Raw genomic sequence first — 60948 nt, forward strand, 5'->3', positions numbered from 1 at the left:
CACAAAAACAGCTTATCAGAAACTATATTTGACATCAAATGGAAAGTTTCTGATTTATTGACATTTTAGCCATAAAACATCAATAAATCAGAAAGTTTTCATTTTCGTAGGACATTATCTAGATTAAGTTATATTTCTGTATCCTGATAGTTTCCCTTCTATAAATGAGACTAGATACTGTCCAAGAAAGAGAGAATCATAAATTGGGGAAGCTAAAAAAAAATATATATATAAATATATTATAAAAGTAGAGAAATTGAATTTATAATTTTTTGTCCATAATCGAAATTAATTTTTTTTTTTTGACAAATATTGATAAATTTATTAATTCGATAGAAAGAATAAAACACGAAAAAACCAAAGAAAATCGAATTATATTTCTGAGGTTTCCCGAAAGATATAGAAAATCAATTGATAGAACTTAATGAAGTTTGTTTTCTTTTCTTTCTCGTGTAATATTTTATGAATTTTCATCAGGTTTTTTTCCTCTCCCCTTTATTTTCTCTCCTTTACTTTCCTTTACTTTAACGTGATCATTATCAGTAATTATGTAGTTTTATGTAATCGTCACTACACGTTGAATTTTTATGATTTTTAATTAAAAAAAAAAACACTTTCTTTTTTTATTATTATTATTTAGACGAGGATTTATATAGGATTCAATAAAAATGTAAATGAAAAAAAGTAAAATTAAACTACAAGTTTTAGAAAATTGCATTGAGAAAATATTCATAAAGTTTGTCTGCAGTAAAAGTTACAAAACTTTATAAATTTTTCTCAGTTTGTAGAGAATATTTGTAAATATTTTCAAGTAAATTCTTTTTTTAATATATTTTCTGCATTGAATAAATTATTTAAACTCTTGGTTTTTATTAAAAACAAAAAAACTTATTTAATTGTTAAATTTACGCTAAATATTAAATATATATATATATATATTTTAATGTTAAACGTATTATAAATTATTTTAATAATATTTAAAACATAGTTAAAAATATAAAAGACAATAATAATTATTTTAATTGGAAGCAATAGAAAATTAAGAATTTTAAATAAAAATTCTCTTAAAATTCATCGCTTCCTGCCATCTGTCGAGAAACTTGAATACTAATGAGGATGATTTAACGAAAAAGAAAAAGAAAAAAAATCCATTATGTGAATACTTCTGTAATTAAATTTATGTACTTTTTAAAGATTAGAAAAGAAAATTCGAATGATATTTATTCTTGATTCATTTGCTTGATTTTTCTACTGTTTTATTATAATTACAAAGTTTCGTTGATAAGTTTTTACATTCTGTACGAATAAAATTGTTAAAATCAATTAAATTTTCTCATGATAAGAAAACAGAGAGAATTTTAAAAAATATGTAAAATAAAATAAAATAAAATCAACAAATGACAATAATAAAACATTAATAAATTACCACTTTTTAAAATATTTAAATAGCAAATATATTTAATTACAAAATTAAAAAAGTATGATTTTCTTATTTAATTTCCGTAAATAATATACTAATGTTTAACAAATATTACTCTATTATTTATAAACATACATAATTCATATCATTTAAAAAATTATTTATAGAAATAATCAGAGATAAAAACGTGTTGTTTTTTTTACATTAAAAAAAGAGAAAAAATGTCAAAAAATACAGAAGAAAACAGTTTAAAAAACAATTCTAATATTGTTATATCAACACTAGTCATAATGTTTATAAATTAATTTATTACTCTAATTTAATTATTGAGTGGAATAGGTTAGAAATGTTATTTATTTTTTTAAATTTACACATTTTTTTTTACTTTAATTCTCATTTTTATATATTTTTATTATATTATTTTTTATATATTATTATTATATATTATTTATATTACATTTTATTTTTATTTTTATTATTTTTTTAATTTAATTAAAATTTTTATTTTATTTTATTTTTATAAATTTTCCATACAATTATTTGAATTATTTATTATTATTATTATTATAAAACTTATAATTAAATAACTTGTTACAGCTTTTTAACTATAAAATTTTATAGATTTTTATGTAGTAAAATGTATAAAAAAATTTATTTTTTATTTTTTATTTTTTAATAAAGCTACGAGATAGTTACAGACATAAAAACCTTTTAAATACGTTTCAATCTTAAATATTGTATGGATTTTTCTCTTCTGTAACTTTCCAATAAGATGTCTTGCACAGAACTCAAGTAAAAGCATTGTAACCGTATGATAAATAGTGGAAGGTAAGCATAAAGACATATTTAGATTCCATCCATATATTCTGTCAGAAAAAAAAGAAAGAAAATAAGAGAGAAAATATCAGTGAAATATTTTTTGAGTGTCATAAACTTTTAAAATATTAAAAAGAAGAATCTTTTCAACTCTTTTATTTCAAGTTTAAAATGGATATTTTAAGTTAAAGAGACGTTTAAATATTGTAAAATATTCACTAACAAATGAATAACTTTATAAAATTTTATTTAATAAATTCAATTATGAAATTTATCGAAGCAAAATTTATATTTATTTTTATTTATTTAATGCAAATTTATTACTTGAAAAATTTATATATTGTCTAAAACAATTTACTTTTATATTTTTCACTATTTTAATTTAGATTTTTTTTTTCATTTAATTTTATATCTAAATTGAATTAGTGAAGAACTTTGTAATATTTCAAACAATTTTTTTAGAGTAAAAATGTAACTTTCTGTTTATTTTTATACATAAAAATTTTTAAATATAATTTAAGATTATAGTTTAAAAATATAATGTAAACAGTTGGAAACGATTTTTTATTATTATTATTATTTTTTTCTTTATAAAGTTTTAAATATATTGAAAATTATGTATTGCTGGAAAATTAATAATCATCTTCTTTCTTCTGGGAATAAGATGACGCTATATAATCCTTCGTGATTAAGATGTCAAAATGTCTCTGGATTGTGATTTTCATCAGTGAAAGTATTGGGTAATTGTCTCTTTATAAGAAATGATACCAAAAACTAACTATAATCTCTGCAGCCTGTCTAAAATTGCTTGTTTGATGTATTGAATAATGACTTTAGAAAATTTTTATGGTAAACATTATATCAAAACAAGTATTATTACACCAGAAGAAGGATTTTTCAATAATTTATTATCTCGCTGTGTTGAATTAAAACGTTTTTTTTTTTTTCCTTAGTGATTTCGAAGATTTTTCTCTGTGCTGAATTAATACATAATTTTATAACTCAGTGGGTATCGAAGAAAGTCTGGAGTATTTTTCTGTGATGAGTTAATTCATAGGTGTTTTTTTATTCACCAGCTCTCAATATTAGAGTAATATATGACCTTTTTTTATCAGAAATGATCTGAAGTATCTATGATTACTGAATATAGTATTTTTTCCTTTTTACCAATAAAGATATATTTTTCTTTAGTGAATAAATAAGATCTAATCCTACTTGTATCTTATATGAAAAATGAAATTAATATTATAGGCCTATAATTTTATTAATTTTTAAAATATATTTTGCATTTTTTCAATTTTTAATAAGGAATTTTCTTTTTTTTTTTTTTTTACTTTTTCATTAGTTTTCAGGATAAATATTAAATATTTAGACGTGATTCTATACATTGAATGGATGTAAGTTTTTAATCTTAAAAATAATATAAAATATCATCTTTTTTTAGATAAGTTAATCATAATTAGATTAATTTTTTTAGATTTTTTAATGATAAACATATGTATAATTTATTTTAATCAGTTATTTCTATGTTAATTGGATTCATCCATCTTATTTAATACTAAAAACATTAATATTTTTTAAAAATATTTAACTATTTTCCCAAGAAATTATTAATTAATTAAATAAAATAAACTCTTAACAATCTTTCTTTTTTTTTACATTTAAATAATCGAAACTTGAACATTTTTAAGGAAAAAAAAAATTCCAGAATTCTACAATGAACTTTGTGTTCTTTAAAGTGGAAAAATAGTAAAAAGTTAAATATGTTGTAATCCTTTAACCTAGAAATATTTTTATGCTTCGTCAGACAGTATGACTGGCTTTCAATTTTTTATTCTTTTTGTTATATAGTTGATAAAGTAAATCCCGTATCCTGTAGGAAGTGTTTAACCAGATGGAGAGACTTACTGGCAAAGTATACGAAATTTACAGTAGATGGAACATACATCAACGTATCTACAGGATTACAATATCCTGTAGTCTCACCTTTTACTGGTGGTGATTAATGGGGAAGGCGACCTTCTCTTTAAACTTATTTTCTCTCCCCCCAATAAAGGAAGAGAATCGTTAAAAATTGAAGGAAAAAAAAAAGAAAAAGAGTTTATTGAACCGTCATAAAATAAATCGACGAAAAATATATAATATATTTATAAACTTCGTATAAAATTTAAGTCATTCTTAATGTAAATAATCACTAGTAAATATTAATTAATCTATCTTATTTTACTAAGTGAAGATGTCTATAATCATTATTTGTATGACGTAAAATGAATTATTTGATTATATAATAAATATATTTCTTCGAGCTTTAAGTATTTTTGAATAAATAAAATTGTAAAATTCGATCAAAACATTAAATTACTTTCTTTAATTTTTCGAGAATTTAATCAAACGATAATTAGGGTGATAGGGTTGTTAATATTTAAATCTTGGAAAGGAGGATATTTATAAAGTAGTGACGTTAAACGTAAGTGACAGTTAAGAGTTTAAAGGTTATTTCTATGCACTAGAACTCTAGACACTTTCACCTCGACGTTGTTTCTTAATTAAATCAAGGATATTCCTCGGTCCCGGCCTGACATTCTTTTTTCCTTAAGAATGTCGAGAATTAACTGAGTCTGAGTCAAAGTCTTAAGTTGATTTCTTCTGCCTTCCCATTTTTGTGTCTTCAGACGTATCTATGGAAACCAAAATACCTTCTGAATCTTGCAGATACCCCGTAGGGTAGAGAGTGTTTCGTGAAAGGTCTCCGGATTTAACAGTTGTGCGTTTTTAGTTTTGCTCTCCATCTTCCCCCAAGGTGTAAGATAGACGCAAAGAGAAATACTGAATTGAAATATTCTTTACCTCTACATTATCCAAGTATTCAATAGATTAGCATTTAGATTAACACATCACTAGCTAACGATACTCACAAACGAACATTTATCTAATTAAAATGTTTAAAAATTAATATATATATATATATATTTTTTTTTATTAATAATAATAGCTTATTCGTTTCTTCGAATTTTAACGTATTACATTCATTTCGGAATTGAATTTCATTTTGTAAATTAATTTTTCCACTGAAAATTATCGAGTTATCGTGTTCATTCAGCAAGATAAATGTCGAATTACGTTGGAAGTTGTTTATTAAAACGAAGAATCTTTTTTAAATCTGTATGATTAGATAGTTCTAATCGTCGGGTCTTGATAATTCACTCATTCGATTCATCAAATTAGATTGTTACAAAAGCATAATTCGATTTACAACAAAACAAATAACTTTGAAGTCTTTATTACGTTAGGAAGTTTCATGAAACTCGAACATTCAGATGACCCCTTGAAAATCACATTAGCATATACATACAGTACAATTCTTGAAAGATCAACTAATTATATACGTATCGATAAATGAATTTAAAATGATATAATTTGAAATGTTATAAAACCTTTCATATCAATTAAATAGCAATAAATAAATCGAAATAATTAATTTATATCGGTTAAACTTGAATTTTTACCAATTAAAATTCGTTTTATTCAAGTTAAGCCAATTAATATCATTTTTATTTCACTTTAAATTAGTTAAACGAGTTAAATTTATTTACTAATCCTTGTATTAAATGTGTACAGATCAAAGTATTTTTATCTTTTATATACCTATTTAAAATTGTGTTAAAGCTGTCGAATATATTTTATATCGATTTAAATCAAAACAATAATTTGTCTTAAATTAATTTAACTAATTATATATTTATTAAATTCATTTCAACTTAGTTTAGTTCTATTTAATTTCTTAGATTATTTTATATAAATTAGTAAAATCAATAATAATATATATATATGTATGTATATAATTAATTTTATATCCATTGAATAAAATTCACTCAAACTTTATATAACTTAAGTAAACATGATTAAATTACTTTTATATTTTAAAATTAATTATGAATCAGTTTATAAAAGTTATAAAACTTAAATTAATTTTAAGTTAATTAAAATCAACCGTATATCAAATTTTAAATCAATTAAAATTTCAGTTATTATTATTATTATTAGTTTTTTTAATGAGAATTTTTATATACGTTTAAATAATTTCAGTAAATAAAATATTAAATATTAAATAAAAATAAACAGGAAATTTCTATGATTATTTACTTAAAGATTTCACGCATTTATTAACAAGTAAACATATTTATTTTACCAATCGAATTTGTTTACATTTAAGTAAACTAAATAGAAATCTTATGTATTATATAATAGATAAATCTATTAAAATTAAATTTAATATTCTAAAAGCAATTTCCTACAAACTAAAATGTAAACTTTCGAATATTAAATAAAGGATATAAAATAGTAAATATAATTATTTAGTTTTATTTAAATAGTAATTATTATTATTATTTTTTTTTAATTTTAAAAATGATCAGTTATAAATTCAGTTTTATAATATTTAAATTTAATAATATTGTTATCATTATTATTATTATTATATCAAGTATTATTAAATCTAATAATCCCTGTTAAAATTCGAATTTTCAAATCAAGAATTAATCTCTCGTGGAACCTAATTTTGTAAACAGTTTTAGTTCATAATTTTAACAAACCCATACCAGATTATAATACATTGTAAATATTAGCTCAACAGTTACAATATGTAATTACAGTAAAATTTAATAATATAGACTTAACTCCTTGTTTATAAATTTATCATTAAGTAATTATTTAAATAATGTTTAAACCGTTTAAATTTTTCAAGACTTTGCTTATTCTACATTGAAATTTCGATAAGAAATGTTAAATATATATATATATAAAATCCTATTTGAGTGACTTATAAATGTAAAAAATCGATATATATTTTTTTATTTTGAACGAAATATGCCAAGCAAAATTACTTATATAAGTTCAAACATCATTCCTGTATAGTGATTTATAACAAATAATAATCTTTATCGATATATATATGTAAAAACAGAATATAAAAATAGTAAATAAAAATTTCCATAATATACAGAAAAATATTTACTCGGTAGAAAAATGTTATTTATATATTTTAAAATTTAAATAAAATATTTTGTTTTGTACTTATAAAAGAAGATAAAATATAGATATAAAATTAATCTTTCAACGGAAACTTCTTAACAAAATAATGGAAAATCCGTGTTTAATAAAGAATTTTATTATGTTTAATCAATCATTTCATTATTTATATATATAAGGGCAATTAAAAAAAATCAAAGTTGATAATCAGTGCTTATCAACTCAATCATCACTATTCTCTGAAGATTGTATATCTTGTTAGAATATGCATTTATCTAACAAGGCTGTAATTGAATAAGGGGGTTTAAAATTAAAAAAAAAGTATTATTTAAAGTGTAAAATTTGTGTAGAATCCTCCAGACAAAACGGAGGATGGAGTAGATATTTATCACCGCATCCTACTAGACATTAGAACCGGAAAAGATACTTTGCTATCATTTGCATGACTTTCCATTTCGACACAAGCAACGTCTCGCTATCCTTAATCTTAATTGTTAGATTAAATTCCCAACTCCCATAGGCAGGGTGGAAGTAGCAAAATGTTTTGTTAAGTGCGCGCTAATACTTTGCCAAAACTACAAACTCGGTTAGATGAGTAGTCACGCTCCGAATTGTCGCCTAAATTCCACAATTAACCAAATAAAAGCTCATCCATTCTCGTAAATAGTTCTCCTTTTATCTCTATTTATCCTTTTGTTAGATTTGGAAAACTGTTTAAATTAATGATTACATTTATTAAATTTATCACCGTTCCTTCTAATGAAATTGTTTTATCAATCTCTTCGCATGAATGTAAAATAATAATCATTATCTTTCGTTTCGCGAGAAGAAAACTTGATAAATGAAGTTTCTAAATGATTAAAAATTAATTTGAATTTGCTGACTGACAAATTGCTTAATTACTTGTAAAATAATGATTTTTTTAAGCCCAGTTAATTGTTTATTATCACTATAATATCCTGATATATACATGCATTAATGTACGAGATTTATAACGCTGTAGAAGAGAAAATACTGCTGTATTATACACGATAATTTTCTTCAGTGTGAACTCGACAGTGATAAAATTTCGTACAGAATAAAGACAGATCCTTCAAACTGAATATAATATGATTTATTTAAAATGGCTAATATAAATAATCTAGTCGTCTGTCCTTCAAAATTTAAGCTTTGAGAAAGGATGAAAGAAAATCGAATTTGACATTCCGCTCAGGATATTTCTTACAAAGTTTTTGACTTATTCAGGAAATTGTTATGCCTGTACGTGTATGTGTGTCTAGGCCAAGATAATTGCTGTGTAAACTACCAATGAAACAAAAATTTTGGACAAGAACCAACAATTCTAAAAAAGCTATTCCTTTAGGAAATGATGAAGCTTCTAGGAACTTTACAAAAAAATTTGTTTATGTCAATCAAGCTTAAACTCAAATTAACAGAAAATAAATTAATTTATTTACTATTTAATCGATTATTAAGCTTTATTTTATTTTATTTTTTAGTCGGTTACTAGAAATAATAATAATAAAAATGTCTGCCAACAGCATTTATCCGATTCGTTCCATTGATATATATATAAGTTCAGGTTAGATTAGAGAAAAAGAATTTTTTCGTTTACTGATTCATTTAGACATTAATGTTTTTTTATTGTTGGTGGAAAGAAAGTAATCAAACGGAAAAAAATATATATATTAAGAGATTATTATTTCATAGATTTGATTGTTTTTGATGTTGATAAAGTTATAAAATCGTTCGCTTGGATTTTTATTACGTTAAATTAGAAGGGGAAAAAAAGAGGAAATTATCAGAAAGAATGATAACAAGAGAAATTCTGTTTCAAAAAGTAATCTACGAGGGTTAAAAAAAAAAGAATAACTCGGACAGATTTAGAAAAATCTAATTTATGATTATTAGGAAGGATAATGTAAGTAAATTCTCATTAAGTCACATTTTCATGTAAGAACTTACAAAACGATGATGAACTGGAAACAAAATTACAATAAAAATGTGAAGATATACTGATTAGAGAACTAATCTAAATTCTTTAATATTATATTATTGTTTTTTTCACACGAGAATTCGGTTATTAAGTTTTTAAAAAATAATATAATTAAATATTTTATTATTAAATTTAATAATAAGTGTAATAAAAGTTTCTAAGAGATAACGAGATTTTTACGTGGTCCGAAAGAAAAATTTTATATAAATAATTATTTTCAATATATATTTTATTTTTATTTTATTTTTTTTTTCTATAATAAATTTTTAACAAAGTTTTTGAAAATTAAAGTAGAAAAAAAAAGGTAATTATCTTTTAATCAGAATCAAAAGAAAGATTCATATTTCCTTCAATAAGAGTTCTATTTTTGTATGTGTCTGGCCGTAGACAGGGAAGGAAGATACACACAAAATCAAACACAAATAAAATAAAAATAAAACAAGAAAATTAAACTGAGGAAAGGAAACAGTCGGTCAATAACTTTATTTATTTTTTCTATACCTGAAGTTACTTAATTATAAATATATTTAATAAAATGTTTGTGATCGATATTATTTAATTAAATAATAATAAAAAAAATTATTATTTTTTAAATATAATACATTATATGATTGGTGATAATAATATATATTTCGTTGATTTTTATATACGTAAATAATTAATAATTGTAAATTTTATTATAAATAATTATTTTAGCATTTTATAAACTTTTCTAATAAAAGTTTCATAAAAATCTGATTTATAAAATATTCAAACATAAAAAAAAAATATTTATTGCAGTAAAAATAAATTTATTTATATATATAGAAGGAATTTTATAGAAAGAAATAACATAAACTAGATGATAATTTTATATATATTTTTTATTATTTTTTAAATAAAATTAAAGTAGGTTATCTGTTTATAGTGTAGAGTATAAAATTGGATGAAAAGAAAAGATTATTTATTCAAGAAATGACAAAAATGCCTCGTGGTACTTCAGCAAATATTATTATCTTACAGTTCTACATATGCATAAAAATATTTTAAAAGAATTTCTTACAAACAAAACACTATAATTTCGACTAAACAACTATTATAACCACTCGAAAATCACATACAAAAAAAACATTTCTGCATATTTAAAAAAAATACATGTGCTATGTGGCTTATAGAGATTACTAAAATAATTCCTTATTATAATATTCATAAAACACTGAAAAAACTGCTCGTGAATATTTAAATACTTTTTTAAATAGTTAAATATTAATTTCTTTACGTAAGTAATTTATTATAAGTTTTAGACTTATAAAATAATGTCATTTTTGTTTAGTAAAAGCTCTGTATGGAATTTATTTTTATCTTAATAAAGGTTATTAGCTTGTAAATAAAAAAAAACTGTATTATTACACGTTAGTATAATTATTAATATCTTTATTTAAATTTTATATATAAGCTCACAGAGAGTTATAAAAGATCAGTATTATTCATTCATTCTAAGAAAGTTGAATGATGGAATTTCGTTATAAATTTGATTGAAAAGTTTGAAGAAATTTAAATCGTTAGAATTTTGCATTTATATCAAAAAGTTCCGTTAGAAAACTGAGAAGAAGAAGAAGAAAAAATATATATATCAAACTTACTTTCTTATACTCAAAAGCCAGGCAGACATTAGCACTTTTATTAAAAATAATCTCCATATAAAACATGTTTATCTAACAATTAATTATACGTTAAAATTAGCTTAAAATTTTCAATATAATCTGATAAAAATTGAATCTCAAACATACTAAAGAAAGAGATTATAAGAAGGTTATTGACTTGACTGGAACAAAACAGAATCCTTTATTATTAATATCAATACAGGTAGACAATACAAAAGAATATTTTCTTTTACGTAAGAAAAATATTGACTTACTAACCTATCAATCATGGCATTATTGAGATTATGATCGAATTCTAACAATTTCTATAATCAAAATCGATCGAAATTCATAATAAAAATAAAGCACTCTCATACTTGAATATTCATTAAGAGTCACGCGTTGATATGAGCTAATTCCCATTTTTATTTCAATCAAATTATGATAATACTAACGTGACTCATTGGAAAATATATAAAAGTAGGCCTATGACTGTTTTCTTTACCGAAAACGTGCTGGAAGGAAGAGATTTCTGAGCAGTCATATAGAATTTTATGAAGCGATAAGCAGGTGACAACAATCAGTTAAGCTGCATATTGTATTCTATAATTACAGCCTGGATATTTTATAATAGGTGTGATTTATTTTTCATCGACCTAAACGAATCTAATAATTGTTTTCGTGACACGAAAGACATTATCGGACATATAATGTGTCTAATGATGATGGAAATTATACTATTATCGATGGTTTTTATGTTATAATTCATGATTTCAGGTAGGATTTTTTATGAATACTTGAAGTTATTTTTTTAATAGAATTTAAGCTGTTCTTATATCAGGTAAGAATTCGTTAATTTTTAAAGAGAAAATAATTATATATGTATTTATTATTATTATTTAATTTTTATACATTAAAAGACGTGTAAATGTATATTTTTATCTTTCAAAATTATGATAAACAATTCAGTTGGTAGCATATTTTTTCTTAGATATATAAACGTAAACAATCATTCAGAACAATTGAAATGCATCAGGAATGTTATAAATTGATATCTTTTTCTATTTATCTGCGTAAGATTTTGTTTATTTATCAATAACTTTAAAATCTCCCTCTACGTAGCTCAAATCGTAGTATTAGAAATGGATGAAGATATCATCAATCATAAAGATTATATCAATAACTGACACGAACACGAAGAAGTAGACATTGGCTCAGAAAATAAATTAGAAGGACATAGTTGCGAGTTGAGTAATCTATTATCGACATGGCTGCATCAAACATATGGCCAATTGCTGGGTTCTGTTTAGAAAGACTTTTCATATGCTATCATAAACCCTTCAATCACAAAATTTTAAAGTAACATACAATAAAGATCAAGAGTAGAAGAAATGATTGTTTTGTAAATAATATTGCGCTTTATATATATATATATATACATTATATAAATAAATTTATAACTATAATTTAAAGCTAAGGAAGCTTTTACTTCATATTACTACAGTTAATTACTTCAAAAAAAGAAGCAATATTTTTTTAAAGTCGCCATAAAAACATAATAAGCCTGTAGTTGAATAATGCAAATCTCTACGTAGCTACATGATATACAGTAATTATCTTTTAAAACTAAATACAGTGTTTTTAATCTATTTTAAATTACGTAAAAGCTTAAAGTTAAAAAAATAATAAAATACAAAGTAATAATAACTTAATACTAAAATTAAAAATAAATTTTAATCTTTTAATCCATGTTAATTTATTTATGATAAAATTAAAGAAAAATTAACTATATTATTAAATTCCTCTTTAGAAATAGTGAAGAAATATTTTCTATCTTTTAATCAGCTTAAAACGTAATTTTTCAATAATAAAAATACTAAATTTATCGCTTCTTTAACGCACAGAATCTAATATAAAGAGTAACGATAATTATTATCATTTTGTTTTTATTGATTGAAGATATATTCTACAATTTTATTCGTAAGGAATCTTTATAGAGTTAGATTATCTATCCGTTTCTTTTATTCAATCTCTAGAGTAATATCGTTCCACAATCATTCTCAATAAATCCCTCAATTGGTCGACATTTATATTTATGTCCTTAACTCTCTCTGTTCGATCATCTGGAATACTAAAGATATCCTAACATCATTCTCTGCTCTTCTCCTTGAAAAATAAAAAGGAAAAATATAAAAAAATCTATTATTAAAAGCTAGAATACATCATAATTCTTTTCATTATTTAATTGTTTTTATACTAAGATTATTTACTTAAAAACTTTTTAAGTAATTAATCTTTTTTTTATCATATAAATGGAATCTTTATTGGCAAATTTGAAGCAATCTCCGTTCTATTTTTCTCTCCTTTTTTTACCTATATGTCACGTTATTTTTACTACAAAAGGCTTATCAGTTAATCTAATCCATTAATCTCCAGGAAGTGCAATCTTATTGCTTAACAAAATCATTCATTCTATGCTCTACTCTTCCAATTTTATCTTCTCTATTAAGAACCTAATATAAAACTTTCTGGCACTTGAAAAACAAGATTTTCTTCTCTTTTATTATTATTTTCGTGTTATAATAATTAAAAATTTATTAAATTAATAACACGTTTATAAGTATAAAATTTCACTTTATATAACGTATTTACTTTCCTTTTAAATATCTCTTTAGACTGTAAACTCTGTATATATATATATATATACAGAGTTTAAACTTTAAAAAAAAATTTTTTTTCTAATTTTAAGTTGCGATATCCGTAAATAACGAGGTGTCAAAGCAATAGAAAGTTAGAAAGGAAAGTTACAAGAGTTCAATTGTCCAAGTCTTGTAGATAACACTAACGAAAGACCAGGAAATGTCTGGCGAATCGTAATTGAGAAAACATTTTCTCCATCAGCACGTAATTTGCTGCACTTGCTAGGTCAGCTGTTGTCATGGTGATAGAACTGGCTTACCATTTACAAGAAGAGGGATGCGTTTCGGATGAGCATCGAAGAAAAGATCTCAGAGGTTGAATCTGATTGATGCATGTATCAGTTACATCATCTACTTAGTTTATTTACATATATAATACATCTTCCTCCTCATTATTATTATTATTATTATTATTATTAATCTGGCCTCCTCTCAACTAATAGCTTATATGATGAAGAATTTTTCAAATATTTTATTTTTTTTTTTATTAAATGCCATTTAGTTTTACACGAAGGCAAAATCTATATTCTTTCCCAATCATATTTAAGCGCTTGGTTGAATAAATCATCTCTTCTTTAGTTTCAGTTCAATGATTTTTGGAAGAGTCCGGCGGCTTAAGGCATTTCATTAATTTCTTATTTCACGCTTGTTTCTCCCTCCTTAAACTTCCTAAAACTAAGTAAATGGACTCTTCCTAACGATAAAAAAAATTATCAAATATAAAATTTTCGCCCGGGCGATTATCGGATACAGAATAAATTAAAATGAGAAATTAAACCTTGTTAATTTTAATATTGGCAAAACTATATTTTGTTTCGTCGTAGTTAAGTCTTATTGATTTTTTTTTTCTATACTTACATTTGATCAGGTTTAATGTTATATACTCTGTGTAATAACTCTGTTATTAGGCATATAATTAGGTATATATTTAAAAAAAAATTAAAAAAATATATAGATTAAGTTGGTAATGAGCAGGAGCAGAATTAAACTGTGCTGAGAAATTGCATAAATAGAGGAAAGAATATACCAAAATACATTGTATACGAGCGAAATCTTGTGTATAAATATAAAATTTAAATGAGATGAATTAATATATTTTAAAATACGATACTCTGTTGTACGCTTATTAAATATTAATTCGTTGGAAATATTATATGAATTATCATAATAAATTAGCATAATTTTTGTTTAATTATAATCTAGAAATTAAATCTGATACAAATTTAATTTTTTAAGAATAAACTCTTCTCTCTTTTGATTCTTTTAATGCGATAAATATTGCAATTCTAGCAATTTATCTTGCATGAATCTTGCAGTAAACTAATCAAGATTGTTAATAATAATCGATATAATTTGATAAACGAAAGAAGTAAATTAACTTGTATGATGCATTGATCCCTTGGAATCAGTATAGTTTGTCTTTTTCTCTCGTTCTGTTCATTATAAATAATAACAAGTTGCTGATTTTAATGCGTAAAATTTTTATAATGTTCAACAAACTATCTTAACGCAAATACTTTAGTTTTAAACTTTACAACGTGTCATTAAATATATACATTTTAATCCCTTTATACTCTTTAAATTCGTTATTATTTAACATAACAAACAAATTCTATAAAGAATTTAAAACGAAAATGGAGTTATTTCTGTTTAAATTGCAGTTATATACATAATAAACAAAGAAGATAAACAATACGAAAGATGGTAATATTAATATACTCTAATAGTTTTTAAAATCGAATTGGTGTAAAATATTTTAAAGTGTAATTAAGCCTTCTAGCAATATTTCTAGTAAGTTTCTATCTTATCTAAACTCGTTAAGATGTGTCACCGTATTATAAATAGTCATTACTTCCTATAGAAAACAATGGTCACCCAGTTCTAATGTTTAATTTCTTTAGGAAAGTGGCTATATGCATGGAATGCGATTACGAAGGAGATGCTAATTTACGATATTTCCTCTAAATATATTCGGGAAATAGTCAGATATCACGAAATGAATTTCCTCTAGATTTATATTTTCTGACATAACTTGATATTAGTTTCGTCTTTCGAATTACTCTAAACAGTCATTAAACATAATTTTAAATTTTAAAGTCGCTATAAATTAATTATAAAAATTATTTTCTTAAAAATATAATTACTTTTATCGTTAATTTAAAGGAGAAATGCTATTATTCGCTTGTACAAAAATACTAGAGACAGAATTTTATACAAAAAAATAATAATAATAATAATAATTCATTTACTTAATATCTTAATACTAAATTGGTATATATAAAATATTTATTAATTAATGTACGATTACTAAGTTAATACAAGCCATAAAGTAGAGTAAATGATCTTAATTAATGCAGTTTTAAGTGAAAATATTCGCGGAGAATCAATAAATAAATATTTTCTAATAAATTTAATTACTATTCGCATTAAAAAAAAATCTCATTCCAAAACGAATGCATTAAGAGTCCATTTCCTCTCATATAATGCGAATCGAATTAATTAATTTCATAAATTTTATGTTTTAAATGACTAAATTTAATTTTATTAGACATTAATTTAGAAAGATAGAAGAAACGTAATGGAAAAAATTAAAAACCGTAATATATAAAATACCATTATTGGTATTATGTTGTTCTTTATGTATGGAATCATTCCAAGATAAATTTAACTACATTAAGAGATTGTACATTAACAAATTAAAGAACTCGGCAAAGAATTAATTATGCAAATCATATCATTTTAGTGCCTTAACTAATAGTAAAAATGTTAATTATTTTATCCACAAAAAAAGTTATGAATAAATTGCTGTGTATGGAATAATATTTTACATTAATAACAAATTTCCTAAAAATCTAAAAGAGAATTCGGTCGTTGACGTAACACACGCAATTACTTTCTCTCGTTATGTTTCCTAATAATTATTCTAGAGATAATAAAACTTAAAAGTCATTTGCATAAATCATAAACTACTGTCACACACATATTTATATCGCATTGCCTAGCAATAAAATTCTCAAATATTAACTTTTAATATCATAGAAAATTCTATTGAGAATAAAATTGGTAACGGAGCTCGATCACACAACATATTTAATCATTTATTTATTTTTCCAATGAATATTAATAGAGCAATTCGTATGAAAGATATATATATAAATATACATACGTTTTAATTAAAATTATTTAATTAAAGTAGCGCAATTCTTTTTTTATATATATATACATTTTTTTAATAGCTATATTACGTGTAAAAAGTACGATTGTAAAAATTTATAAACTCGATTTTGTTGTATATATATAATTCTTTGTGTTATATATAAATGGTAGTTTTCTTTAAGAGTTTATATATCATTTTTTCTCGTATTTTAAGATATTTTTTAATGTACTGTTTCACTCAAATACAAGCTGTTAGTAATGGCAGACAGATCCGACTATTTATTAGGTAATTATAAATATCCAGAGATGAAACATGAGGCTTTCTAATATCTTTTCTTTGGGATGCTCTTGCGAATCTGTACATCATAAGCCTCCGGCAAATTTATGTCGTCATATTTTAATTTAGCAGAATACCTTTCTCTTACTTTTACATCTAAACTTTGATAGAAATTGCTTCTTCTCTTTAGTAATATACTGAATATTTTCTTATCGAGTAAAATTCTTTTGAATTTTTTTTTCTCTTCTGTTGAAATACGACGAGGACTCAGAATATATAATAAAATTATTACTTTAAGCTTAAAATTTAATAAAAACATGGGGGTAAGCTTATATTATAATACTAATTTCTTAATTATATACATGTCCTGTAGTTAATTATTAAAATTGTTTGAAATGAATAATATAAGTCCAAATGATTCATCGATTTCTCTATGCCATTTCGTGAAGAGCTATCATTTTTGACATCTTAGCTAGCATCTGCTATCAAATTTTTCTTCCTCCATCTATTTTTCTTCTGTCACTAGTTTCGTTTCTGGTAATTTAACAAAGCAAATGGCTACAGTATAAAAAGATGATGCAGCGTGTCATTAAGTAATATTTTCTCGTAATAAAAACCTGTTTAAAATGTATTAAATTCTTAATATTCTCTCCAATATATATTATAAATGATATTGCCTTCTGTCGATGATGCGTTATGGCGATTTTAGATCACTCTTAAAAATAATTTACGAGGTCTAAAGTATTTCTTGTATTATCGATTCTCATATTAACAGTGGAAATTACAGAAAGAAAAACTGCTATAAAAAAAAATAGTAAGTAAGGGGGGATCATAAATGAAGTATTGGAAGAGACAGGGAAGGGAGCATTAAGTGACAGAATGAAATAAATAAAACACAGTCAGGTAATCTGAGAAGTGGCCATTTCTTAGTCTGCAAATCTAGTGAAGCCGATTTGACAGACGGCGTTTCGGGGATGGGACGAACCTCTTGTCGCAAACGATGTCCATTTGTCACCGGATGAGAGACCGGAAACGACATTTTCCAAGGGGGAGGCAGAATTCGGGGGTCCACACTTCGTTTCTTGGCATCTCACGTTTTGGCTTGAAAAACGATGCCAAACTCAGAGTGGTGAGTATTCCAATAAAAAGGATGCAGTTAGTTTTAAACGATTCCGTTTCAGCTTCGTCTTCTAAACTTTCTCTGCATTTTTATTTATTTATTTATTTATTTATTATTTTTTATAGATAAATAACATCATTAAAATTTTCGAAAAAATTCAATTTATGACTTTTTACGTAAATAAAATGATCTGATATAAATCATCGAATTAACGATGCTTTTATGATAGACTGTATACCGTATACGTGTAATACGAGTAAGGCTTTTTGTTTTCTGTACAGAAATCGAGACTTATGACGTATAATACGTTGAATTCGGACACGGTCCATTCACAGATAAGAAAGACGTGTGCACCATCTAGAACAATGCAATCCGTCTTGGAAAATGGGAAGTGCTGCAAGATTTAGTAAGAAACTAGAATAAAATAGACTGAGAGAGAAAACAGAAAAGTTGATTTACGAAGAACAGATATCGGTTGTTCGAAATCCTCTGAAATATGGATGGTTTCCACCCAAGTGTTTTCTTCCAACTTTCATAGTATTCTATAGATATTTGACTGAACCAAATCGACCTCTCTATCCGATTTGGCTCTTAGCCAGAACTTGGATTAATCATTGTTTTTACTTGTGGAAATCGTCGAATGAACTTAAATAACGTTTCGGTTCCCCTACAAAAAAAAAAAATAGCAATAATATAAAAAATAAGAAAAACTTCACTATTGGATAGGATTTAATAGAAAAATATATATATATATATTTTTAAGATTTTTTTTATTAGTTTCCTCTCTTAAATGAAAACAATAAAATTCTTTCAAAAATTGTTAATGAAACTTCAATTCTTCTCCTTCTTTCTATAAGAAAAGTTATCTAACTAATTGATTATACTACAATATATATATGTATTTAATAGGCTGATCATTAATCTACTTTGTACAATTACGTAAAAGGACTTCGTCTCAACCCGACACCTCCGTCTAAAGCATCATAATTTTCTAGTTTCTTATAAGATTCTGAGTATTTGTTGGAAAGAAGAAGAAGAAGAAAAAAAAGACTATTTTAAAAAGCAGACATTTAACACTAGTTTTTCTCCAATACTCCTATATAGAGTGCAAAGAGAGTGAATTATTCAGTAGGAGTCGATGCGGAAGCAACCAGATCATTTGTCTTGTTTCGAAACTTTAAGCGTGTTAAGTGCACCCTTCCACTTTACTTAATTATCGCTACTCTACAGTAATAGTAGACTTCTCCAGGGAAACTTCAGAGTTCTCAACTGCAAAGAAACATACGTGATGAATTATTTGAATTGTTGCTTCCTCTGCGATTGGTTAAAGCAATAGAAAGATCAGATTTATGTAAAACAAGGGGTATAAAATATTTTAATGAATAATTTGTTACTGGTAATAAGTCTACTCTGTTCTTAATCTTTTTTTGTACTCTTTTCCGTCTGAACAAATAGAATTTATGAAACATGCAGGGACAGTTATACTGGAAAGAAACTTAAATAATTTCCCAAAGTACCTTCTGAGGATCTTATATCTATGAGACATTTACATTTTAATAACATTCTAAACTTATAAATATCTTAAACAAGTGAAATTTAATTTAGTATTTACAATATGTATGAAATTGTATAAGTTTCTAGGAAAAATATTAATAATTATCCATAGATTAAGTACAAAAATATACGAAATAATGTCTGGAAAAATCGAGATAGTATGGATAAAATATGGATAAAAAATACGTAAAAGATAGAAAGAAAATCCGAATATGGACAAAACATGATAAAATATGGATAAAATATGAAAAAAAAAAGAAATAGACTAGTTCAAAAATCCTAAAAATGGATAAAGCACAAGACAAAACATAAATAAAATATTAAAAATATAAACAGTTCTTGAAAAGTGCAATGATAACACATAAAATAATAAGCACTAAACGTAACAAAATATAAATAAATATTTAAAATAATGAGGAAAAAATATTAATAAATGAATAACATAAGGTTAACATTCAAAATAAAATCAGAAAGGATTTGCGGATATAATTTTAAAATATAAATAAATTACATTAGAATGTAAGTAAAATATAGTTAAAAATAAACTTGAGTAGTTCTAGGAAGGTAAAAAAAAATAAATAAATAAATAAATAAAACGTGAACAAAACACAATCTAATAGAATATGAATAATAGAATTTTAAAAAAATGGAAATTTTTCACTGTAAAAAGTGATTGAACTTTTTGCTTTCTTCTATTCAAGCGACTGTTTATTTGTTAAGAATGGTTAAAGTAATAAAAAGAATGGTAAATCCTCTTTGACAAATAATTCGAATTTCCAACATTGAAGAGAATTTTAAATAAGTTAATCACATTATTTAAAAAAAAAAAAAAAAATAGAATCAATTTTTAAACAGACGAAGAAGAAGAAGAAGAAGAAAGGATAAAGGTGAAAAACAGAATGAATAAATATATAATTAAGTATAAAAAAAAATTTAATTATATCTGGAAAAATAAATTCAATTTCCGTAATGGTTATTACGATGGAAAAATTTTTAGACCAACATTTATTATATCAGGATAGAGTCCAATAGCAACAATCCTCAACTATCGTGTCAAAAAATTGAGTTACAACTTTCGATTTTTACCTATAAATATTTTTACGACTGCTATAGTAAGTTTTATTTTTGGTCAGAGAAGCAGGGATGTTGGAGTAGAGAGAGAGAGAGAGAGAGAGAGTTAAAAGTTTTTGCCTAGTCCGGTAGTTTCAGTTTAGGTTTAAAAAAAGGGGTTCCTTTTCACAAGCTATTTTTTACGCAGTACAAGAATAGCCGGTCCATCTGACTCTGGGAAATGAAGGTAGGTTGTCCTACCTTTGAAAATAGCCAATAAATTCTAAGGGAGTCTGCGCACTCCATCCATTAGTGAGGAATGACCAAAGTGATTGGAAAAGAAAGGATGCCATTGGTCGGTTGGAAAGAATGAAAGGAACTTAATTTCCGTTCCAAAGGTTCAAAGTGATATAACTGATGTTACAATGATGGACTGGATCTGCTAGCAGAACATTTCAAATATTGGAAAATAAGAAAGAAAGGAAAAAAAAACACACACACACATTAAAAAAATAAAGTTTTGTAGACAAGAATAAAAGTAAATTAAAACTTGTTTTTAAATGAGAATTGTATTTCGACGATGTAAACGTGAAACTTAATTTTGGTCTCTCGTTGTCACAGAATTTGTATTAAAAAATTGATACTTCGAACTTTCTAGATGGCGATAGATTCTAATTTTATCTACTAGATTCGAATCTGTAGAGTAGAATTAGAATCTATTGCCATCCCACGAGTTTCAGACATCAATTTATACGAAATAGTCGAGAATCCCCATCGTAAATTTAAGCTCTATTGTAACAGGTCGGATACTGATAAATCTATATAAGTTACGATTTCCAAGTTTCAGTTGATAAAAATACAAAATTTCGAATTATTTCTTTCTCGTATATTAATCATAAGTTTTGATCTTCTTTTATAATTCGTTTAAGAACTCAAATCATTATTTATCTTGTAAAGAATAACTCTCATCATCTCATGTTGTGCAGACTTTTAATCATCATTACTCAGATAGAGGAACGAAGAATAGAAAATATATATCATGTATGTGAAAACCTCCAATAAAAATCCGATTTACTTATTGAGTTGTAATCAATATTTTTATATGAAAAATATAGAATCTCTACTTCGTAAATTGTAAGGATTCCTACAACAAAATCCTTATATATATTTACTGGGTTCGAATCAATTTCCTTCAATTACACAGCTATTTGAAGCATCCATTCGAACCATCAGTTAATTCAATCGCCTTTTACGTATTGGAATTAAAGACATTTAAGCAATTACGAAGAAAAACAGTTAATTTATAAGTTATTCAAATAACAAACATGTGGAAAAATGGATTTATCAATATGTTTATTTATTTTTTTAACGGGAAAAAAATTAAAATAATTATATCGATAAGTAGTATAGTAAATTATTATTCAGGCAGCATTCTACTATAAAAATAGAGTAGATAAAAAAAAAAAAGGCAGAAGTTAAGCCGACGTTTCGTGTATCGACCAAACTTTACGGTTCTATAGAAGCAATGGAGTAAACGGAACTGTTCACGTTGTCCATCGGTCGTAAAAACGAAGGCAGAGTGTCCGATAGAGCGTAGTGGAGAGAACGATTTTCCCAATTGACCGGGACAGCTGTTGCCTTGGAAACAGCACGATGCACCCCCTTCTTCGAGTGCTTTGTGTACTCTTATAGAAGGGCTGCACGCGTGTTAAGTTGTTCGTGTAGTGGAGAGTGAAGATCGCTAGCCAACAGTCATTAATGACTCGAATATTCGCATCCTATATACTTTCATGAGCATGTTTATAGTTATATGTGTCTGTTTTTCTCGACTCCATCTTATCCTCCTCGCTTCTTTCGATATATGTTAAATGATAATTACTACTTGTAATATTTAATATACCATTTAAATCACTAAAAACTCTCACCAATTACATATTTATATATATATATATATATATATATATATATATATATATATTGTTGGAATTCCTACATTTAATGTTATTTTCTAACATACAGTTTAAAAATAATGCATAATCTATAAGAAAAATAGAACAGAAAAGAGTGAAAAGAGGAGAAAAAACCTTTCAAATTCAGACATTTTTTTTTCTGAAACTAAACTAAATCGAAACTGGTAACTTCCTTCACACAATTCAAGAAACAATAACTAAAGAAGTGTTTGTTTGTCAGACACAATCGAAGTTTCGTTGGTGGGTTTTTTTCTTCTTCTTTTTTTTATATTCTCAGCGTGTCATTTTTTGGCTGTGAGGGGTGGATTTACGAAAACGACAACAAAACCATCGTTATTATTTCCGGTCGCTCTATCAAACGCCGACGTAACGTTCTATCTTGTGTGTTTCCCCTCCTTCGTCCCCCTCTGTGATTTATGACGGTCCAATGTCTAGGTCGTCGTCGACTGGGGGATCTCTCTGTGTGTGCTTCGTCGTTCTATGTAAATTGAATGTGGTCGAGATAACTGGACTCCCCATTTACTCCCTCCCTTAAATCGGAAGTTGGTTTTTCTAACGGAACCGGACTTCCATCATCTATTTCTATCCTCTTTTCGAATGAAACACGATTATTATTTTTTTATATATGTTGTTGATTACACACGTGGGTCATTGTTTGTTAGGAAAACATTCTTCGGTTTATTATAAATTTAATTGCCGAATAATAAAAGGAATATGTTAAATTAATATTGAAATTTATTCAAATAATTAATAATTAATTAAAATTAACTTTTGAACTTATTTATTTTATGTAAATCTAGTCGCGAGTTAACTTTGATGTCTATCCGATGCTTACATGTAATAAAGGATGCGATGTAAGCCCCATGTCGGGAAGAAGCTTTGAGAAAATAAAGAGAAGCTGCTGTATATAAATTAGGAGGTTAAAAACTATTTATGAGGCTCATTTGGTAATAAAACATTTAATTTTTTTTTCTTCTTCTTCTCTTCAGCCTAACATATAAGCATTTTGATATAGAGACCCGGGAGAAGTTCGTCTAAAAGCGTCCTACGAGTGCCATTCCATGCGTGCCGTTTTTCCGACGTTATATAGAAGTAGGAAGCTGAGAGAAAAGAGCCTTTTGTTATGTTGGATCGGAAGGCAGCGAGGAAGAAATGGAAGCACAGCCCTGGGACTTGACCTTTCATATCTTTTCTATTCTTCGGTCGGGATATTGACTTCGATCTTTTTCACCCCTTTCTTGCCCCTACTCTTTTGATTTTCTTCTAAAAGATTTGTCAGTATCTAGTTTCCGGAGTAAATTGATACCTAACAAAATCTATAAGATATAGATATTATCTGGATTTACTTCTCGACAGACAAATAAAAGTCAGTTGCAATTCATTCCAGTTAATTAAACATCATCCTCCTTTCAATTCAGTTGGAAAGAGTTATTAATATTTTTAAACGATAATTTCAATCGAATTAAGAAGATAATATCATAAAAAATATTTGTATTTTTTACTCGAGTTCAATGGGGAGGACGAAGAGGAGAACGTCTCTCTCCATTACTCGACTTTTCATTCAAAACGCTTCGTATTTATCTTGTGAAACCCTTGAATAATAAATATATTTACACTGTTTTATTCTATCAATATCAAGTTACGCAGTAGTTCGTTCTTAACCTTGAGTAATTCGTATATAGAGATATATCAGCTTCTACGCTTTCTATATACGTGCTGCTATCTAATGCTGTCAACAGAACAACATATTTCGCTTCTTCTATTTGTTCAACTATTGGTAACTGTCTGCTAGCGTTGTACAAATTTGTGGATAGTTATACGTTCCGTATTGCCTTAGAGGCAGGGAGTTAATCCTGAGAGACGACTGCTTCTATAGTTCCTTGCCTCGCAGTGAAGCTGTTATTCCAGGGAACACTGAATAGAATAAAATCGAATCCCTTCGACTTTTACATATATTATAACGTTGAATAGAATACCAACTTTTGTATCTATAAGCAAATACTATCTTTTGTTAAAAATGCGGATGGTATGTGTGTTTTAGAATATATATGTATGTATGTTTCTTATATATACAATATTAAAAAAAAATTGGAATTATATTCTAGATGGAAAATCCAATTATTTCATATTGGATAACATAAGCTACATATAATATAAATTCTCGAACGACTCTATTGTTATATACATGTATAATACTTAGAGGAAATTCAAGAAAGAAACAAAAGAGAATATTGTTTAGTTAAAATAGAATATCAACGTCTTGTTGCTTTTCTCGAGTCGACAAAAGACTCGAAAGAAGAAGAACCATTCAACTGTAACCCAAAATAGCTCTTTATATAGCCAACTTAAGGAATTTCACAGTCAATTTCTTTCTTTTCTTCCTGGATTTAAAAATATTTTGTTTCTTCTCTGCCGACCGTGATAAATTTCCAGTAAAATAAAGACTTTTTCTAATGGGAAATTTATAAAATTATAGAAATAAAAATCACTTTAAATGTATAAATAATAAATACAAGTAAAAATTAGAAAATATTATTTATAACACGGAAATAATTGTGAGCGAAAAATCGATAAAAATTTATGCTTAATTAATTTTGATTAACATTAAGATAATTCTACCAGAAAAAAATATTAATTAATCAGTCAAATTTCTCCGAAGAAAAATTGCAGTTAGAAGAATGTTTATTACGAATTTATTTATTTTTTTATGAGGTAGAAGTTATTTGTTTAAATTTGTTTTTGTGGGAGATTTTTTTCTCTCCCCCTTCTTTCCTTATTCACTTCTTTAAAACTACAAGTGCGGCTAAGAGTATACTTGAAAATGTGTAGAATGCAGTGACAGACGGAAATTGAATTCCTGCAAGTCTACATCAAAAGAGAAATAGCCAACAACGACGTGTCAGCACTTTTGCCTTCTTTTTAATGCCAATGAAACCATATATGTCTGCAGAAGTTAAGAACTTTATGCTTTCTTTTTTTTGTTTTCTATTTCCTAAAACAAGGATAGATTATCCATCATCAATTTCTTTCTTTATCCACAGAAAGAAAAATTCCGTATGTTTTATAAGCGTTTAAACAATTCAAATTTAAATCTGAATCTATAAGCTTGTCATACACATATATGTTTTATACACATATAAAATTAATAGACACTATAAGAAGTTTTATAGTATATAATATTCCCGAAAAGTGTGCAATTTGCATATATTTATAGACTCCTTTTATCTTTAGATGCAGTTGAAAGAACAGAGCTTTAAATTATCTTTTATATCGTCATTCGAACAATAGCCAGGAAAAAATAAGTGACGATGCATTAAACGAGGTTTCATAATAAATTAATAAGTATAAATATTAGCTTTATTTTATTATAGGAAGGAAAGAATTACATAAATACGAGGTTATAATGTTATAAGAGACACAATTTAGGGGGAACATAATCTTCCTCTCTGCTGGAATTATATCCTTTGGATTCACTAAAGAAATTTTTACAATGTTAGTAGTGATCGAGACGTGACCAATGCAGAGGCGTGGTTTGAGTATCGTGCTTTCTCGTTCGAGACGTGACCGACAATGAGACTTTTATTGCACCCGCGTTTTAATTTACGTGCAGGTCGATGTCCGGTTTTTGGGGGTGCCTGCAGGGTGGCTCGCTTCTACGTGCTTAAGGTGCAGAACGGGACACAGTCCATGCGTTTCGTGACAAACATTTCCGTAACACTAGATCCCATATTTTCTAGCTTTTTTTTCGGTTAGAAAAAAAAATATTATAAGATAATATTTATAATAAATCGTTTCCTATAGTAGAAACCAGAACGATGTAAAAATCGAGATTCCTAAAAAATGCCGCACCGAGAAAACTTTTGTGTGTAACGTACGAGTAACTTAAACCTGTAAAATTCAAAGATGGCGACCGACTTAAAGAATAGAAGGGAGAGATATGGTGATTGTTAGATTCCCTATAGGCGTCGATTGATTCTTGCCAAGGGGTCTTTCGAGATGTTCACGTGATTGATTACTACGTCTCTAGGTTGAGGGTTTCAATTTTCTAATGGAAAAATATCGCTCCCGTTTGGCTTAAGACCCTGTTCGGATATCTGTAGCTTCTTAAATAAGACATTTACTTTTGAGACTTGTCAGATCGATGGATGAATAGAGAAATGTCGAGTGGATTGGGAATTTAGTATATCGTTCTCTTTGCTTAAAAAAAAAAAGCAAACGAAATAAATGCATTTAATGGTGTTTGATATTTTTATAATAGTCGACTCGTTGCTAACTTGTTTTTCTTTTATTATTATTATTAACGAAACTTATATAATGTTTACCGAGTAAACACATCATTCGTTATTAATCAACAAAACTTTTTTTCTGTAATAATTATTAACGAAGTTAATTCTATTAAATCGTAGGTTGTTGCTCCTAACTTAAGAAAAAAGTAAGCTTTATATCATGTGACATGACTGTCATTAATGTCATAATAGCTGTGACATATATCAAAAATTTAACGTTAAAAATCTGGTTATTTAAATAATTAAGAAGTTTTTTAAGTAATAATAATAATAATAATAATAACTTTTAATTTGAATAACTGCATCCTTGTATATATATATATATACACACACACACACACACATATATATAATTGTATTAATATATCACCTTTTTTAATTCGAGTAATTTCTTTATAACGATTAAACGATAATCATCAGTTGTAATTTGATCGTGTTTTTAGATCAAAAATTAAATTTCGACGATATCACGCGATGGTTATTTATTTAAATAATAATCCTTCCTATTTTATATAATCACTGAATTTTTTTATTTTATTTTATATATAATTCTTTATAAAACACTTTACAAGATACTAGAGAAGTGTAACGACAATAAAAAAAATTAATTTATAAACTAGATTATATTATGTTACAATGTAAATGATACGTAATTAATTAATTATTGTTGTTAAAAAGTTCGTATCCACACAATATTTCTTTAAATATTTATTATAAATACTTAAAAAACATAACTATTGCTCTTTTTCTATTTAATAAATCTTTATTAAATATTAATAAAATACTTTTATATTCTTTCCTTCTATTTTTAATAAGTAAAAAAAAACATTTCTGCATGAAATAAATACAGTAAACATTTATTTTATAACGTTAATTTCTGCAATAATAAATCAATAATTTAAATACATTACGTATTTATTTTCTTTATAAATACGGACCATATATATATTAATTATTTTTAATAAATAGGCTTAAAATAACTTTACAAATTCTCAAGAACGTCTTACCTGTATTAAAAATCAGTAAAAAATCAATATTTAAGTAAAATTCTAGCCGGCACATTCGTTTAATTAACTTTAAAAGATCAAAAGCAATTCTTAAAATTTCAAAATTCTTTAAAAAAAATTTTAAAAAAATATATCGAAAAACTATCCAATTAATTCATCTCTACTAGCAACAAACAGATTTATCTTTTTACCGATTTCTTATTTGAATTATAATAAATAAATTCTTACGCAGGGTATACTGTACTGATTACCTTTATTATTATTTTTCTATAATTAGATATTTATTTTGTAATCAAGCAGGACACGTGTAGAAGGTTTTTTAAAAGGGTAAGGATTTTAAAACATTTTATCTAATTTTCTAACTCTTCCCGGATGGAGAGGATTAAAACTTCCATTTATAAACATGATTCGTAATTGTAAGCACATAAAACACATCGGTTAAATGTAACCCTTGGTGCCAAGATGGAGGCTCGTCTCTGATTCCAGCAAGGAAACAGTGGGTCGCACGTTCTAACCTAACCTAACCTATTCTAATAAATTACCGTAATTATTAGCAACCAAATTATTAGAATAGATTAGGTTAGGTTAGAACTTGAGTTCCACTGTTTCCTTGCTGGAATCAGAGACGAGCCGCCATCTTGGCACCAAGGGTTACATTAACCAACACATCAAATAGTATACAATGATGAAAAATTCGTTAAGATTTTTATTTATGGGGTTTAATGTCATCCAATTTTTTCTTATGTATTTTAGTCTAAGTAAGAAAATTAATTAATGCCCATCCATCCAGGTTTAGGTCAGGATTTTACAATAAAAAATATATACAGTAATTATACGTTAAATTTAATATTGGTATATATTTTTTATTTATTAAGATCTTATTTAAAATAAGATCCAGTTTACAATTAAAAAGGCGAGAAAGTATTTTAAAAGTTAAAAAAGAGACATTTTATCCGTCAGAAAAACGTGCTTCACCCTCCAGAGATGAATGCATCGCAAGTTAAGGACCACTATACTATATAAATGGAGAACTAATATAGTTATTCAATGAATATTGTGTTCCAATTAATGTTACGAAATAACAAGATGCTTCTCTCGCTATTGTGAATCCACTGTTAGGAATTAATTATAGTTAATCATTGTTTTAGAAGTATTTTGTTATTAATACTCAGTCAAAGATTCATTTCGGGCACGAGTCCTTCCACGATATCCACTCCAAATTATACATTTTAAATATAAGGTTCCACCCTTTTAAATATTGTTATACTTTATATATAAAATGTATCATTTAGAACGGATACCGTTGAAGAAATTGTGCATATGACAAATTGAAGAGGGTCTTCTGCCCAAAATCTTTGATTATCAACAATAAAAGACATCTCATTTTCTCTTTTTACTGTATTAAATTATACTTTTCAGTCATTAAGCTAGCATTCCCCCTATAAGAATGATTAAAATTTTTACAAACAAACAAAAAAAAATATTTAATTTATTATGTACTTAAATAGGTTTAATTATTACTTTTATAATGTAAATATATAAATTTTTCGCTTAAAAATATACTTTGAAAAGTCATAATTTCCGATAAGAGTTCAGCAAACAGATCGAAATGTTATTAAGTAACGTATTATAGATCTTAGGTGTTTACAGTTAAAATAATAGTTAGCGCCATCTGTGGAGAGTAATTTAAGTTGCGTGTTTTGGAAATTAGTACGAAAATAGGACCTCGATCATTGATTCAATTGTGTAGAAATGTGTTTAAACTCGATATATTTATTGATTTATACACTTTTATCTGTATATCAGAATGACAGGTGATGTAATAATGGGAATAAATTACTCGAAAATGACGTAATAATACTGTATAAACTATAGTTTCATTTCTATTATGACATCATTTCTAAAGAATTTATTCAGTCGAATAGTCTTACTAATAATTAAATTTTAAAATGTTGATGAAATCGCTTATCAATCACATTTCTAATGGTTAATATTAGTAAAATAACTAAATATTTATATAATAAAGTGTTATTTATTCCATTTCGAAAGTGTTAAAACGACGAGATAACACCGTGTTTATTTTCTGATTTAACAAGGATTATCTCAAATTATCATTTTAGTATTTTGTAATTATGACGCTTCAGAGAATTTTTATTTTATCTTTAAAACTTGAATAATATTAATTTATTATTATGAGAAAAATGCTAAATATTTTACGTTTAGGATTTAATTCTTAAACGTTTCGACGAGATAAATTAGTAAAATTCAATGTTATAAATTCTAAAAATGTTTCACCTACAATCAATAATCATAATAAAGAGAAAATTGTGATTAAATATTCTCGAGGAGAGGGGAGGAGGAGGAAAAGAAATACATTTTGCTTATTAACTTTTTATTCTAGTAAAAATTTAGTTTGAAAAATCCATAATAAAGTTAGATAATTACATTTTTCGCCCACCTTACACTCAATCTGATTATATTTTCTTTCTTTTTTTTATTATATTTTTATCAGGAAAAAGATAACAAATGAAAATCCTTCCTTTCGAATTTATACTCTGTTGGTTTGTAGAATGAATCTTATCTTCTGCTTGGAAGAAATAATCTAGCAAAGGAAATGTCATCTACACGATGAAAAAAATCCCCCAAAAGAAGAGAAAATGTGTTTCATCATTTTGTTTTCATATTTTCTTGAAGATTATGTCTCCAAGAAAACTGTTCAAACTAATATCACTCTATAAAAGTTGGTTTTCTCAAGAAAGATTTATATTTCCGACTATGTTTACAGTAGCTTTAGATAATAGAGAGAATTTTAAGAAGAGAAAAACTCTTTAAATATATTATATATATAAAAAAAAGAGGATATATTTTCAATCATTTTTATCTTTTAATGATCATAGAAAGATCATTCTCCATTAATAAAAATTGATATATAACATATAAAACTAACGAGATTATGGTGTATATAGATGTAAATTACTGTAATATTAAAGATAAGAATTGTAGAATTTACAAAATTAAAGGAAAATTGAGATTTAGAAAGAAGAAATAGTTGAGAGAAAAAGAGTAGATAAGATATTTTTATGTATCTACAGAAGAATGTAAGTTAGGCCAAATCCTATTATTTTCATACCAGAATTGCTCATCTTATTATTACAGTTCCCAGTAGAAACAGATGCCCATAAATTGATGTCATTTGTTTTTTCCTAGAAAACAATCGATAAGACAGACAACTTCTGCATATAACTTTTATAATAACTAAAATTTAACCATTCCTTTCGTTTGTTTCCTTTTATATATATATATCTTGTTATCTCTGAAAATATTAACTTACAAAAGAATATTATTATTTTGTTAAACTTATTTTTTAAATAAGTTATAATCATTTTGAAATATTATACATTGAATCATTTTCTCCCCACTAAATTTGATTTAATCGTTGAAAAAAAAAATAAAAAAAAAATTATGTAATTTAAAAATCTTTACTTTAAATATTAAAGTTTGTTTATCTTATTTTACTTGAATCGTTTATTTATTTATTTTTTTTTAATTTTAATATGTGATTTTGTGTACCAGAGTTTTCCAACACGATCTCTGGAAATCCACAAGGAACCATTCTATTTATTTAAAGATATGCTAGAGATATATTATTTAAATTATAATTGATATAACCTTTAAATTTTAATGGTATAAAACGATTTTTAAATTCATTTTTTATTATTTTGTATCAACAGAGTCTTTAGAAAGGGGTAGACAAAGCCCCCTTGGGAAACACCGCTAAATATAAAGAAATCACTCGTTTAAAAAAATGTTCTATAATTTATTTTAAAAAATTTGCAATTTAAATAAATTAAAAATAACATTTTTTTTTATAACAAACTTTATTAAAATATTATTATTATTGCACGATTTAATTTGATCATGATCAAATTACTGTATATATATATATATATATTATTTTTACACAAATATCTAATTCCAGAAAAAGAATTAGATTTATTTATTCATTTATTATTGCAAAACTATAAATTTAGAATTTTTTTTTTCCTTTAATATTACATTGGGAATGTATATTGAGGGAAAAACAGACATTCATTCTTGCTTCGTGTGACACATTTTTGCAGTTTTCATTTTTTCGGAAGCTGTGAAGACATTCCAGAGTTATTTACAGCACATAGACAAAGTTCATAGTCTTTATAGCATAACCACAAGGCACATTTAGAATCATAATCCGCCATCTTCAAACTGGGTTTTCTCTGTGTAATTATGAATAATAATAATAATAATAATATTAATTTTGATAATTTATTCAAAAATACTTTTATTATAAAATCCCTTATACGACATCTGAAACTATTTTTTGAATACTTTAAAAGAATAATTTCGGCAAATTTTTAACATATTTAAAGTGAATTTACGTGCGAAGCAACTGTATATTGTATATATATATATATATTCTAAATGCGTGTCATTCCTCTCAAACATATAAAAAAAAATTCTAAATTAATATAATATCAAACCTGTCGAATAAGGGATCCAGTAATGGTTAAGTCTAACTTTAGAAATTTAAAAAAAAAATTACCTAAACACTTCCTTTTTTTTAAATATTATGTGTTGATATTTCTATGGATACTGTGGCGTATCACTTGCCTATAAAAGAAAAAAGAAATTAAATATTTTTCTTCTTCTAAAATTCCCTACGACATGAAATGTCACTCACCAGCTCGTGTCGGCTGTGAAATCTTCAACACACGGGGATTAATAGGGAAGAGTTACCGACCCAGCCTGGAATATGCGGACCGGATGATGTCGATTGGCTAACTTCAGACATTCAGCTTTGGTAATTTGAAGGGTCCGTTTCAGACGTTTGGAGATCATGTACAGGCTGGAGGATCGGTGGTAGTTCTTTTGGTATTCGCATCATCGTCATCGTCGATAGTGCAATATATATTCTCAGCTTCTGGCGTTTTATTGACTGGATGAAAAGTAGAAAATTGCGGAGTCGACCTTTCGCGATTTTTATTTTCTGACTGCGGTACGCCCATCATAACGGGTTTTTCTCTAGGCCAGTTTTCTGGATCGTAAGAATCTTGGTAAGCTCCATACCATAACGAAGTAGGACTCTGAAACGGAGACTTTTCTTCGTTCGTCGCTAGCTCCCTATAACAACTGTCGGAACCTTTTCTTCTTGTACTCTTCTGTCCTAATATAAGATCTTCACCCGCTTGACTATCTTCGCTTCTATCTTGATAATCCTGAACCGAAACAGAACTATCTTGAACTTTGAATAGTCCTCTTCGCTCTTCTTCTTCGCTGCTTACTCCCTCTCCATCGCTCGATCCTACGTCTTTGCAAAGATCACCCCCAGTAGAACCTCTGACACTACTAGTACCGGAACACGGCCTACTGCCTTCTTCTCTAGCCAAACTCAATTCATCTTCAGCAAAATCATCTTCGCTATCCGTAGTCCTTCTTTCGACTTCACTATCTTCCATGTCGGAATTGTAGCTATGTGTATCTGCTCGTTCGTCCGAACCGCCAGAAACTTCCTCGTATATTGGATTAAAGTGATCCTTCGTTTTCTTGTTTCGACCGCACGTCACTTCTTGTAAAGGATACGGAAAATCACCTTGTCTGAGGGGTGTCATTTGAGAATTGTAGCTATCGTACTTTAGATCGAATAGCTGAAAACATATACATACATAAGGCAATTGTAATCGGTAATAACTAATTTATATTCAAATTAAATCAATAAATGTATTCAGAAAAAAAAAATAATAATACTTTTAAACAATTCTCATAGATGGCAGCATCTAACGAGAGAAACCGGCTTTCACTTTTTAATAATAAAAAAATTGTATTAGAGGTAAAATACATATTATGCCCTTAAACTATTCAACATTAATAATTCTCACTCCATATTTTATATAGAAATATAGATACGCCATTTTCTATATTTTAAAAAAATAAGGAGGGCGAAAGAAAAAAAAAGTCATTTCTTAACAGTAGGTGGGCATTCAAATTCGAAAATGCTAAAGAGAAGATACAGTAGTTTCATAAAATTTTATCCCGAGAAACTTTATATACATATATTCTATAAGAGACGAAACTACATTTATGACTAAAGTCGGTTTCTTTACCGATAGCGGATTAAACTGGACTAAAAACACCGATAAACTTTTATGACGATCGTCTTTCGACCGAAGAGATTAACTGGAAGAACCAGCCCATGAACAAACAAGTTTAGCTTGGTTTTATTTTATTTTATTTTATTTTTTCGCTGGTCGTCATCGGACCGTGCATCATTCCGTTGGATTCTTCTATCCAATAAAACCATTTTCATCCAAAGAAAAATGTTTCTGCTCTCTCAAACGCAACAGTAATTTTGAGCAACACCCGTTTTAACTCGAAACAAACCTGATACATACATAAAAAGCAAAATGGTGTGTGTGTCTGTGTGTTTGTTTGTACGGCACGTTCCTTAAAAATATTTAAAACGTCATTAAACTTTTAACTGATGTATCTTTTGTAATATGAAAGAATTCAGAAACTTATTTCTCACTTTCTGCACGAAATTTTTAACGTATACGAACAAAATGGTAATTTAAGCGACTGGGTGGAATTTAATAGTTAAAAGAAAAGAAAATTGCGCGTTATATACAGTCTTATGGACATTTTTAATGCAAATAAATTAAACATGTAGTTATATTTCTAAGAATATATCCGATGCGTGCAGCGAGAAACGTTGTTTCTGAAAATCAACTATAACAACACGCGATTTGAACGACCCCCCTTTCGTATTGGTTATCCACGCATGCTCCGATTAATAATCTCCCTTAATTGCCATCAATAGGAACACCATGATAGAGCGGGACCTACTTATTTCTGACAGTGGACTATACCCGCCACGTGTATGCCTATCTTCTGCGTGATGGCACGCGAAGTTCACGTGCCTATCCAATTAGAAGGTGAGTGTACACATTTATGACGTTGCGTGAGACGTCATATGAGGTAGGGAGGGAAGAAAATCACAATGCGTGACATTTACCTGTTCTGTAAATGTCACTAGCACGACCTAAAAATGTCGTTGGATAGTTTTACAATCTGTTCTCTAAGAGGTGGTTAACTGGACATGCTCGATAAACCGCAAAATTTAGTTGTGTGTACCGATAAGAGATGGCAGCACGTTGTTCTAGCTGTCATTTGTGGAATATCAATTGAATAGCGTAATAACGACCTCTTACGACGAGTTCAAAAAGCTAATATATAAATAAATACATAAAAGTATATATAAATATTTATAATGCGAGCGGATATTATTCCAATTTAATGGCTGTCATACCGAAAAAATAAGATAAAGAATAATTAAAAAAAAGGTCGAAAGAGAACTGATTTATCAACGTAAGGCATAAAATTAGACTGGTACACTACGTGATTGGCCAGAAAAGCACAGCAATTAGTTAATGTGTAAATTAGTTAATGTCAGGAAAGTAAATTAGTAACGGGAGTGTGATTTATGATGAAGCAACTTAAAACTTCTGCTTGTTGTTGTTGTTTGTTGTTGTTGTTGTTAACGTGGAGTTTGTTCCGAGGGGGTTTAACTCGTTACAACTAGAAGAATTGCTTTCCGATATTGATGTACGATTTGGATGCTTGTTTAACTCGTAACGAAACAGAATCGATATAGTCTCTACAAGAAAACAAATTCTTGGAAGTACAATAAATTTAGAAACATCCGGGTTAAGGTTAGAGAATGAAGGGCGAGTCGAGATGATGTCATTAGATAAACAGTGTTGAGAGTGTTGTTATAAAAAAAAAGGATATTAATTCTTCGGTAACTTCATTTTTGTTATAAATGAAAGAAATAAGAAATACAAGCTTTGTTTTCTTACCTCGAATGGAGTTGCTGATTGCATTTCTGGTCCTCCGTGAGGTGGTAAACGGGTAGGATGATGATGTATAAGGACATCATCATAAGTAACCCCATTCGACCCCGAGAGGTCACAACGGTCTTTCGGCTTGTGATTACATGGCAAGAAGTTCTGGACTTTCTTCTTATGCCTGCGAATAGACAAACACTTCAGTGACAGCCTGGTATTAATAAAATGTTCACTTGTGATTTAGTGAATAAATCTAAATTAGCGAGGTTAAAAAGAATCTTTTTTTACGTGTTCCGAAACCTGTAAATTGCTGTAGCGTTATATTACCATTAGAATAATTATCATTGACGTAACAAAAAATCCAAGAGGAAGAGATAGATCGATTTTCTTGATAAAAATATATTTTTCCTTTGTTTACGAATGTACTGTACTGTACAAATATATATGAGTTGTATAAGCGTGTAAGTGGATTTATAAAGCAGGATTTAATACGTTTATAGTTATATTTCACAACTGTTAAGTCAGTAATTTGCAGCGTGTTTTGAACTCTTCTTAAATAAGGAGAAAAATTTCTAACAAAAGGAAAGAGTATGTCAAACGAGACACCAAACTCTTCAATACTATCACAATCCTTTCCCTGATTTGTGCTTATTGTCCAGAGATGATTCTCAGAAAACCAGTTCTTTATTCGCACTTTGAAAGGTGCCTTCTCGCCTCACTTATCTTTCAACGAAACGTGAATAAGTTTGAATTTTATACAAAAGAACGTTATAAACTTGTTTAGAATCCCTTATATAGCAATAAATAAATAAAAGTACGAAAATATTTTATATAAAAATCTCCTTTTAGTTACTTCGTTTGCCACCAGATGACACGACACGTTCTCGTTTAATGCCATTTTTCGAAAGGAGGATCACACATTATATTCTTCCCTTAGCAACTGCAGATATTCGCTCGTTATCTTATGCTAAAACCGCGCATTCCACGAAAGGTTAAAAGAGCAAAAGTCACGAATAAGTCCCACATTTCGCCTCGTTTACGACTTTTCACACCCCCCAAAGAATCCGACATTTACACACACATTAGCAAAGATTAATAATCTACAGACGTTATAAGCACGAGTCGACAAATCTTCTAAGTGCGGCTCGTCTCTTTAGTCTCTCATACATCTAGTACATAACGAGAAAGAATATAATTTAAGAAGTAACCAGGGTCATCAGGCCATAATAAAGAAGAAATTCTCTTGAATGTTACGATGTTGTATTACGTGTTCGAACAGACCTGCCAGAAATTACTCGTATATTAAACTAAACGTCTTCATCCTTTACAGGGGGAAAAAAGCAGTTGTAAATAAATAAATAAATAAATAAACTCTCTTTTATCTTTTCCAAAGGGTTAGAAGGATAGGCCTATATAAAATAATTCGAGAAAGAACTGTAAATAAAAACATTTCACACTGCTATAGAAGAAGAATCAGTAAAGATATTTTCACGTAATCGAAGACAAAATGTCAAAAAAGAAGAAAAGATTTCGATAGCAAACAATACAGATAAAGGAAATTGACGAAAGTTTTAAAAAAAGATATATATTTTACTAAAGAAAATTTAAAAAAAAAGGATTCAAATCCAATGAACCATTTCACCAGCAAAAATTCCATTTCTGATATCCGAATGCACTTGCCCATCAATAACGGATTTTCGAGAAATAAACGTACAAACAGGCTACAAGCAATTTCGATTTCGACTCTATAAGAAAAGAAACCGGGCAAAAAAAAACGTATAGATTTTGTATAAACGGTATCAAAATCTTCGAAAAGATAATTCCAAAGCGTTAAACAATTTAATAATTAAAAGTTCGAGTGGATAAAAGCTATCTATACACCGTGCATATATATATATATATATATAGGCCTATAACTTTTAACTATATTTACCGAAAAATCTATTCAAATTATCAAAGTATTAAAATAGAATTTTATTGAAAACTTGTGTAATAAATATTTGTTGTAGTAATAACGTAATAAATAATTCATTTCGTTTTAGAAAATTAAATGAAACGCTTCAGAAAAGTTCGGTGAAAAGACGATCCCCCTTAGTGACTTGTGGGAAACGTTTGCTTAATGTTGTTTATACCCGAGGGGGGTTTTACTTTGTGATTCTGGGTGAATGACATAATAGCATTTTATTGGTTCATCCATTAGCATACAACTTGTGATATTTAAACTCCAACTGTGGTTTACTTTTATATTGTTACTTAATGTGAATTTGAACAGCAATTTTAATTATACATTTATTATTTAAATTTAGAAGAGAAATATGTCTTAAAATTGATTAAATTTTAATTTTATATGAAAATATACAAGATGATTTTCGTCAAAATAAGTTTACTGGTGTATAATTTCATTTATTTAAAAGTAAAATTAATATAATTCTATGAAATGAAGGAATATTCTTTTGGAGAAGGAGTTAATGCAAAAATAGAATTTAGGGGGTTAATGCAAAAACAAGGAGTTAATGCAGTTTAACTCCTTGGATTATGGATTAACTCCTTCGTGGAGTTAATCCATGAAAGGAGTTAATGCAAAAATAGAATTTATAGATACTTTCATGCTTAAACGTTGCTTAAAATATGAAAATTAGACGATACATAACGAAAATTGCGTGCATTTTGATTAATATATACGTTTAGATTACAAGTTTCTTTATCTATATTAATTTTACATCAGCTTTTTTAAACGAAGCATTCATATTTAACTGTGACACACGCAGGTTAATAACTATCAAGCAGATCCAAATGTAATCCCTACATACTATTGTTAGACTAAATTATACGTCTGTTAAAAATGAGAAAAATATAAAAAGAAAAGCTTAATTTAATGATGTCGTTGGAAAGGAAAATGAAGATAGTCTGTAAAAATAAATCAAAACGGTAAAGAGGAAGTGGAGAAATGATTGTAATAATAAGTTTATAAATAGAGAAAACATTTTGTAATGTAAAGTCTTGATTAAATTGTCACAAACTGAATGATCCGATTCTAAGAGAAAGAGCGGTACGTAGATGAAGTGCGTGATTAGATTTGTTTGAACAATGTCTGGCAACATGTAAGTTATAACTTAATCAGTCACTGTATATAGTGCTTCTCTTGAATAAACAAAATATCCTTTCGATGATAAACACGTATAGTTTAGCTACAATATGTTAATCTCTTTAGAATCGCGCCATGTTTGTCCTTGGAATGCCTGCCTAGTCAAACGAGTTGAGTGGCTTGTTCTATTCAAGTACAGAACTTTATATAAGGTCCTATTTTATTCTCTATTGCTACACATTGCCGTATACTATATATGTGTGTGTGTGTGTACTTTCCATTACAATATATTTCTTTATATCAATGGATTTTATTTTAAAATATTAAATTTCCTTTTCTTAATTCTTAAAAATAATTTAATTCAAGAAAAGATAAAAAAGAATAATTATATTAAAGTAAAATTAAGTAGAAACTTTCGAAGGAATTTTTTTTTAATTTTATATAAATAAACTTTTCCTTTAAAGCATTTTCATAATTTTTAAATTTAATTTTTAGAAAAATCGTTAATGGTGAATTAAAAACATTAGTCTAAATCTACTTCTTTTTTTTTTATATACACACGACGAGTTAATTATGGTTAATGATGAAATAATCAACTTTATATATATATATATATATATATACTTTTTTTATTATTAATGATGAAAATTTTGTCTTCTTCTTCCTCTAAATTATGTATAAAGCCAACAAAAAAACGTGGCAAGGACGACATTAAATTACTTTTTTCTAATATATAATAATAATAGAGGGGAAAAAAAAGCAATAATTAACGAGACTCAATTGAAAGGATCAAACTGATAACATTATTTTGAGAAAAATGAATTCTGACAAGTTCCTGGACATCTTTCAAAGCAATAAAACAAGTAGAGAGAAAGAGACTCGGGGGAGAAACAATTTCGTATTCAAGAATTTTGCTTTCTCGCGACAGTCTTCGATTTTTATTTTATTTTATTCTCTAAAATACAAGGTATAGAACGGACGATGAATATGTTAATGTGATAGAAACCAAGTAGACAGTGGGTGTTTTTATGTTGAGTTATATTGCTTTTGTCGATATCTTGTTATGCGTATGGTCGCGCCTCGCTAAAGACAACAATTTTCCTGTTTTCTGTCACATCGAATGCGATTTATTTTGTTAACGTAAATAAAGGCAATAACATATATTTGTTATTCAATATTACTGATAAATTTTTAATGTATTATTTAACATACTTTCTTCATTATTTCATTTCGTAAATCCTTTACTTTGTTTTAAAAATAGAAACCAGATATTTAGAATTTCAAGTCTTTCGTACATTAAATTACTATTATTACTATGTGTTTTTACTAGAAAAAATTGCCGCAGAAGTAATAATAAAACAGCTAACAATGTAATTCTTTCCTTAATGGTAACTTTTGATCGATTTAAATACGATTGTTATTAAGGCAGACTATCTTATTTCGTATTTTACTTTTAGATTATGGTTTACTCGTACCGAATTCGTATCGATTGGATGAGCAATTATATATGTTTTATTATTATTATTATTTTATTCGTGAATTCAATTGGTTCTGCTAGTTAAAGAGAAGAATAAAAGCGATTTCTGAATACCAATTGAAATTTTGTTCCGAAATGATATCCTGTAACAACGTCTTTGTTAGCATAAGAATCTTTTCTATTATCTTTTTCCTTTCTCCTCCCTAAAGATCCGTATAAGACATCATCATAAAGTTCATTTCTTATACTTGATATGATTCGATGAAAAGGAAATTCTTATTAAATCTATTATTTCTTTTAAAATTATAATAAATATTTCCAATAGAATATAACTAGAAACTCGAGGATTATATATACAATTATAAATATTTATTTTACCGAAAAAAGAAATTAAAATAGGCCCTATAATTAGCATTTCAAGAATTTCGAAATTAAATGATTAAAATGGAAACATTACGTATTAAATTCCGTGAGAAATACGAATTTCTAAGTAAAATAAATTATTAATAAAAGAAAATAACTAGTTAGAATTCACTTTTTTTTTTTTTCTCTGTATCATTAACCATCTTTAGTTAGCAATTTAAAAATGTGGAGAAGGAGAGGAAAAAACGATATTTTATAACGAAGGTAATTAAAATTATCTCTGTAATTAATTATTATTCTGTTATTTTATATATAAGTTACGTAAAGGTAAAAATCGACGATAAATAAATAAGATATAAAAGTTTAATTAGAAACTGTTGTAGAAATTGCATCCAAAAAGGAAAGTTAATTATTTTTCCATGACTAGAGAGAGAGAGAGAGTATACTGTAACACCAATTATACATTAAAAAATATTGACAAATTATACTGAAATCTGAGACTCTCTCGTAATTTCGCTTTAAAAAAAAAGAATTCAAACTGATTTATTCTTTGTTCCCAAGTTACAATAATCTCTATAGTCTATAGGCTACTTAATGGTCTCTACTCTAGTAAACTGTTTCAATATGTTGAGAGTGAAATATAAAAATCACTTTGTGCTGTACTAAGAAAAGTATCCTTTATATACCAACGACAGGAAAAATAAATAAATGGTTAAAATCTATCGTTAACTCTTCATTGACGATTTGATTTATCTTTGACGAATAATGTTGTTTAGTAAATCGCGTGGGATTGAATGTTATCAGTAACAGACATCTAAACTTTAGTATACAGTTTGTACAAAGTTATGATTGGGAAAATTGCCAACACACATCGACATTGTTTACAGGAGAGAGAGAGAGAGAGAGAGAGAGAGAAAGAAAATACCTTCGGACTTTGCTCCCTCATATGTCCAAATATATTATAGAGATATAGATTAAGTAATCAGAGGAACGACGACATCTTTGACCTTTTCCAATAAAAAAATAACAGCGTTGTCGACAGACTTTTGACTTTAGAATTTAATAGGATTTTTCTGTGTTTCCAAGTCGATTCTGCATAACTTTATAATAAAATTTCAATTTATATTTTAAAAATAAATCAAATCCAACGTAATATTTTATCGTTTATATACGAGAACATTCAACATAAATGTCAATAGTTAGATCCATCATCCATTTGTTGTATAATTAATTATTTATCCTGTATAAAAATGCTCTTCGTATTAATTATATTTTTATATTTTTAAACAAGAGAATTTGTAAACAGGAAAACAAATTTATTTTTAGAATTTTTATTTTATTTTTTAAATAATATTTAACTTAACCAGTTCGACGTGTGTAATATAAGAGGTTACATTATATTAACCTCGTTTTATTAATTATTATAATATATATATATATATATTTTTTTTTCTTTCTAATGCAATTAAATTCATTTAATTAACAATAAGCAATTAAACGTCGTCATTTCTTTATCATTATAGTACAGTACATATATAATTAAAGCTATAGAAGTGAAAGAAACAGTAGAATAAATTAGATTTTTTTTTTCATTATATTGTCGATAATTAAAAGACTATTTATAGAGAAAAATTCATACATTATTTAATTTAGTTATTTTTAAAATGGAATAATTTATTAATTGATTAAAAATAAATAAATTTAGTTAATTAAATCACTTATTAAGAGAATGCCGCTTTTTAAACATTTAATAACCTTATTTGTAATGAAAAAAAAAACAACAAAACAACGAGAATTTATTGTGTTATTATGTAAATATATTTAAAAACAGGAGAAAATAGAGCAAGTTTAATGTTACAAATTTAACTTTATAATAACAATAAATAATATTTTACTCGGGAATTATATAGCATAATATACGTAAAAATACTCATAAAAATCTTTTTTTTTTATTTTTTTTTTAAATGTAAATTTAATTAATTATCTCATTTATATTTATGATACAGAGACTTATTCTGTGTTGTTTTTATCATTTTTATTCTCGATACATTTACTAAATGTATCAACTTTTATTCTCTGAGACTACATTTAATCAAGAAATGGCCTTCTTTCATCTTTCAATATGACAAAACTCTTTCTAAAAATGGTTGTATTATATCAATATAAAAAAGGTTTTAAACAATATATGAGCAATAAGTAATTTATTTTCGTCAAAAAAAACCATTAAAAAATCTTTAAAATCGCCATTAAAGACGTGCTGTACTGACGGGTTTTTAGTTAAGGAGCTTATCACGAAGCTAGACTTTGTGAGAAACAATTGAAATTTTAATTGTTAACAATATAATAATTCAAGCAAAAATCTAAAGAATTAAAAAGCTTCATCTCTGTAGATTTTGTATCGATTATTGTATTCATACTTATTAGTCTTTCTCAGCAATACCAATTGTTATAATTATTAAAGCACACAATATACTGTATATATATATATTTATTCAAGCTGAAAAACTCAGTAGCTTTTAACAAATTAGACATTTAAAAATTAATTTTATTACTAATGTATAAGAGTGGTACAGAAAGGATCGGTTACTTTTTTAACTCAAACTAATTTTCTCGACACTTTTAATCAGCAAATTGTATTCTCATGGGTAGTATAGTCTATTGGGACACGAAGCACTTCACCCAATTAGGGACCCAAAAAGGCGCGATGGTGCCGGTTTTTTGGGGGTTCTCCTACTGAATGTATAATAAGAAAATCCTGTTTTAGTTGCCACCAAAACGCTCGGGAAATGACGCAGAATTATTGAGGAACTCTGTCGGAAGGGCAATTTCCGTTAGAGACCGTTAGAGGGGCACAGGAAATTGTAGGGTCGATCCGGGTCGGGTATAAAAAAAAAAAAATTCTATTCATGTATTAGAAAGAGGATTCAACTCTGCTAGGATCTGATTTAAATGACTATAGTGTTAGACTGTACACTTCCAGTTAATATATAACACATTTTACTCTCATAAACTTAAGGTGAGGACTATTTTTTTTAACATATAAAGATCTCTCTTATTGATGGACAATTTGACTTAATTTATTTATAATAAATTTTTTGTAGATTCTTTAACGTAAATACTTAAGTTGTTGGCGGTTAGAATGGAAACAATGTCAGAAAATGTCGATAAAATTTTATCATATCGATGGGAAATATAAATAAAACGTGACATAATCTTGTCACAAAACAGATTTTGAATGATAGATAACCTTTAGCAGAGCGATCAACAATGTCATTGAACTTGATTCGGAGTCAATAAAACATCGAACTTGAACCGAGCCAATAAAACATTGAACGTCTTACTTAAATATTTAATCATAAAATACTTCAAAATTCTATATTAAATGGTACTTAATTAAATATAAAATATATAAAAAATCAATTTTATATATGTATAGTTACTTCACGCTTAACAATCGATATGTAGGCACTTTAGTTGAAATTACAAAAGCGTAGATCCGTTCTGGCTTAAATGAATAGATTTAATTCGAATAATATAACAATTAACTACTCTAGCAATAAAATATCATTATCTTAACGTTAATTAGAAAAAAATTAAAAGTAGAATGCAATGTCATCACAGCGTAATTAATCGAAAATTGTGACTGCTTGGAGATGACACAGTTCATTCGTTGCCTGGAGTTCTAGATCAGTAACAACTACGCAATTAATAGAAGAGTTTCTATGGTAATGTTACTGACTACGACTAGAAAAAAAAAGAAAGAATCGAGGTAATTGGTCCGAGGGGTCGTTAGCGTGCCTAACCTAACAACATACAAAAGAATATCACGTCAGGTTTATCTATAAAACTCTGCATACAATATTCATTAAACCGCTGCAGAGTTAAGTAAATTGGCTGTGGACAGCTTCGAATTTCTAGATTCTAGCTACCTACTATATAAATAAAATTGAGCAATAGCTAAATCTCAGACGTTTCGACTACAAATCGTTGAAGCAAGGGGCAAAGATTGGAATTTCCCGGGACTGAAATATTCCTCTATTTATAGATTTCGGGTGGCACTTTAATTACGACGTGTCATGAGGTGGGCTATTGACGTCAATGGATAATTTTTTTTTTCTTTTTTCGGGGACTAAACTGAACCGTTTTTGGCACGCACCACTACACAATAATAAGACAAACATGGATCCAAACATAGAATAAATTTAAAAGATTCTATTATCTTACTCGTGAATCCGTTTCTTTCTTTATCCGATTAGCTTTTCAAATTAGTCTGTGTAATAAAATATTATCTTCGAATGTCGTTAGTTAACAGCCGTAAGAAATTTTATCTGTAATATACACACACACACACACACCTAATTATTACTATTGTAACATATGTAATCATTAGTACCGATAATGGTTGGTGTAATTTGTTGTTATCACTTCGGGTAATCGTATTTTTAATAATTATCGATTTTGATAGCTTTATAAATGATCATTTTTATCGCATCCGTTAATTACTTTTTCAACAGCAAACCTATCATTTTCCCAAATGTTTATTAATATTTTCTTCGTAATCGTTCTCTTATCGATATTTTTCCCATTGATAAGGCTTGAAAACTTGACTACCAACGTATTCAAATATATATTTTTTCTATTTTTTTTTAACCGAAATAAACTAGAATATATATATATATATATATATATATAAAGAGCAACGTCTACGATACAAAAGCGAATTGGCTGCCAAATTTTGAAAATCTTTTTTCGAGATTTTGCTTAGATAAATTGTTGTTGACAGAATATACAAATAATGTCTCTTTCTTTAATTTTTAACAAGACATTTTCATTTCGATTCAAGCTATTTGTCAACGTATAAAAATATTACAAAATAAAATTATAAAGAAAAGAAGTTTGAGAGAATTAAAGATATATATATATATATATATATATATATTTTCATAATAAAAATTCTTTAATTTTTGAGGAGGAAAATAATATTAATTTTCTTTTTAAAATGTAAGATAGAAGCAATTTTCTAAAATAAAAAAAGAATGAAAAACTTTTAAAAAAAAGGCAATTTATAAATTTAAAAAATCGAAATACGTCTTATAACTTTTTTTTTTATTTTTTAATGTTTTTTTCTCATCTTAAATCATACCACGTTGGAAAAGATGTAAAAAAAAAGATGTAAAAAAACGTGATAAAACGATTATAAACAGTTTTTTCTAACTGGAAGAAAGCTTTTTGATGAAATCTGCCTGCTCTAGAAATTAAATAAACTTAACATAATCTATAAATTTTCGCTGTTTCTGTCCACACGAAGTTATAGAGTTGTACGAAATTTATAACTTGGAGAATGGTGGAACGACTTTAAAATCTAAAAGGAAACGAGCTCTGGTTTATTTATGTAATTTTAAACGAGGCTAAAAAAAGTTTAAAGCTTAGAATAACAAACGGGTATATAAAACGAGATTTCGATCAAAATAATTATTATGTATCATCGATCCGAGCACTTTCTCAAATCATCCAAATCCTTCCTTTAACTTAACGAACATCAAACCCAACAGAAAGAAAATGATATTAATTAGCTTCGTGACAACTATCTTCTTCTTAATGATCTAATTTGCATTTTCATCATCTCCCAATTCTCAAAGTCGAATTTTCTCTTCATTCTTTCTTTCTCTCTCTCTCTTTTTTTTTAAATGGTCTTTTAAGACCAATGACGTTTAGATGATGAAGCCTTCGGGGTGGGAGGTAAATGCGAACGACATAGTTGCGATGACTGACAAAAAGCGGATCCATTATTTCTACCATTTTATAGCTCTTTAAGTACGTCTTTTACTAACTGTTATGTCTGGCTACATTTACTGGATAAGAAAGAACTTCGTGCTTTAGCGACGAACCGAAGGATGATGATAATACTATTTTTTCGTGTTAGAGTGAAAGCAAAAAGAATATATATATGTGTGTGTATATAAATCGCTGCAAAAATTGTTTGGAACCAATAAGAAAATCATTATTTATGTATACTTACCTCCATAAAACGTATATGGCGACCAGAAGAGCTACTGCTATGATGGAAGAGCAAACTGCGATGACTGGAAGCGAAGGAAATGGTGTCTGACTATATTCGGCTTCGACCAAGTCGATATGGCAATAAGGCAAGTCGGAATCGTATCCTCCTTGGCATTGTCTGGAAGTTGGAGGAGCGGGAGGAGGTGGAAGGCGAAATTGTGGAGGTGGAGGAGGTCCCGGACAATCGCATTTATAATCTGCTTCTTCGCTATCCCAATATGGACTTGGATCTACTAGTAAACTCGCTTCCGATTCCATAGCCAAACCTATAAATTAGTAATAAAAAAAAATATATATATATATATATATCTGTATATTTGGACTTCACTATCAAGTTAAATATATATTTTTCAAAATATTGAAACAACTGTATATATATATATATATATATATATATATATACTTATATTCCTTAGAAAATATTCTATGTACTTTCTGTGCAGATGCATAAACAAGCCGTAGCTCCATTTATAGAAACCTTCTATATCATTTTTTTTAGGAAAAATACTTTTTTCTGAAGACTAGCCGAATACTTTCAAGTATCAGAAATTGCTTTCTGACCTTTTTTGTAATATATACATATATATATATTTTCCCTTCCCACAAAACTAAATAAACGTTGTTTCTAATACGGTAACTTATACGTAACACTGTATTTTAATACCTAAAAATCTAAATGTATTGTCGCTTAAACATGTTTTCTCGAAAATACAGAAACTCTACGGAATTGAAAATTTTTCTATGGGAAATAATCTCCTATTTTTAAACAGGTAAACTGTATTTTAAAAATAGTGAAAAAAGGGGGGTATTTTCTGTAGAAAATACTAGCTGAACATTAGAAAATAAAGAGGATATTTCTTATAGGAGAGAAGAGTGAATAGTGCTAAACATGCTTTGAATTTCCTGAACATATTCACAAGATATAGAGACTGTTTTCTGTAGATTAACTACTAAATGAATTATTTATAAGTATCAGATACTTTAAATAGCATTAATTTGCAATAACCTTCATTAAAATGTAGAAAATATTTATATTACTTCTTACTAAATAAATACACTTTATTTACTAAATGAAGAATGTTTATTTAGTAAGAGTATTTTCTAGAGTATTATTTATGTATTAGAAAATACTGCTTGCTTTATTTATTAATTTAATAATAATAATAACAATAATATTAATAATGATATAGGCTTTTTTTCCAATAAAAAAAATATTTAAATAAATAATTTAAAAGTTATTTCGTTTGCAAAATATTTAAAAAAAAATTAACTCTAAGTGATGAATTCAATGGAACGAATACATGAATAAATTTCTTAACGAAGGAGGCAAATTGTTTTCATCAGTATTCAACTTTAACGTAACAATTGGATAGATTAAATGGCTAACTGGATATTACTCATAATTAATGAATTCAAATTTATGACCTCATGTAATTTTTTTTATATAAAAAAACAAGTTTCCAGGAGGAAAAATTTTTCTTCTAAAATACAGGCTAAAGCATCAGCTCCTCCCTTCTCTGGAGGTCTGCAAGAGGCACTATAAAGGTAGATTATTTCATTCTTTTTTTTTTATTTTCTTCTCTTCCCCATAACCCAAAATGAAATTTCCTGTTATAGAAGTTAGTTAAGTGCTCATCTAATTGATTCTTTTTTTTTCCAGAATTCCTTTTTTAAAAGCATTTTAAATGCTTTCATTAATAAATTTTAATGTAATGTTCATTTGTCATAACCCAAAATTTCCCTTTTATTCGCGAGTGTTACTCAAAATGTAATGAAAGAAAAGAAAAAAAATCCCTAAAAAATAAAAGAGCATATTTTCCGAGAGGGAAAGTGAAGGGGGAAAGGAAAACGTAATCGTTGTTTATACCGTTTTCTACGATAAGGGGAAAAAAAAAAAAAGCTTTTTTCGTTTAAAGATAAATGTGTCTGAGTGAGAGTTGACAAAAGAAAACCCGAACGATTTATATTGAGAAAAGTCCTTGAATAAAACTACATCAATTTTTCTTCTTTAACAAACGATTGGCAATAAAACGACCAGTTTTTGTTAGATCCTTCCAAATATTTCCGATCGTAAATTTCAATTTTCGATTCTATTGGTACGAATTTCGAAGTTTTTTAAAGAAAAATTTCCATCTCCAAAAGTATTTTCTTGCACGGATTGACTCGGAACTTAGAAGAAAAACGAGAGAAGAGGAGAAAAAAACCTTTTAAACAATACAGAATTGCATCGAATTCTCAGTACGTAAATCGATTTTCTTTGTGTTAAAATAGAAAGAAAAAAAAATGCGCGTTAAAAGTATTAAACTTTCAAAGCTATATTTGTATAATATCCCGTAAGCAATAGAGACAAACAGCAGTCGTTTCGCATACCACAAGTGGTTATAAGACGGCAAAAAAACCATCAAAGTGTCACAGAGAGAGTCGTCGCTACGTCACTCCCTACGTCAATTAGGGGTGGAATTGCGTGACTAAATCACTCAAACTGTCGTCACCGAAAGTCTTACCTGAATCTACAAACTTGTTGGCTGAGTCTCAGCTAGTGAATGTAGATCGAGTGGGAGTGCAGTGCGTTATGTCACCAGTTGTCGCACTGATAACGCCACCTACAGCTTAACAGATATACTGTACTGTACAACAAAATAAACAGCATCGCTAATTGGCATTAATAATGCAAATGACTCTAAATAATACAGATCAAACGGCTCTTTTGTTATTTTATTAAAACTCCATTATTTACAGCTTTTATAAATATTTACGAATTTGGCTTTTTCCTTTATATTCTCTCCGTTCAAAGGTAAACAAAGATTAATTATATTTTCCTATCTTAATATATTTTTTTTACATCTCTATCCGTCTAGAAATGTTCAAGTTGAGTAATAAATTACTTATAAAACTCTATAAATTAACCGAATACTCGTGAATAATTTATTTAACGAAATTAAACAAATAAGAAGATTCGTATTTGGATCAATTTATATTATACCTGTACTCAATTCGATCGTACGAAAGTACAACTGCTATCACTTGTTTATCTAAAAATTGTACAGGTATATAATATAAACTTTGATCAGATCTAACTAATGTTATCTCAATTATCTCTTATCGTTACACTCGAGACAGAATCGAACTTTGCCTTTATTTATTAAGCATGAGTCACAGAGCTTTGGAAAGAAACAACGTACTCCTTATCTTTTTTTTTATTAAATTAAATGGTATCATAAGCATTTTTTACGCGTGAATCGTTCGGTTAGATGAACACAGCAAAGATACATCCGGATTTTCGCATGGAGAACTCGAATATAATAAGCAGAACGATGAATACTCCGGCCTTAGCACAGTATGACGTATGCTATCAACCCCTAACAGTGGCTGTTAAATTATATCTGGCATCTGTTAGTGGCTACAGAAAGAAAGTTATGAGACAAGCGAACACTTAGCACCGCAGGAATAAAATTCGATTCTATTATAAACTGAAGAAGGAAATAGTATCGGAGGGAAAGTCACGTAGTATTAATGTTATCAAGAATCGGGATACATCCTGAACTATTTCGGTCTCTGAGAATTATTTATTATCTAGTTATTAGTTTATTTTAATATTTACTTTAAGCAGTATATATACAGTTTATCAACGGAACGAAATTAAAACTACATAACGTAGGCGGAGATTCTTATAACTTTAACTTGTTTACATTAAACACATTTTAGAGAAGGTGGAAAAAATCTGGAACGTTGTAATCTATGTAAAGAATGAAAGGCGCGGTTTAAATTCTATCGTTCAAAGAAAACATCTGTTGGAATTCCCAGATTCAATAATGGAAAACTAATGTCATCTAACGGTATTCTTCTAAAATAAGCAAAAGAATTTTAAAGAAACCCAACAGGATAGATCACATCCCTGTCGTGAGTTTCGCAACTTAACATCTGTTCTCGTATCGGTGGAGCCAATAAACAAACTTCTTTCTAATTATAGAAATTTCCGATAAACAAAACGATTTTTGTTATTTAAATAAATGTATTTTTTTTTTCTCCCTCTAAGTTTCTTAAGGTTGTTAAGTTTTTAAACGTGCGATTAACTCACATTTTTATGTTTGTTTTAGGAGAGTTTAAGAAAGCTCTGGCCTATTTATTTTTGGATTTTAAGATACAAAACTAAATGTTCGAATTTCCATTCTTATCGGTTTTCGAATAAATAACTCTTTCTGCTAATTCTGCAAGCGGGAAGGACGGTGATAACCTTTGAGAAATGGCGACACATTATCAATACGAACAGTAAAGATCGAAGAGACAAGGGTTTGCTCTTCTCTCTTATCCCCTGAGGACAAGTAACTTTAACCCCCCCTTCTCCTTCAAACTAAACGCTTTTGTTAAATGAAAAATGATAATACAATCGGAATTTTTTTCCTATTAAAAATCCTCACGTAATAAAAATCTGTAACAATACGAAACAATACATTAATTAGTTTCTATTTAGACAAAAATAACATCCGTTATCGAGAATTGGAGACTTGTTTGCTTGAAAATATTTCATTATGTAAAAGTTAATTATAAATGTTATACCTTAATTAAACACTAAATATAAGTAGATAAGCTAGAATGGCAGAAAGTAAAAAACAAAATTCTTTAAAAAAAATTCATAATTAAGAAGGAAAAAGAACGACGAGATGCTTAAGCAATTTTTATCGAAATTTCTGCTGAAAGACTGAATAAATAAAGCACGAATTTATTTTATTTTTTAAATACACATTCTGAAGATTCAATTTATTTAAAAAAAAAGAAATTCATTTTATATTTATAAAACATAAATGCTAAAAACTTGTAGTAGATTCCCCTCATCCGCCTCCTTCTCCTCCTCCTCCTCCTCCTCCTCCTCCTCCTTTAGACCTCCATCTCCTGTTCGATTTTCGGAAGGAAAACAAGAAGCGCGAAAATTAGTAAAGGGGGAAAAGAAATAAAAGAGGGTGATTAAAAAAAAAGGGAAAAAAGGTGAAATTCTTATCTCTACAATGGTTTTTGTCGTTTTAATTAGATCGTGGTGGAGCGGCGTGTTCTGATGACAAAATCAATTCCTGAAGAAAAAGATGTGCAGAAGACGATCGGAACGACTAAATCGCGTGAGATGCGCTACCGAATGGGAAATACGAGTAGAGTTTAAGATGTAGGTTATCAAATGCAGATTTTCATCCCGTGCAGATTCATTTTGAGAGAACGTCTTAACGTTTAAGGGACGTGTGATGTATGTTTAAACATTGGCTCAATGTTTAGTCTGCGGATGGCTCCTCGTAATCAAAAAAAGCTTTGGACTAGTAATAGATGGCGTGTAATAATAACAAAAAGAAAAAAAAAGACATTAAAAGATAAAATATCGAGAATAAAGGAAACGTTCTACTCAAGTGAAAAAGTAGGAGATAAAATCCTCAACGTCTAAATATTTAACGCCGTTTTAGTGCTTCTAATATGTTATAATCTGTTATATTTCTAATTAATTCTTATTCTGTATCGTCGGTTATCGAATTAATCATGTTTTCCAAAATTCGCTTTAAGTTAATTGAATCTGATTCAATTAGATCCATTGTAGGCGCAAGATATACACACAACAGTTTAGTCATTTATTGTAGCAAATATAGTTAAGATCGAGAAGAGTCAATACTGTTTACCTCAAATTCTATTACGGTTTAGATGAGTATTAGAAACTTTAGTTTGAATCACATCACTAACTTGTTAATCTATTAAAACTTTGAAAATTATTTAAACTTAAAAAATACTCCAGAGCTAAAATTATAGGTAGGAAGATTAACGACTGAAATACAGGTTTTATTATTTTAAAATATGATAAAAATTTTCAAATATTTTGTGTAAAATATATATTTTTTCGATAATTTGACAAGTTTAATGTTAGCATTTCTCATTCCCATTAGCTTTGGAAGAGACAGCACAACAATTACAGTCTTTTCACAATAGCGTATCAAGCCTATAGAGAGTATAAAGAAGCCCCGAGCTAAGATGTTCGATCTTACATCGATCGCTGCTCCTGCTCTTCTTTCTCCCTTATTAGATTAAAAATAGATAGTTCGATATAAAGAATGGGGGAAAAACTGATACTTTAAGCAATTAAGGATAATTAAAATTGTGTAGTTTAGTTTATAAAGCTTTACAAAAAGAAGCTTGTTTTTTTTCCTAACTGAACCGTTATAAAGGAACAAATAGGAAAACTGCTTAATATTCTTCGAATAGGAGAATTTAGAGTAGAAATTATATTGATTTAGAAGATGATCTAACAAATCTGATTCACCTGCAATAGTAACATCGACTAGTCGGTCCAGGAAAAGAGATCAGGTGACACCCACCCCGAGGGGAGGGAAAGTGGAGTCCACATCAGAAATGTAAGAATCGATTGGTGGAGTATTGATTTACTAAACCAGAGTAAACTGCCTACTTCTACATTTCAAGAGACTGATCTTGGAACAGTTGGCGTTTTTTTCCCCCTTCCTCTCTGTTACTGTTCGAATTTTATGAGATAGAAAATCCGATCCGCGCTCAAAGTTTTAGTATTCATCTTTAAACATCAACTTTTGTATATCTTGTCCCGGTTGCCATAACGACGGGATGGTGATTAATGCCTGGGTTTTACGTTCGACACTATAGAATAGAGATAGAGAGAAAGAGTAAACAATTAATGTTGCCTGCATCAATGGATAGAATCGACGGAATATTATTGTTGGTGACGACGTCCGGGTTCATTGTGATGTACCAATAAAGGGATTGTAAGGGATGACATAACAATTGGCAGTCTTCTAAATTACGTCTCTCCTCCTGGCACCAAAATGTCTGAAGAAAACGGATTTAGCTGCAAGTACGGCCTTGAACTTTAATTATGGCTGATGTCGAAAATAGATTCTTAATACGGTTTTAAAGCCTCTATTCAAAATTTATTACCTCCTCGTCTACGTAAATTATCACTACTTACATTATAATTTTAATTTATTATTATTATTATCGGGGATTAATCACGATAGAGAAATATAGCTGCATCATCTTCTACTTCCAATAATTCGTTTCTTTCCGTCTTGGAAAAAAAAATATATTCCATGAAAAATAATAAGCTTTATATACAATAATTATCACAAATATAATTTTAATTAAAAATTATTATTATTATGAACGATTAAATGAATTAAGAAAATTTTATAACAATTGCTTCGGGCTTTATTAATTCGACTTTATTGTTTTAACATTTCTCGTTGGGATTTAAACAAAAATATGTATTATACGCCAACGTATTAGCTAATTATTCTGTTTAAATATAAATTTCATTTATTATCATTAACAATTAATTGTATTTGAAGAAAATTATTAACAATGGCTCCGGATTGTATGTGTTTGTTTGTTTAAAATTCCAAAAATAGTAAGAAACAAACAAAACCGAGCTCCTTAAAATTTAATCATTACAGCACATGGTAGATGCTAGAATACATTAAGTTTTTTTTTATTTCTTTTATTTTCTTCGGGTATTTTTTTCACAAACGAGGAAACGTCGTTTAAAATCGGTACGGTGTGTGAAACAATAGCTATGTAAATAGTCATTTACCACGTATACATCCGTCATTCTCCCCTCCTCTACCATGGCGACGAAGTGTGACTGACGGGCGGTTCGCAGTCATAAAAACAACCCCGCATCATAAATTACCGTTTGTGTGTTTAACAAATGCGTACTTTAACCCGAACGAAACTCGTGACCTTACAGAGATACCAGAATTGAAGAGTGGGGAGGAGAAAGAGAACACATCATCTCCTGACCAACATCATTAAATACCCACCCCCTTGTCTAGTAGAGTAAAACTAAATCTAACATGCATCGAACCTAGACGGTCGCCTCGGTGGGAGGTGGCGGCCGATTTTACTATAATCTAGGAATATATCAGTTCTAGCACACAAAAGACTTACTGTCGAAATTTAAATGGCTTTTTTTTTTAAATTCTAAATTAACGCAGCACAACCTTCAATGAATAGCTTTTATTCATAGTTGTGTGCAATAAAGAATCGCCCTTTACAAAACTGTTACCCTCTCTCTCGTAAGGAGAGAGAAGGTTTGCTTCTACTTCTATTACTTCTCTCCCGTATAGAAAAGTCTGCATAATGTCTGCTAATTTTAAGATTTTTTTTACACGGAAACAGAGTATTCAGGCCGGATAAACTCTTTTTACTTTTCAATATTTGTTTTAAAATCCGGTTAAATATTTAATTTATTATTTAAAACATTATCTCTCGGAATTTTTAAATGGTATTATTGACTACTTTCGGTGTCTTTAAAAGACGTAGATGCGATCGCGTAAACTTTTAAATACTCTCCATTTGAGTGGTCGTAACTTACTGGACGGTTAGAGATTTTTATAACAGTCTCGTGATTTTAAAGAATGCTTTATTGAGTTACATTAAACGATATAACTCTTTAAGAGCTAATAGAAAGACGTTAGAGCGTATTAGTCTCAGTTTAGATACGTAAGCTAGCATCTGTAATACGTTTTATTGTAGAAGAAAACAGTTTCGGTGGAAACGATATGCAAATGGATAGTTGAGACTATCTATCTATTGTCTTATGCGTCAGCCATTTGTTGAATTTCCATCTAATTATTTCCCTCAGATCAACCCCAGTCTAGACAAAGGGGATTCAAAACTTTTCTTGTTAACAAAATGCAAACGTCTGAGCAGCACCAACATTTTAATGAAAGAAAATTAAATGAATTTGCATAGGTAACGAAACGCAATTGTCATGGTAATGCTTTCCAATCGATTGCTTGGTAGCCTATCAGTTTTGGATTCGACTACGGAAAACGGGGAGCAGCAGAGGAAGAAACAACAGAAGCTGACTGGTTTTCCTCTAGGCTATATAAGCTTTCGATCGGTTTTGTTAGGAAGAGAATCTCGTTAGGGAAACGCTTTATTTTTTTCCTCCTCTTCTTCTTCCTCCTCCTCCTCCCACCATCCTGTAGTTCCGTTGCCAAGAAGACTCGTTAACTGATAGATTCAAATACATTAGTCTCATCAGTCTATGGCGGCTCAAAAGGGAATCAATTTACGCTCATAAGATTATAGATCATCCAGAAAGCGTGTAACGAAAATTAAATCAGGCTTTATACGTCATTTACGGCATCTTAATGCAACCTTCCCTTCTTTGTGCGAGTTATAAGCAAGCATTAAAATGTTTGATCCAAGCCGGAAACGAAGCAATAAATCGAATTTATAGACATAGTTAGCTTCGATTTTTTTATTAGTTTTATATATATATGTGTGTGTGTGTGTGTTTATATATAAGATGTCCTTCTGTTCGGAAACTAATAGACATTAAATGCTGAAGGAACAATCCTTTTTAAGTTAGTCGTTTTCAGTTGTGTAATTCCGATGGGAACGGTCAATCTGAAGGCAAAAGTGGCTACCAGACTCATTGATCGAATGTCGTTTAGAAATAATTGAATGTTTTCCGGTTCTTCTCCGAAGAACTACAGAATCTAAAGAATATCTGACATAGTAGCAATTTATAGAAACGAGAGAATGTTATATCTTATTTTAATCTATAAGTCAATAGAAACGATAGCCTATTAAAGTGGAGAAAATCGAATTATCTACTGTACTGTACTGTACAGTGTTGTGCTTCTAGATTGTATGGATTAAAAGGATGAAATCTATCTCCAAGCTGCTGTATACGTTGCTGCAAAGATGAAATACTTGTTCAGATTTCGATAATAAAATATTAGGCAATGGCAATTGTTGTAAATCACCGGAGATTACGTAGATTAAAATTTTGGTAAGATCTAGTGAAAGAAGGTGCCTTACTCTAAATGCATTTGCGAGGATTCAATCGATAAATTTACGCGAGTGATGCTAAAATTCTCCAAATGCAAATAAGAATTAATCTCTTTATAATGTAAGAAATGTATTTATTTATCGCATTTAAATTTTTAATTTCTTTTTTTCAAAAGATTAAAATTCTAAAAACTTTAGATAATAACAAAAAGAAGAAGAGTTAAAACGACAATTAACGAGATCGTTTTAAGAAGATTTTAAACCAATTTACAATGTGTCATTTCCACTTGATGTATAGATTGATTGGAATTTAATTAAGTTTGGCTATTAAAACATATTTGAAATAGCTTTTATATTAGAAAATTTGCTATAATTGGATGAAGTCGAGTAGCTCATCAGTCTCCGAAGCATTAAGAGTAGCCTATATATATATATATAAAAGATAGGTAGAAACGAAACCAACTATCAAATAACTGGGCGGTATCGATAGCAGATGTCCCATGGCCATATTGTATGAAGACCAAATTAATCCAAGACAACGCCCTACAGAGACCAAACAATGCTCTTCACCTGTAACTAGATCTCTACTGGATTTTATCTCTATCTGCTATCACATTATTAATTGATCGATTCTGTACGATAGTTGCTGAATCATGTATTCTACGAAAAATAAAACAGTTTTTTTGTTTTTTAATCATTGTTTTAATGTAATAATTTTACACATAAACGGATTATTAATGTATCGAGATGCTTAAAAAAGAAGAACGTTTTGTCCGAGTAGCAACAAGACGTGATGTTTTATTAGAGTTCCTAGACGAAATTCTTCAGGCTTGTATAGTAATGAAGCGGAGAGGGAAAAAAGAAAGATGTTCTGTGCACAATCCGAATAGCGGAACCGAAGAATGCCAAAAGGGAACGAGAATAAAAAAAAAAAAAAGTAAAATGGTAGGAAACAAGCGAAACGTTTATAGCATACTGAAGTTTATTCTTTGTTCGTCGACTTAAATGGATAATTTCTAAAGCGAGTTACTCAATAACCGAAATGTAACAAATACTGTCGGATATAAGGGTGATTGAACATCCTGTATGAGGATAATTTATAATAAAATGAAGTCACAGGATGTAATAATATAGTCACGAAGCTCTAGTTGCATATATTAAGAGGCATTCCGATTATTTTACCTTTATAATTTGATATTCTGGTTTTACGTTCTGAACATTAAAAAAATTACATTACATTTTCCGGAAATATCACCAAGAAAAAAAAAAAAGCCTATTTTAATTATAAAATTTCAGAAATTTATTTTAAATAGACTCGTCTGCTTTTACCAGATTAACCTATAATTTAATAATGAAACGGGTTATTAAGTTTATGTTATGTATGATGGTTTAATGAATTTATAGAGTTAGATGCTTTCCAAATAATATATATATATATATATTGTAGAAAATCCTGTCTTCTGCATTATGTCGTTACCGACAATGAGAGAACATTTTTCTGGAGCCAAGCTGAAAAACAGCTTTGGATTTTCCGACAGTGTCTTCACAACTCGTGATTCGTTTCGGTTCCTCAATTGCAAATGGCTTCGAATACACCATTTTCTTACCACAATACAACACCTTTCCAACTACGATGTGGACCATCGTTTTCTGTAGGATTACCCTTCCGTCTGACATGTTTATGGAAGGTTTAAGAAAAGAAAGAATGTTATTCGTTTCCTCTCAGCATTTTAAAGTACCAGCGGGACATCAGCCAGACTTAAAGCATTCCTTTTTGTTGTTGTTACTACTCAGTCTTATTCTTTGTTTTGTTCGAGAATTTTGGAGTCTTTTAAGCAAACGTTAACATATCGTGACCTTTCGTAAACTGTGATAATATAACAAAAACTATTATAAAATGTAATTGTACGTAGTTTAATTGTTTAGCCGATGGATAACAAGGTAAATTTCCTTTGATCTTATCAGTATTTGAATAATTTCTCTAGATTCCGTGCACGGATATAACGTTACGGTAATAGGATTTTAGTGTTTCTCGACACGTAATTCAGTTAGAAATCGCATAATTTGAGATCAAACTGCTTTCAATCAACTAAAGATAAATTCGAATAACTCTACATTTAATTGGATCATTACGTTTTCTTACATCTTATCCGACAGACGAAGAAGAATTTGATTTTTAATATTAAGTTTGAAGTGGAATCATTTGAAAATATTTTTAAAAAACTGTTTGCATTTATGCGATGTGTATTTTGATCAAAGAATGAAATATAGCGTACGTAAGTCCATTGTTATGAACTGATTTCACGATCTCAACTTATTGATCGGAATCTCTTTATTTGGAGAAGAAAAGATTTGTGGAGATCCTTCATGAAATTCGATTGAAAAGAAATTGTTAGAGGGAGTATATTGAGGAGGAAAAGAAGAAAGGAAAAAAACCATCTAAAGAGATTAGGAGAGGGAACGGACTACAATGGCTAACTTCCACTATACCACTGGTACCATTTCCGTATCAGGATGGAGTGGACGGTAACTAGCTCCATCAGAAATGATGACAACATTCCAGCTTGACGCATCCGACTCTACATTACATTGTTAAGCTATATAATAAGCAATGACACCGATTTCATAAAGTTTATCCTCGATATGTGTATAAGGTTGAGGGGCTGCGATGAATCATTGTCACGACTATGAACCCCGTCACCATTATCAAGGTTCATTTCGTGGACGAATTCTTTTTCACTAAACCGCAAATGTTCGAATTTCATTGATAAATTTCGGTCTAGAACAGAATTCTGTTATGTCTCTTCGAATATTTGAAGTAAAAATCGATTAAATTTTAAAAGAAATGTTGCTTTATACTCAAATTTAGTACTAGTTTTCGTTATAAACAAACATTATTTATAATCAGGTATACAAAAAAAGTATTCTCGAGTGTATTTAACAGAATAAACTTATAATTATCGCGATGTGAATGGATTTAATATGTTAAAATGAAATACATGTATTTTCTACGATGGTCAAATACCAAAATAGCAATGTATATATATACACATGTATATACACAGCAACCAAACCAGAAACATTTTAGTACTATTCATAAAATCCATTAAACGTCCTCTACATAACGTTTACAATATAAACAAAAGCTGTTCGACACCAACCAAATTCCCAGCATTGCCACACCAAGCATCGAGAACTGTTTATCTAAGGATGTACCCAATTATTGTAACACAAGCCCCTAGGCATCAGAGAAGGAGCAGTCGCTTTCCCAAACAAGGGAATTAGATTATATACAATACGAAAAACCCATCTCATTAGAAGCATTTTAGATACAAAGTAACCGAAAATATATAATAATAAAAGAAAAACCCCTGTAATCAAACCAATAAACGCGAACTCACCTCAAAACTTCAAGGTTTTAGAAATTCGTGAAGGAAATAACAATCATGTTGCCAACGTGCAGTCCTGGGCAATCCTCTTACATACGGCGCTCACTTGTCTGTCATGTCACGGATATGTAATCGAGGTAAACTGCGACGAAACAAAGCTCACTCTTCACAAAACTAACAATAAAATGATCCACTAGAGAAAACGTTTAATCAAAGTAGTGAAGACGATAGCTCCAACAGAAAGTGTTAGAGTGTGTGTGTGTGTGTTCGCCGCTCTCCTTCACCTCTGACAAGTCGGCGCGCCTAGCCGCGCCGTTCTTCTGAGCAAAACGATAGGATAGTTGATAGGTCAATACACCAGCCGGTACGCCGAGTCAGCCGCATCTACTACACCATCCGAGGGGTGCTCGTCTACTAGAATGGGATGAGACCACGCCTTGTTTAAGACAGCCAGTCGCGCATAAGTTCCAGACTCGCTTTTTTTACACACACACACACATATATAAATATATATTCCTCTTCAACTCCCCTCATCTTCAGGTAGAGAGCAGCTGCCTTTAACTATAATTAGAGGAGATAAAATGCTACCTACGTGGACACATTTCTTATATGTAGGATTTATATATATTAAGAATGGCATATATATATATAGTTAAAGTAAGGAAGCTAGATTTTCGTAAAATTAAATATTGAATATTCTTCGAGCTACTCTTTCATCGGGTGTCACGCATAAAAGCCATTAGTAACCTACTAGCAAAAATATACAGTAGTAAATCTGTGTCGAGTTTAGTTGCCTTTAACCGAGTGACAAAAATCGAACGAATTCGATTCCAGGTGGAAACTTTAATTGAATCTGGATGGAAGCAGAAAATTTAATTTTACAGAAAATGTTTCCGTC

At 28.2% G+C, this 60948-nt stretch overlaps 1 protein-coding gene across 2 annotated transcripts; it reads right to left on the reverse strand.

Annotated features, from left to right (window-relative positions):
• Window positions 1–31908: 31908 nt before the first annotated feature.
• Window positions 31909–60370, reverse strand: LOC136989632 (uncharacterized). 2 transcript variants are annotated; one of them, XM_067287860.1, is made up of 6 exons: window positions 60063–60370; window positions 46823–47129; window positions 35891–36059; window positions 32719–33682; window positions 32581–32648; window positions 31909–32254 (listed from the first exon to the last, which is right to left on the reverse strand). In XM_067287860.1, exons 2-4 carry the CDS (start codon window positions 47119–47121, stop codon window positions 32873–32875), a joined length of 1278 nt encoding a protein of 425 aa, XP_067143961.1. In that variant the 5' UTR covers window positions 47122–47129; window positions 60063–60370; the 3' UTR covers window positions 31909–32254; window positions 32581–32648; window positions 32719–32872. The 2 variants fall into 2 exon arrangements, with proteins under 2 accessions (XP_067143961.1, XP_067143960.1); XM_067287859.1 differs by lacking the exon at window positions 60063–60370 and adding an exon at window positions 49368–49461.
• Between the last annotated feature and the right edge of the window lie 578 nt (window positions 60371–60948).

The sequence above is a fragment of the Centruroides vittatus genome, unplaced genomic scaffold (assembly GCF_030686945.1).
Source record: "Centruroides vittatus isolate TY-2023 unplaced genomic scaffold, ASM3068694v2 scaffold_712, whole genome shotgun sequence".
In the NCBI taxonomy this organism is placed as follows: domain Eukaryota; kingdom Metazoa; phylum Arthropoda; class Arachnida; order Scorpiones; family Buthidae; genus Centruroides; species Centruroides vittatus.

Bases quoted from the DNA above. Each gene is read 5' to 3' on its own strand.
- LOC136989632 (XM_067287860.1), bottom strand. From the start codon at position 47,121: ATGGAATCGGAAGCGAGTTTACTAGTAGATCCAAGTCCATATTGGGAT. The intron at 36,060-46,822 runs GTAAGTATACAT...GTCTATTCGCAG, and splicing joins GCCATATACGTTTTATGGAG to GCATAAGAAGAAAGTCCAGA. The intron at 33,683-35,890 runs GTAAGAAAACAA...ATATGTTTTCAG, and splicing joins AATCAGCAACTCCATTCGAG to CTATTCGATCTAAAGTACGA.